Genomic DNA, 60948 nt, shown 5'->3' with positions numbered 1-60948 from the left:
ACACACAAAGACATGGGGAGCAGAGGAAATAATTATACAGAGACTGATGAGGGGATATGAACCAGGTGTGTGTGAAAAACAAGACAAAACAAATGGAATGATGAAAAGAGGAGCGGCAGTGGCTAGAAGGCCGATGACAACGAACGCCGAAGCCTGCCCGAACAAGGAGAGGAGGCAGCTTTGGAGGAAGTCGTGACAATAATTTTGATGTCTTCACTGTTATTCTACAATGTAAAAAATAGTAAAAATAAAGAAAACCTCTTGAATGAGTAGGTGTTTCCAAACTTTTGACTGGTAGCCTATATAACATACATACATACTGTACTGTACAACACAATAAGCATAACATGTTTATTAATAGTAGTTCATGCTGTAGTTTTGAACAGCCAAAAGGTAAAGCTTTGATTTGTCACTAATAAACAAAATAAACTTGTGCAAATGTGTGATAAAACTGTATTTATCTTAAAGACTGTCTGTTGTCTATTTCCTCAAGATCACTGTGACCCACTACCACTGACAAGATAATGTAGCAATTGTGTATTCGGAGGCTACAGTGTAAACGTGTGTTAGGTTTATGTCATTCTATATGATCTCTAGTAGTCTCACAAGAAAGCTTTAGAGTGAAATTCACACGGATTATGATTGAGCATGGCTTGTCCCCAGTGCTGGCCCGTCTTTCACTGTCTGGCAAACAGAGATGACAATTTCCACACCCTTTTCTCAAGTTGGCCAAACCGCCTACCCAAGGGCCCAATCCCCTCCTTTCCAACCTCAACCCCTCCTACACATAGCCCATCGCACAACTAATGCTGGAACTGGCTCTCTCGCACACACACACACACACACACACACACACACACACACACACACACACACACACACACACACACACACACACACACACACACACACACACACACACACACACACACACACACACACACACACACACACACACACACACTCAAGCCCATCCCAGCATCAACTCACCCTGGGGCCGGCTCTCTTGCAAATACACACACACACACACACACACACACACCCACAAACACACACACACACAACCTATCTCTGCCATGGAGAGGGCCCTTCCCTTTCCTGTATATAAGTGGATTCAGAGGGACCCCAGCAGCAGCCTGTCTTTGTGTGTGAGAGAGACAGACACTCATTCCCTGAGGATCAACTCTATTAGACAACTGCAGCTTTCCCCTCTTCAACTTCTACAGAGGTGAGTTTACCCTTCAGTGGTCACTGGTCAAGCAAATTTATTCTGCCTATGTCTCCAATCTTATTTGTTTGATACTGCAGGTATTTGACAATGCTTTGATGAAAAGCAATGCGATGCCTCATAGAATGCATAATTTGCATTACTCTAAATTCAGTTGCAGTACTCTTTGTTGTTTTGCTGTATACTAGTACACCATTTCTTCCTGTGGGCTTCTGAGAGTCCTAAATGGAAGCTAATGTTACAGTACCAGAGTGAGAACTGAATTGTTCTTTATTCCACATCATGTCATCTGGTTCAGGAATCAGGATTATTTGCTTCTGCGTCTTTTCTTTTCCTTTACATCTGCATTTGGTTCTAAAATGCTGTTAAACTATAGATCATTTTTAACTTGCAGGAGTCACATTTGCACTTTGCACAATGCTTCCGTGTCTATGTACACACTACATAAAACTGTTTGAATGGGGGAAATTTTCAAAGCGCAGAAGCATTTTACAAAGTGCAAAAAAATATTATAAACCTAATTATAATCTGGCAGCATGACTAAATTATAAAATTTTCTTCAACAATGTGCGTCATAAAAGAACACAATTTATATTTTGCTCAGTTTATGAAACTCTATTTGAACAGTAATCTCTTTGTAACACAAGTTGTTCAAGAAGATTTTTTAATTAAAGGAAAACTCCACCCAAAAACAATATTTTGGTATTTGTTTCATTAATCCATCGTGTACATAGTCCCAAAACATTTTGCTTGTCAGCAATCAAGTTTTCAAGATATGTAACTTTCAAATACAGAAATCATCCCTGTATGATGCAAATTGCATCGTAGAGGGATGATTTCTATATTTGAAAGTTACATATGTTTTGGGACTATGTCAACGATGGACTAATGAAACAAATATCAAAAGTTCGTTTTTGGGTGGGGTTTTCCTTTAAATCATACTGTGATATTATAATGAGGTTTGCTGTATTTTTGGCACTTTGCACAATAATTTTGTGCTACGAACATGTCACCCTATACATACATTATGTATATGGCATAATCCACTGACTTATGGCTAAAAATAGTAATAACTTACATCCTTTCTACCACAAAAAGGCACGGTCCCAGAGAACATCTATAAAAACCTGTGGTGATGTTGTTTATCCAGAATCAGCATTGACGAGCTAATGTCCAGGTGAAGGGGGTGATGGCACGACGTGAGCGTGCGTGCACACACGTTTGTGTGCTTGTGTGCGTGCCTGGTGTATGTGTGTGTGTGTGCCACGGGTCGTTAAGGTGAAACAGTGCTTTCACTGTGCAGGTCCATGACTCACCTTTCCAACACTGGCCAGAGACTGTCCCAAACCCCAAACCTGTCTCTTCGACCAGCACAGCACAGCACACGCCCATTACATAACAAAATTCTCAAATAGGTGTTTGTGCCACAAAGCTGCATGACGTATATTGTGCCGTACTTACATTTTTATGAAAACAACCATTGTTTATTTAATGACTAAAACAGGATTACCATACTTACATAATCATTTACATAAAACAACCACCCCCCTCCCTCCTCCCAACCTCAAGTAAAATAGGCTTTAAAGGTAAAGACCCCCAGGGGATGGTTGGTTGAGGTAACTCCTTTTTTTAGTGCTGCTTTATTAACTTACTCTAGAGACTTTTATTTACATTTAATCCACTATTAGTTTGGACTTGGATACAGAGGATATAGTTTGTTAATGTATATTATTACCTAACTAATTGAAAATGTGCAAGGTCATTTCTTATTTTTACCACAGATACTGGCATACTTTTACCGGTACACTACTCATTGTGCAAAAAAAATAAAAAAAATAAACGCTTATTTTTATTTTTTATAAATACCACATGATGATTCTAAGCAAAGGAATCTGATGACATCATTGTTGTGTCCCCCACACACTGACACAAAAGTTTCCCTTGTCATTTACCACCGTTTTCTCTCTTTACTTTTAAGATTAACTGCACATTCTGGTGACACACTAACCCCAAGGGACAGAGAATAACACAACACGCCAAAACAAACAACCAAACACCCCAAAATGTCTGACCTTGCCAACTGCTTTTCTGGAATTACACCCTAAGTAGGCTCCTCTTCATACTCTTTATACAGCACAGAAATAAACATTGAAAGAAAAAATCAACACAGGCTCTACTCAGAGAAACCACAGAGCAATTCAAACCTAAGTTTACTGATCTACTCACTACAGTAATACACACCAATACACACATAGAAGTGGTTCCCAAAGTCCTACTAGCATTGACTTTGCTGATAAATACTTTGTTGAGGGAAAATGTACTTGATATGATTGTGATGTGTTGTTGTCTCACCTAGCTATCTTAAGATGAATGTGCTAATTGTAAGTCGCTCTGGATAAGAGTGTCTGCTAAATGACAAAAATGTCAAATGTAATTTTTATTATTATTTTTTTTAACTTGTGGTTTGTGTTAAGGTTTATGTGCACCTCATCCAGGTCAGTACTCAAGTTCACTATTCCTGCAGTTCATCCCTTAGCATCCGCAGTACAGCTGGGAGTGTCCTCCCCAAGGGCTAGCTGAATATGAATGGAGTCGTCAGTGATATGATACCATACCTAGGAATTGTCTGTCTGTCTGTCTGTCTGACTGTCTGACTCTCTGTCTCTCTGTCTCTGTCTCTGTCTGTCTCTGTCGCTGTCTCTCTCTGTTCATCCATCTGTCTGTCTGTGTCCCAGGCCTGTCAGGTGACGTTTCAGCGCTGGTACCATGTCTGACCCAGAGGCCGCCGCCCAGCCACCACCCCAGGTGTCTCACCGTGGCCGCAGTGCCGCCCCCATCGCCAGCTCCAATGCAGATGGGGAGGAGGTGCCTGAGTTCGAGCCCTTCGGCCTGATGCCCCGAGGACCACCCCCACTCAAGGGTGAGTAGGAGAAGGAGGCTGTGTTTGTGTGTGGACGTGTGCACGTGTGTGTTTGACTGTGTGTGTGTGCGGTGTGCGACAGAGAGAGACAGAAGTGTGTTTGCATGTCAGAGTGTTGGTTTGTGAGTCACTGTGTGCCTTGGTCACAAAAGATAAGAGTCCCTAAAATGACACAGTTTCCTGTAGATTTCGGATGCTGACTGACAAATGCATTCCGTTCAGAGTTATCTCAACAAAAGTCTTCAAACACACCCTGAGTCTACCAGCCTTGTCACTGTTCTCCTCTCCTCAGCATTATCTCCCTAGACCACAAGGCAGGGTTCTGAATAAGAATGGAATGACTGGAATAAAGAACCTCCAACAGACTGGAAGTGACCTCAGCTGTCCCATCATGATAGGTCATAGCCATCTAAATAATGTCTTGTAGCGAGTTTCCCAAAAAGAATAAGCAACAACAACCACGTCGTTATGAATGTTGATTTTCGACTACAGTTGATCATTTTTATTATACATCACCACAGTCAGCAGACAAAGCTGTCTGTCTACCCTAGGATGAGAAGGTTCCCAAAGTTGAACACTCAAAGTAATCGGCCTTCACAATGCCTCTACCCCCCTTCACACATTTAAACTTGCAGCATCCTGTACATTATGTTATGTTAAAGCTAGAATCCTTAGTTGTTACACACATTTTCGGATTTATAAACAAATTATATATACACACTGATTCTTGAAGAATACAACTTATAAATACATAATGATTAGTTCAACTGTCGTATCTCATCAGAACCCAAAACATATAAGCTTGTTTTACTGCAATGTTTGTAAACACTGTAAATGTAAACAATGTAAATGCCTCAAAATACGGTTAAAACTATAATTTTCATTTCATGGATGTTCAGTCCTTGCATCCATAGCTCTGTCTATGAATTTGAGAGTCGTTACATTTCTCCAGGCCCATCCCTCAGCATTTTACTGAAAAAGAGGCGGGGTGGCGGCTTTGTTATTGTATCAGTTAAGGATTGGAATAACTGCTCAAGGTCACATTGAAAAAACTCAGGGCCCAAGTTAACGATGACAAGTCTGCATCTCTCTCTCCTCCCTTTTATATTACTCTCTCTCCTCCTCTCTGTCCTCCTCTCTCTCCTCCTCTCTCTCCTCCTCTCTCTCCTCCTCTCTCTCCTCCTCTCCTATCAGAGTTCTTGGACATCTGGGACGTGAACATGCTGCGGAAGCCGAACGAGGTCAATAAGCAGCAGCACAGCACCTACCTGTACGCCAGCGACCACCTCATCGTTCGCAGGGGACAGGAGTTCCAGCTGAAGGTGACCTTTGACCGTCCCTACAAGCCCTCCGACGACAAGTTCGCTGTGGAGTTCGTCATCGGTGAGATAAAGAAACCCCCCACCTAAAAATGTCTAACTCCGAATCAGTGGTTACTAGTTAAGATGTAGTTCACTGTACGCACATCCAGTGACTTGCATCCAGATACAGGGTACAAAAAGTAAAGTCATGAAAAAAAGATACATTGAATGTTCCCGTACTTAATGTAACCGCCACTTGAAACATAATAAAACTAAGGAGGAATGTGTGCAGGTATTTATCTTTCTTTCCCGTATCAGTGGATATGTCTACCATAGGTCTACCATAGCTCTAGTCCAGGGTGTTAGTACGAAGGCTCGGTGTAGGGTGAAGTTGTCCCTAGACGCTAATCTTGGGTCTGTTTTACATTTTCTCCACTAATGGTTAAGGTTAGGATTGGGGGATGGGTAGTTGATCCTAGATCTGTACCTAGAAGAAACTGCATCCCGGAGCCAAAGACCAGAGCTAGGTCTACCCCTGCCCTGACATGTCATTCCCCTGTTCCTCCTATCCACTAGGGGGCAGTCCCCAGTTCAGTAAGGGCACCTACATCCCTGTGTCTGTGACCAGTGACCGCCAGAGCCTGTGGGCTGGCCGGGTGGTGGACAGCACAGACAACGTGGTCACGGTGGGCATCACCCCAGCGCCAGACTGCATTGTGGGAAAGTGGCGCACGTACGTGGCGGTGGTGACGCCCTACGGAATCCGCAGGACCAGGCAGGATGAGAGTCGAGATGTCTACATCCTCTTCAACCCCTGGGTGGCAGGTCTGTGACACTCACTGATGACAGCAATCACACGAGCTTGTCCCCACATCAGTTGTTTGTGCTGATTGATTGATCGATCGATTTAGCTCTATTCATCTCGTTACTCTATTAATCTACATTCTGATAATAGATTCCATTCTATTGTTCTGGCTTCCTTCCACCAGCTGATTCTGTGTTCCTGGATGAAGGCAATGAGAGGGAGGAGTGTGTTCTCAACGAGGTGGGGGTCATCTACCACGGAGCGTTTGACGACGTGTCTGAACGGCCCTGGAACTTCGGCCAGGTACAGAGAGACCCAGTGCACCACGACTAGCTATGCAATGATTGGTTTTGGTGTAGTGATACACTATCTGTGCCATGCAGAATTAATTTGTAACTACATGTAAGTCAGTATACATCAAATAGCAGGATAGTTGTTTATTTTGTTCATACACATTACCTGTCTGTCATCTTTTTGTTTTGGCTTTAATAAACAGTATGATTCTCTATGTGGTTCTCAAAGAAGTTCAGTTAACACTTAACTGAACGTTGCTTGTTGCAGTTTGACTATGGGGTGCTGGATGCCTGTCTGTTCATCATGGATAAAGCTGCCATGCCCATCACCAACAGGGGCGACCCCATCAAAGTAGCCCGGAAGGCCTCAGCCATGGTGAGGGTTACGGGGTTACTGCCAGTCTATACAGAGCAACCACTGAGATCACAATATTCTTACAGTACAACCATGTCATACAGTAGATTTATAAGAAAAAACTAAATGGAGGCCTGAAAAAATATTTTGTACAGAAGAGAGATTTGTACTTACAACTCACAGGCTTGTTACAAGCTATAGTTGCATCCGAAATGGCACTCTATTCCCCATATAGTGCATTACTTTTGACCAGGGTATTCCCTATATAATGCACTACTTTTGACCAGGGTATTCCCTATATAATGCACTACTTTTGACCAGGGTATTCCTTATATAATGAATTACTTTTGACCAGGTTATTTCCTATATAATACAGTACTTTTGATCAGGGTATTCCCTATATAATGCACTACTTTTGACCAGGGTATTCCCTATATAATGCACTACTTTTGACCAGGGTATTCCTTATATAATTAATTACTTTTGACCAGGTTATTTCCTATATAATACAGTACTTTTGATCAGGGTATTCCCTATATAATGCACTACTTTTGACCGGGGTATTCCCTATATAATGCACTACTTTTGACCAGGGTATTCCTTATATAATTAATTACTTTTGACCAGGTTATTTCCTATATAATGCACTACTTTTGACCAGGGTATTCCTTATATAATTAATTACTTTTGACCAGGGTATTCCCTATATAATGCACTACTTTTGACCAGGGTATTCCTTATATAATTAATTACTTTTGATCAGGGTATTTCCTATATAATGCACTACTTTTGATCAGGGTATTCCCTATATAATGCACTATTTTTGATCAGGGTATTCCCTATATAATGCACTATTTTTGACTAGGCCCCACAAGGCTCTGTTCAAAAGAAGTGCACTGTAAAGGGATTAGGGTGCCATTTCGGATGCAGACAACCGTACGTTTGCCTCTCTCCCAGATGAACTCTCGTGACGACGACGGGGTGCTGGTGGGGAACTGGAGTGGTGACTACACCTACGGAGTGGCACCTACCTCCTGGACTGGAAGTACTGAAATCCTCCTCAACTACTCCAGCAGCAAGATGCCCGTCTGCTATGCCCAGTGCTGGGTCTACGCTGCCGTCTTTAACACCTGTGAGACCTGCATAAGGCTACAATATACCCCAAATTCCCCAAATTCCTTGTTTTTTCAGAAATCTGTAATGATTCCAGAAACGTTTGAACCAGGATTTACCCCCAATTTCTTTTGCAAATTTTGGGATTTTTACAATGCTAATGAGTGAAATATTTGGGATGATTTCAAAATTAATTACTCACATTAATTTCCTACTATTTGATGTGCAGAATTCCTATTTTTTTGTATTTTGAAAATGTTTTTGCTAATTATACCGTTTTTATTTCCTTCCCCCTCCCCAGTCTTACGCTGTCTGGGCATCCCCGCCAGGGTTGTCACCAACTTCTTCTCTGCCCACGACAATGATGGCAACCTGAAAACTGACATCATCCTGGATGAGAATGGCAGAATTGACAAGCAACGCACCAAGGACTCCATCTGGTAGAATTGTTCCAGTGACAGATAATGCTTGAAATCACTTTCTGATTTGATTTGATTTAATTTGATCATTTAAAAATACAATTCAGCCACACGAGTGGAGACACTGCATTTAAAATGATTTATGTTACTGTCAAATAATGGAATGGTTGTGTTGCCGTAGGAACTACCATTGCTGGAATGAGTGCTACATGAGCAGGCCAGATCTTCCTCAGGGGTTTGGGGGCTGGCAGGTTGTGGATGCTACACCCCAAGAGACCAGTGATGGTGAGCTGTTCCTACACACAAGCACACACACACACATACGCAGGAACACCCACACACACACAGAAACACACACACACACACAATTTAACTGATCGTGTTATAATTTTTATATAACCATGTTATGAAATGTACAGTGGGGGAAAAAAGTATTTAGTCAGCCACCAATTGTGCAAGTTCTCCCACTTAAAAAGATGAGAGACTATGACAGACAAAATGAGAAAAAAATATCCAGAAAATCACATTGTAGGATTTTTAATGAATTTATTTGCAAATTATGGTGGAAAATAAGTATTTGGTCAATAACAAAAGTTTCTCAATACTTTGTTATATACCCTTTGTTGGCAATGACACAGGTCAAACGTTTTCTGTAAGTCTTCACAAGGTTTTCACACACTGTTGCTGGTATTTTGGCCCATTCCTCCATGCAGATCTCCTCTAGAGCAGTGATGTTTTGGGGCTGTCGCTGGGCAACACGGACTTTCAACTCCCTCCAAAGATTTTCTATGGGGTTGAGATCTGGAGACTGGTTAGGCCACTCCAGGACCTTGAAATGCTTCTTACGAAGCCACTCCTTCGTTGCCCGGGCGGTGTGTTTGGGATCATTGTCATGCTGAATGACCCAGCCACGTTTCATCTTCAATGCCCTTGCTGATGGAAGGAGGTTTTCACTCAAAATCTCACGATACATGGCCCCATTCATTATTTCCTTTACACGGATCAGTCATCCTGGTCCCTTTGCAGAAAAACAGCCCCAAAGCATGATGTTTCCACCCCCATACTTCACAGTAGGTATGGTGTTCTTTGGATGCAACTCAGCATTCTTTGTCCTCCAAACACGACGAGTTGAGTTTTTACCAAAAAGTTATATTTTGGTTTCATCTGACCATATGACATTCTCCCAATCCTCTTCTGGATCATCCAAATGCACTCTAGCAAACTTCAGACGGGCCTGGACATGTACTGGCTTAAGCAGGGGGCACTGCAGGATTTGAGTCCATGGCGGCGTAGTGTGTTACTGATGGTAGGCTTTGTTACTTTGGTCCCAGCTCTCTGCAGGTCATTCACTAGGTCCCCCCGTGTGGTTCTGGGATTTTTGCTCACCGTTCTTGTGATCATTTTGACCCCACGGGCTGAGATCTTGCGTGGAGCCCCAGATCGAGGGAGATTATCAGTGGTCTTGTATGTCTTCCATTTCCTAATAATTGCTCCCACAGTTGATTTCTTCAAACCAAGCTGCTTACCTATTGCAGATTCAGTCTTCCCAGCCTGGTGCAGGTCTACAATTTTGTTTCTGGTGTCCTTTGACAGCTCTTTGGTCTTGGCCATAGTGGAGTTTGGAGTGTGACTGTTTGAGGTTGTGGACAGGTGTCTTTTATACTGATAACAAGTTCAAACAGGTGCCATTAATACAGGTAACGAGTGGAGGACAGAGGAGCCTCTTAAAGAAGAAGTTAAAGGTCTGTGAGAGCCAGAAATCTTGCTTGTTTGTATGTGACCAAATACTTATTTTCCACCATAATTTGCAAATAAATTCATAAAAAATCCAGCAATGTGATTTTCTGGAAAAAAAAATCTCAATTTGTCTGTCATAGTTGACGTGTACCTATGATGAAAATTACAGGCCTCTCTCATCTTTTTAAGTGGGAGAACTTGCACAATTGGTGGCTGACTAAATCCTTTTTTCCCCCACTGTATATGCTCTGTTGGGTCATTTCAAACGGTTGTAGTTACTATATTACTAATACCTAACGTGTCTTTTCCTTGTGTCCAGGGATGTACAGGTGTGGCCCTGCATCCGTCCAGGCCATCAAACATGGCCAGATCTGCTTCCCGTTCGACGCACCTTTCGTGTTTGCTGAGGTAAAGACTACAACAATGAGCCACCCCGGTGGCGCAAGACAACAACTGCACAGGACAGTATACAAAATGTTCACAACCCGTATTGTTCACTTACCAAGACAGTTCATTTTTGGTTGCATCAGTTTGAATCAGTGAGCTCAATTGTATTAGTGAATATACAGTACCAATACATGTGTTTTGGTATTACTAGTATATATGACATATATATGACTAAACATATCCCGATATTACTAATTACTGGTGTTTTCCATGATGAATGTGTCCCAACTTTTCTATAGGTGAACAGTGATGTGGTGTTCTACTCGCGGAACCCCAGAGATGGAACCCTGCTGCCGGTCAAGGTCAACAGCAGCCACGTTGGCAGGATGGTGGTGACCAAAGCTCCCGGCCAGGACACTCGCCGTGACATCACTGACCAGTACAAGTTCTCCGAAGGTAAGAGAAGAGAGAGGAGGGAGGAATGGAGGGAGTGTCACAGAGCAAAAACGTAAAGGGACGGTTTCCCGGACACAGATTAAAGATGCACTATGCAGAAATCACTCCTCCATTTCCTGGTTGCTAAAATTCTAATAGTTTGCCTAATTTCAGTTTACGTGACAAAACAAGCAAGTATAGTGTAGAGAATCATTGTACCCTCTAAACCGCTATGAAATATATTTCCATAACCAAAAATATTGTCATTTTCAGCTGTTTGAAGATGCAAAAACTAAATTTAAGCACGGGAAGCATAGAAATAGTGCACATAGAACAGATTTACTGCTTCTTAGACTTGCTTTCAATGAGAATGACAGATCTATAACTCAAATGTCGATGTGAATTTGGTCAGGTCGCCCAAAAAGTTACATATTGCAGCTTTGAGCCTATAGGACTAAAAAGCATGCTTGATAGAGAATCTCATTTTGAAAGTGTTTGGACTAGGCTTAATCTGTCTGGGAAACTGTCAGTCTGTGTCAGGGCCTGTCCACTCCTCTTTGTCATAAAAAGTCCTAATAAGTCACCCCCATATCTGGCTTTTCATCAAGTGAATCTTACCTCCAATCGCGTTTACATATACAAAAAAGGTAACAAAATGTAAAAGTAAGGGTTTTGTCTCTGTGTGAATGAAGTACGACCACCCTAAAAACCCAGATTCTAAATGCAGACTACTTCTGAAACAAACCATATAATCTTTCCCTTTCATCTGTGGTCTCCCACATCTACAGGTAGTCCAGAGGAGCGCACGGTTCTGGAGAAGGCAGAGGAGTATGGTTGTCAGCGTGAGAAGGCCACACCTCTAGAGGCTGACGTGGACCTGGACATGCCTCTGATCGAGGTGAGGGTGGGGGATGACTTCGAGCTGAAGCTGGAGTTCAACAACAAGAGTGGCCAGGCTCGCACCGTGGACGTGTACGTCAGTGGCAACGTGGTGTATTACACAGGAGTCACCAGCTCTGAGTTCCTCTTCAAGACCCCTAAAGTGACACTGGATCCCAGGAAAGGTGGGCAGGTGGGGGAGGAGGGGTGGTGTGTGAATATGTGGGTTGGTGGGTTCTTGTAAGATCAATGTTCTCTCTACTAGCGGCAAGCCAGTTGCCCTCCCATATTTCTAAAGCAAGATACATGAAAATTAAATTTAAACTCAAGGAGACAAAGCATATCCTAAGAAAGTCATCTCTGTGTGTCCACAGCTGAGAAGAAAGTGATCCAGGTGCGTTCCCAGGACTACATGAGACAGCTGGTGGAGCAGGCCAATCTCCACTTTATCGCCACTGGGAAGGTCAAGGAGACGGGTCAGATTGTCACCGCCATGAGGGTCGTCACTCTTCACAACCCCAAACTCTCTGTCCAGGTCAGAGGTCATGTTTTTAGGAGTGGTAATGTGCACACAGCCCGAAAAGTTGTGTACATTGTGGAAAACACAAAATTAATCAATTTGTACTATATAGAGCAGGGGTGTCAAACATACAGTCCCCCGCAAGGGGGTCCAATCCGGCTCGTGGGTGGTTTGAGTAAAACATATATATTCTTTTATGTTTTATTTTGGGGTAGGGGGGACGAACTCAATATACTTAAAAATTACTAAAACTGTATAGAAATTATAATGGACCTACAGTTGAAGTCAGAAGTTTACATACACTTAGGTTGGAGTCATTAAAACTCGTTTTTCAACCACTCCACAAATTTCTTGTTAACAAACTATAGTTTTGGCAAGTCGGTTAGGACTTAGGATCTAATTTGTGCATGACACAACTAATTTTTCCAACAATTGTTTACAGACAGATTATTTCACTTATAATTTACTGTATCACAATTCCAGTGGGTCAGAAGTTTACATAAACTAAGTTGACTGTGCCTTTAAACAGCTTGGAAAATTCCAAAAAACGATGTCATAGCTTTAGAAGCTTCTGATAGGCCAATTGACATTATTTGAGTCAATTGGAGGTGTACTTCCAGGAGAGAGGGTTGGACAGCATCGGGTGAGGTTGTGTCTTTCTCTGGCGGGAGGTAAGCTTGGCTTATATGGTGTCGAGTAAAGCTTAAACCATGTATTTAGATTGTAGGTAGGTAGGTATTGTAGTTAGGTATTGTAGGTAGTTTATCTAGGTAGTTATTGTAGGTTATTGTAGGTAATTATTGTAGTTAAGTATTGTATTTGTCTGAGCCCGGTGAAGCACGAGGCTAGCTAACTCACTACCTGGACCAATAAAGCTAGCTAGCTAGCGGTTAGCTACTGGTAACTATTAGCAACTGTGGATAGTTGTTTCCAATGTTATTTCACGCTTAAGAGTACCTGTAATTATGCCAGCTAGCTACCAACCATTCAGCTGTTTTTCTAACCTCATTATCTGAAGCGTTAACATTAGGTAGTTAGTAGCTACTGTACTCTAAATGTAGCTACCTGGATAGCTAACTAAACAATAGCTAGAACGACCTAGCTTTAATATTTGGAGACGCTTTCTCTCCGTTGGAACAGACGCGAACTGGCTGAATCGATTCAGTGGCTAGCTTTGCACTTAACTGGCTAACAGTAGCTACTAAGGGTAAGTTATAACCTACATTTATTTTTGTTTTGTTTTTACATACTGGTAACCAGAGTCGTTCAAGGGAATTTGGGACATGGGTGACTAGTTAACGTTAGCTTGGCTCTCTGTGTTCGTGCCGTGGGAGGAGGGGTTAGTTCGTTGGCAGAGAGCAATGGCTAGCTAGTATGCTAACTATTCTAGCTAACTAACTGGCTGAATAAGTTGACGACGTACTCACTCAAACTGTAAAAACTAACCCCAAACTTTACACAACGTTAGACACGGACACGAATGATCTGCTTGGCGTGTTAACACACTGGTGGTTTGTTGTAACCGAGTATTGGTGCTAAACCGTGTTATTGGAGGCTGGCATGCTAGTTGGCTTTGGCGTCATAGGATTCGGTGCCCTGGACGGTTTTCACGGAAGAATACTGTACCAAGTTAGCTAGCTGAATAAACTAAGTTAGAGTCTATTCCTAGAAAACATTGAACCGCTGTAGTTTACAACAATTATAATTTCTAAAGTGGAGGTTGGGAGAGTTATATTTGAGTGTTTCAGTGAAAAGTAAGTGAGGGAGGCCCCGCTCTCTCGCTTTCCCAGATGTTTAGGTCATTTCATTCCGATCTCCTTTGCATTATTGTAGCCCTTTTCTGTAGCCTGTCAAATATATGTCTGTCTATCCCTGTTCTCTCCTCTCTGCACAGGCCATACAAACGCTTCACACCACGTGGCTGTTGCCACTCTAATCTGGTGGTCCCTGCGCGCACGACCCACGTGGAGTTCCAGGTCTCTGGCAGCCTCTGGAATTGCCGTTCTGCGGCCAACAAGGCAGAGTTAATCTCCGCCTATGCTACCCTCCAGTCCCTCGACTTCTTGGCACTGACGGAAATATGGATTACCACAGAAAACACTGCTACTCCTACTGCTCTTTCCTCGTCTAACCATGTGTTCTCGCATACCCCGAGAGCATCTGGTCAGCGCAGCAGTGGCACAGGAATCCTCATCTCTACCCAGTGGACATTCTATCTTTATCCCCTGACCGATCTGTCTATCTCCTCATTTGAATTCCATGCTGTCACATTCACTAGCCCATTCAAGCTTAACATCCTTGTCATTTATCGCCCTCCAGGTTCCCTTGGAGAGTTCATCAATGAGCTTGACGCCTTGATAAGTTCCTTTCCTGAGGATGGCTCACCCCTCACAGTTCTGGGTGACTTTAACCTCCCTACGTCTGCCTTTGACTCATTTCTCTCTGCCTCCTTCTTTCCACTCCTTTCCTCTTTTGACCTCACCCTCTCACCGTCCCCCCCTACTCACAAGGCAGGCAATACGCTTGACCTCATCTTTACTAGATGCTGTTCTTCTACTAATCTCACTGCAACTCCCCTCCATGTCTCCGACCACTACTTTGTATCCTTTTCTCTCTCGCTCTCCTCAAACACTACTCACTCTGCCCCTACTCAGATGGTAATGTGCCATCGCAACCTTCGCACTCACTCTCCCGCTACTCTCTCCTCTTCCATCCTATCATCTCTTCCCTCTGTTAAATCCTTCTCCCTCCGATCTCCTGATTCTGCCTCCTCAACCCTCCTCTCCTCCCTTTCTGCATCTTTTGACTCTCTATGTCCCCTATCCTCCCGGCCGGCTCAGTCCTCCCCTCCTGCTCCGTGGCTTGACGACTCATTGCAAGCTCACAGAAGAGGACTCCGGGCAGCCGAGCGGAAATGGAGGAAAACTAGACTCCCTGCGGACCTGTCATCTTTTCACTCCCTCCTCTCTACATTCTCTTCCTCTGTTTCCGCTGCTAAAGCCACTTTCTACCACTCTAAATTTCAAGCCTCTGCCTCTAACCCTAGGAAGCTCTTTGCCACCTTCTCCTCCCTGCTGAATCCTCCTCCTCCTCCCCCTCCCTCCTCCCTCTCTGTGGATGACTTCATCAACCATTTTGAAAAGAAGGTTGACGACATCCGATTCTCATTTATCAAGTCAAATGACACCGCTGGTCCTGCTCACACTGCCCTACCCTATGCTTTGACTTCTTTCTCCCCTCTCTCTCCAGATGAAATCTTTCGACTTGTGACGGCCGGCCACCCAACAACCTTCCCGCTTGATCCTATCCCCTCCTCTCTTCTCCAGACCATTTTCAGAGACCTTCTCCCTTACCTCACCTCGCTCATTAACTCATCCTTGACCGCTGGCCATGTCCCTTCCGTCTTCAAGAGAGCGAGAGTTGCACCCCTCCTCCAAAAACCTACACTCGATCCCTCCGATGTCAACAACTACAGACCAGTATCCCTTCTTTATTTTCTCTCCAAAACTCTTGAGCGCGCCGTCTCTAGCCAACTCTCCTGCTATCTCTCTCAGAATTACCTTCTTGATCCAAACCAGTCAGGTTTCAAGACTGGTCATTCAACTGAGACTGCTCTTCTCTGTGTCACGGAGGCTCTCCGCAGTGCTAAAGCTAACTCTCTCTCCTCTGCTCTTATCCTTCTAGACCTATCCGCTGCCTTTGATACTGTGAACCATCAGATCCTCCTCTCCACCCTCTCCGAGTTGGGCATCTCCGGCGCTGCTCACTCTTGGATTGCGTCCTACCTGACCGGTCGCTCCTACCAGGTGGCGTGACGAGAATCTGTCTCTGCACCACGTGCTCTCACCACTGGTGTCCCCCATGGCTCAGTTGTAGGCCCTCTCCTATTCCCTCTATACACCAAGTCACTTGGCTCTGTCATATCCTCACATGGTCTCTCCTATCATTGCTACGCAGACAACACACAATTAATCTTCTCCTTTCCCCCTTCTGATAACCAGGTGGCGAATCGCATCTCTGCATATCTGGCAGACATATCAGTGTGGATGTCGGATCATCACCTCAAGCTGAACCTTGGCAAGACGGAGCTGCTCTTCCTCCCGGGGAAGGACTGCCCGCTCCATGATCTCGCCATCACAGTTGACAACTCCATTGTGTCCTCCTCCCAGAGTGCAAAGAACCTTGGCGTGACCCTGGAAAACACCCTGTCATTCTCCGCTAACATCAAAGCGGTGACCCGATCCTGCAGGTTCATACTCTACAACATTCGCAGAGTACGACCCTGCCTTACACAGAAAGCGGCACAGGTCCTAATCCAGGCACTTGTAATCTCCCGTCTGGATTACTGCAATTCACTGTTGGCTGGGCTCCCTGCCTGTGCCATTAAACCCCTACAACTTATCCAGAACGCCGCAGCCCATCTGGTGTTCGACCTTCCCAAGTTCTCTCATGTCACCCCGCTCCTCCACACACTCCACTGGCTTCCAGTTGAGGCTCGCATCTACTACAAGACCATGGTGCTTGCCTATGGAGCTGTGAGGGGAACGTCACCTCCTTACCTCTGATCAGAACCTACACCCAAACGAGGGCACTACGTTCATCCACCTCTGGCCTGCTAGCTCCCCTACCTCTATGGAAGCACAGTTCCCGCTCAGCCCAGTCAAAGCTATTCGCATATAAACTCTAGTCTTCTAATAGTCATACATTATTAGTTTAACTGAGGGTGTGACATTTTTGTCATATCTTACACACACATTTCTTTATCAACTGCACATGGGGACAAAGATCGTACTTTTTGGAGAAATGTCCTCTGGTCTAATGAAACAAACATAGAACTGTTTGGCCATAATGATCATCGTTATGTTTGGAGGAAAAAGGGGGTGCTTGCAAGCCGAAGAACACCATCCCAACCGTGAAGCCCGGGGGTGGCAGCATCATGCTGTGGGGGTGCTTTGCTGCAGGAGGGACTCGTGCACTTCACTAAATAGATGGCATCATGAGGAAGGGAAATTATGTGGAACATCTCAAGACATCAGTCAGGAAGTTAAAGCTTGGTCGCAAATGGGTCTTCCAAATGGACAATGACCCCAAACATACTTCCAAAGTTGTGGCAAAAAGCCCTGACCTCAATCCTATAGAACATTTATGGGCAGAACTGAAAAAGCGTGTGCGAGTAAGGAGGCCTACAAACCTGACTCAGTAACACCAGCTCTGTCAGGAGGAATGGGCCAACATTCACCCAACTTATTGTGGGAAGCTTGTGGAAGGCTACCCGAAACGTTTGACCTAAGTTAAACAATTTAAAGGCAATGCTACCAAATACTAATTGAGTGTGTATGTAAACTTCCGACTTCAATTGTACATTCATATAGTTTTTTGACTGTGTTCAGCTCGCTAATAATCAGCTAAATTAAAGCTAGACAGTCATCAAGCATCGAAAAGTCCCAAAATTATGGATAGAGGACTATTTTTGCCTAATTTTGACAGTGGCGAGGAAATATAACAAATTTTCAGAGCAGCCCTCCGGACCTCGTTGAAGACCGAATAAAGACTGAATGTGGCAAAATTAGTTTCACATCCCTGGTATAGAATACACTATATTTTCCAAATATGCTCAGTTTATTGATCCTAGCTGGGTCTTCACGGACAGGATCAGGACCAACTCTCATCCCTTCTCTATAGGTCTCTGGTCTGGCTAAGGTGAGTGAGGAGATGTTGGTGACTGTGGAGTTCACCAACCCATTCAAGTTCAACCTGGAGGATGTGTACGTTCGCGTGGAGGGGCCAGGAGTCATGCCACCCAAGTCTAAACATTACAGGTGAGCTGAGTGATACCTGTATGTGTGTGTGTGTTTTTTTGTGTGTGAGTGCATACTCATGTGTGTACATGTGTATATTCCAGTCTGATCATGGCTGGCTCGTCCCTGACGTGGACGGAGAGTTTCACCCCCCGAAGGGAGGGACCCACCAAGCTGATGGCCAGTCTGGACTGTGCTGCACTCAGGCAGGTGTGCGGTCAGGCCCAGCTGACTGTCAAGCCCTGAGCAACACAGGGGAGATGGCACAGCTATACTACACAGCTATAGAACAGCTAGACAGCCTAGTTACAGCCTAGTTACAGCCCAGCAAGCAACAGTTAAGAGATGTTCTTCTTCTTGGATGGATCACGTAGCTTCACAAAAGAGGCAATATTTTCTAACTATGCAACATTTAGTGTAGTTCAATGTAATTGTTTTCATTTCTATACATGGAAAACACAACTACATCATAGCTACTACAGCCCAGCTACCAACAGTTTAGAGATTGGGCTTGAATATTAGGTCTAATGCATGGTTCAATAAATCTTCACAAGAGATGCAACATTTTCTAACCACAATATGCAACATTTATTGAAATTGTTGAAAAGTTAAATGTTTTCTTTTCTTTTCTTTTTTTGACTTCTATGCAAGAAAAATACTTATATTACCCAAATTAAAAAAATTAACATGAATATGATTGCATGTTATCAATTATTGTTTTTATGGCAATATATTTTTGTTTTGAAATGTCCAGATAAGATCAAATATTGAATTTCTCGTTATCATCCAGTTCTAAGTTTGAAGTTGTGCACCTTGCCCTAAGTGAGACGGGGATGAGTGAGTAAGTGACTTGTGCACTTCTGTGCTTCGTTCACTTCCACACAAGCCTAGGGGTTTATTTTCATAGGCTGTGTTTACACAGCCATCCTAAGATTTTTTTCTTCATGTCCAATATTTTATTCTGACTGTTCTGACAGTTTTATTTCTGACCCATATCAGATTAGCGCATTCACACCGATGTATTCTCTGAAATAGCATGCAGATGCAATGCTTATTTCCTATCACTGTTCCTTTCAAATTTGGTGTGGTAGTCTTGGTAATGGCAGATCATGTGCAAAAAATGTATACTACATGTTCAAATACGTACAGTGAGGGAAAAAAGTATTTGATCCACTGCTGATTTTGTACGTTTGCCCACTGACAAAGAAATGATCAGTCTATAATTTTAATGGTAGGTTTATTTGAACAGTGAGAGACAGAATAACAACAAAAAAATCCAGAAAAACGCATGTCAAAAATGTTATAAATTGATTTGCATTTTAATGAGGGAAATAAGTATTTGACCCCCTCTCAATCAGAAAGATTTCTGGCTCCCAGGTGTCTTTTATACAGGTAACGAGCTGAGATTAGGAGCACACTCTTAAAGGGATTGCTCCTAAACCCAGTGTGTTACCTGTATAAAAGAAACCTGTCCACAGAAGCAATCAATCAATCAGATTCCAAACTCTTCACCATGGCCAAGACCAAAGAGCTCTCCAAGGATGTCGGGGACAAGATTGTAGACCTACACAAGGCTGGAATGGGCTACAAGACCATCGCCAAGCAGCTTGGTGAGAAGGTGACAACAGTTGGTGCGATTATTCGCAAATGGAAGAAACACAAAAGAACTGTCAATCTCCCTCGGCCTGGGGTTCCTTGCAAGATTTCACCTCGTGGAGTTGCAATGATCATGAGAACGGTGAGGAATCAGCCCAGAACTACACGGGAGGATCTTGTCAATGATCTCAAGGCAGCTGGGACCATAGTCACCAAGAAAACAATTGGTAACACACTACGCCGTGAAGGACTGAAATCCTGCAGCGCCCGCAAGGTCCCCCTGCTCAAGAAAGCACATATACAGTGGGGAAAAAATGTATTTAGTCAGCCACCAATTGTGCAAGTTCTCCCACTTAAAAAGATGAGAGAGGCCTGTAATTTTCATCATAGGTACACGTCAACTATGACAGACAAAATTAGATTTTTTTTCTCCAGAAAATCACATTGTAGGATTTTTAATGAATTTATTTGCAAACTATGGTGGAAAATAAGTATTTGGTCAATAACAAAAGTTTCTCAATACTTTGTTATATACCCTTTGTTGGAAATTACACAGGTCAAACGTTTTCTGTAAGTCTTCACAAGGTCTTCACACACTGTTGCTGGTATTTTGGCCCATTCCTCCATGCAGATCTCCTCTAGAGCAGTGATGTTTTGGGGCTGTCGTGGGAAACACGGACTTTCAACTCCCTCCAAAGATTTTCTATGGGGTTGAGATCTGGAGACTGGCCAGGCCACTCTAGGACCTTGAAATGCTTCTTACGAAGCCACTCCTTCGTTGCCCGGGCGGTGTGTTTGGGATCATTGTCATGCTGAAAGACCCAGCCACGTTTCATCTTCAATGCCCTTGCTGATGGAAGGAGGTTTTCACTCAAAATCTCACGATACATGGCCCCATTCATTCTTTCCTTTACACGGATCAGTCGTCCTGGTCCCTTTGCAGAAAAACAGCCCCAAAGCATGATGTTTCCACCCCCATGCTTCACAGTAGGTATGGTGTTCTTTGGATGCAACTCAGCATTCTTTGTCCTCCAAACACGACGAGTTGAGTTTTTACCAAAAAGTTATATTTTGGTTTCATCTGACCATATGACATTCTCCCAATCCTCTTCTGGATTATCCAAATGCACTATAGCAAACTTCAGACGGGCCTGGACATGTACTGGCTTAAGCAGGGGGACACGTCTGGCACTGCAGGATTTGAGTCCCTGGCGGCGTAGTGTGTTACTGATGGTAGGCTTTGTTACTTTGGTCCCAGCTCTCTGCAGGTCATTCACTAGGTCCCCCCGTGTGGTTCTGGGATTTTTGCTCATCGTTCTTGTGATCATTTTGACCCCACGGGGTGAGATCTTGCGTGGAGCCCCAGATCGAGGGAGATTATCAGTGGTCTTGTATGTCTTCCATTTCCTAATAATTGCTCCCACAGTTGATTTCTTCAAACCAAGCTGCTTACCTATTGAAGATTCAGTCTTCCCAGCCTGGTGCAGGTCTACAATTTTGTTTCTGGTGTCCTTTGACAGCTCTTTGGTCTTGGCCATAGTGGAGTTTGGAGTGTGACTGTTTGAGGTTGTGGACAGGTGTCTTTTATACTGATAACAAGTTGAAACAGGTGCCATTAATACAGATAACGAGTGGAGGACAGAGGAGCCTTTTAAAGAAGAAGTTACAGGTCTGTGAGAGAACTGGGTGAAAGTGTTGTGGTCAGATGAGACCAAAATGGAGCTCTTTGGCATCAACTCAACTCGCCGTGTTTGGAGGAGGAGGAATGCTGCCTATGACCCCAAGAACACCATCCCCACCATCAAACATGGAGGTGGAAACATTATGCTTTGGGGGTGTTTTTCTGCTAAGAGGAAATGGACAACTTCACCGCATCAAAGGGACGATGGACCGGGCCATGTACTGTCAAATCTTGGGTGAGAACCTCCTTCCCTCAGCCAGGGCATTGAAAATGGGTCGTGGATGGGTATTCCAGCATGACAATGACCCAAAACACACGGCCAAGGTAACAAAGGAGTGGCTCTAGAAGAAGCACATTAAGGTCCTGGAGTGGCCTAGCCAGTGTCCAGACCTTCATCCCATAGAAAATCTGTGGAGGGAGCTGAAGGTTCGAGTTGCCAAACGTCAGCCTTGAAACCTTAATGACTTGGAGAAGATCTGCAAAGAGGAGTGGGACAAAATCCCTCCTGAGATGTGTGCAAACCTGGTGGCCAACTACAAGAAACATCTGACCTCTGTGATTGCCAACAAGGGTTTTGCCACCAAGTACTAAGTCATGTTTTGCAGAGGGGTCAAATACTTATTTCCCTCATTAAAATGCAAATCAATTTAGAACATTTTTGACATGCGTTTTTCTGGATTTTGTTGTTGTTAGACTGATCATGTCTTTGTCAGTGGGCAAACGTACAAAATCAGCAGGGGATCAAATACTTTTTTCCCTCACTGTATAGACAGGTGTGTGCTTTTCCAAGTCATGTCCAATCAATAGAATTTACCACAGGTGGACTCCAATCAATTTGTAGAAACTGTTGGATGATCAATAGAAACAGGATGCCCCTGAGCTCAATTTCGAGTCTCATCGCAAATGGTCTGAATACTTATGTATATAAGGTATTTCTGTTTTGTCATTATGGGGTATTGTGTGTAGATTGATGAGGGCTAAAAAAATACTTTCCGAATGCACTTGCACTCTGTCCAAGAAAACAATTATATAAAATTAAAGAATATTAATAGTACACTACTTCTACTTATAAAACAATTGTCTACAAATTAAAGCAACAAAGTAATTTATCATAGTGCATAGTTTTATGATCAGAGGCAAAGTGAGAGTGAAGATGCTTTACAGACACCTTCGGTGTTCATGATGAGACGAACCACAAAGTGTACGGGGTGATATGAAGTCATGTGATTGAGGGGAAGTGTGTGTGTGTCTGTGTGTGTACCTTGTACGTGTGTACCTATAATTGTGTGTGTGCCTGCATATGTCAGAAAATCATAACATGAAGTTGCTGCGACAATGACACAAATGTAACAGATTAGAGAGTGGGATACTTCATCATAATGCTTAAAACATAATGAGGTCATCATCAGTGATTTTAAAAGAATTGTGAGAAGATAGCTTCCGTGTGATAAGGTGAGTGTGTTGTTCTGTTTCTATGTGAACACACTAAAATGATAGAAAGACTGCACTTTGAAGTCTGATGAGATACTATGTTGTTTTGTTGATTTTATTTACTTAAAAATAGTTACTTACTTAAAAATAAAATATAGTTCTGAATTGCATTAATAAGCGAGATAAGAATCCCAGAAGGAAACACCTAGCCACATAAGTCCAACATTCAGCAAGAAAGTTCAAGATGGATTTCTCTAAAATCTATGCACATCCAAAATAAATAATGATATTATATTTCTGTGATTTACACAATTCCAAAACAAGGGTCACCCGAACCCAGTTTTAAAATGACCTATAGAAAAAAAAAGAGAAAATAAATAAATGCAGACATTTCTGTGCAGACAAACTACTCCAAAATATATGTTGTACTTTATCATAACCTTTGTGTCAAATACAGTGAGGGAAAAAAGTATTTGATCCCCTACTGATTTTGTACGTTTGCCCACTGACAAAGACATGATCAGTCTATAATTTTAATGGTAGGTTTATTTGAACAGTGAGAGACAGAATAACAACAAAAAAATCCAGAAAAACGCATGTCAAAAATGTTATAAATTGATTTGCATTTTAATGAGGGAAATAAGTATTTGACCCCTCTGCAAAACATGACTTAGTACTTGGTGGCAAAACCCTTGTTGGCAATCACAGAGGTCAGCCGTTTCTTGTAGTTGGCCACCAGGATTGCACATATCTCAGGAGGAATTATGTCCCACTCCTCTTTTGTCCCACTCCAGATCTTCTCCAAGTCATTAAGGTTTCGAGGCTGACGTTTGGCAACTCGAACCTTCAGCTCCCTCCACAGATTTTCTATGGGATTAAGGTCTGGAGACTGGCTAGGCCACTCCAGGACCTTAATGAGCTTCTTCTTGAGCCACTCCTTTGTTGCCTTGGCCGTGTGTTTTGGGTCATTGTCGACCCATTTTCAATGCCCTGGCTGAGGGAAGGATGTTCTTACCCAAGATTTGACGGTACATGGCCCCGTCCATCGTCCCTTTGATGCGGTGAAGTTGTCCTATCCCCTTAGCAGAAAAACACCCCCAAAGCATAATGTTTCCACCTCCATGTTTGATGGTGGGGATGGTGTTCTTGGGGTCATAGGCAGCATTCCTCCTCCTACAAACACGGCGAGTTGAGTTGATGCCAAAGAGCTCGATTTTGGTCTCATCTGACCACAACACTTTCACACAGTTCTCCTCTGAATCATTCAGATGTTCATTGGCAAACTTCAGACGGGCATGTATATGTGCTTTCTTGAGCAGGGGGACCTTGTGGGCGCTGCAGGATTTCAGTCCTTCACGGCGTAGTGTGTTACCAATTGTTTTCTTGGTGACTATGGTCCCAGCTGCCTTGAGATCATTGACAAGATCCTCCCGTGTAGTTCTGGGCTGATTCCTCACCGTTCTCATGATCATTGCAACTCCACGAGGTGAGAACTTGCATGGAGCCCCAGGCCGAGGGAGATTGACAGTGCTTTTGTGTTTCTTCCATTTGCGAATAATCGCACCAACTGTTGTCACCTTCTCACCAAGCTGCTTGGCGATGGTCTTGTAGCCCATTCCAGCCTTGTGTAGGTCTACAATCTTGTCCCTGACATCCTTGGATAGCTCTTTGGTCTTGGCCATGGCGGAGAGTTTGGAATCTGATTGATTGATTGCTTCTGTGGACAGGTGTCTTTTATACAGGTAACAAGATTAGATTAGGAGCACTCCCTTTAAGAGTGTGCTCCTAATCTCAGCTCGTTACCTGTATAAAAGACACCTGGGAGCCAGAAATCTTTCTGATTGAGAGGGGGTCAAATACTTATTTCCCTCATTAAAATGCAAATCAATTTATAACATTTTTGACATGCGTTTTTCTGGATTTTTTGTTGTTATTCTGTCTCTCACTGTTCAAATAAACCTACCATTAAAATTATAGACTGATCATTTCTTTGTCAGTGGGCAAACGTACAAAATCAGCATGGGATCAAATACTTTTTTCCCTCACTGCATGTTGTACATCAGTTGTACAACTTGAGTGTGTACGGGGCCAGTATGTGTCTTTGTTGATTGTAAAGAGAAAATTATCTGCATTCCGCAATCAATAATGGAGTCATTTACATTTGAGTAATTGATCAGAAACTCTTATCCAGCACGGATTACAGTTAGTGCATTCACCTTAAAGGGAAAATCCACTCAAAAACGAAATGTTTGTATTTTTTTCATTAATCCAGTGTTGGTACAGTCCCAAATGTTTTGCATGTCAGCAGTCAAGTTTTCAGGATATTGGACTTTCAAGAAGCAAAGTGTCACTGGCCACATTATCAGGCCGTTGACACTTTGCTTCTACTAAAACTAGATCTTACTTATATTGCAATGATGGCGATTATTACAAATGCATTTATAAGATCAAATGTAGCCTATCCTAACGGACATTTATCAGTTAAACCAACCATACACTGTGTTTATTGCCATAAATACCAGACATCTTTTTGGTAACACTTAACACAACTAAAATATGTAGCAGGTATTTGTAGTGTATTCAGTATGAATTTAATCTTTACACTTTATCTTACAAAACTTCCGTATATACTTTCATTTGTAGATAGTGAAACCACAGGAGGTTGGTGGCACCTTAACTGGGAAGAATGGGCTCATGGTAATGGCTGGAGCAGAATCAGTGGAATGGTATCAAACACATGGTTTCCATGTGTTTGATGCCATTCCATTTACTCCAGACATTATTATGAGCCTTCCTCCCCTCAGCAGCCTCCACTGAGTGAAACAATTAATTTGCTTGAAGGCATCTTAACCACTGATGAGTATCTTCTTTTTTTTTCTTTTTACCCCTAATATCCAATTGGTAGTTACAGCCTTGTCCCATCGCTGCAACTCCAGTACGGACTCAGGAGAGGCGAAGGTCGAGAGCCATGCATCCTCCAAAACACGACCCTGCCACACCGCTTCTTGACACACTGCTTGCTTAACCCGGAAGCCAGCCGCACCAATGTGTCGGAGGAAACACCGTTCAACTGGCGACCGAAGTCAGCGTGCATGCGCCCGGCCCGCCACAAGGAGTCGCTATAACGCGATGGGACAAGGACATCCCGGCTGGACAAACCCTCCCCTAACCTGGACGACGCTGGGCCAATTGTGTGCCGCCTCATGGGTCTCCCGGTCGTGGCTGGCTGCAACACAGCCTGGGATTGAATCCGGGTCTGTAGTGACGCCTCTAGCACTGTGATGCAGTGCCTTAGACTGATGTGCCACTCGGGAGGTGGGTGAGTATCTTCTGAGTATCTACTGATTTTGTTGGAGAGCTTTATACTAAATCATATTATAAGGGATCTTTGTTCATTGTTGCATAAGTATTCTGCTATTAATTATGCTATTTCTCCGTCAGATGTCATCATAAATGACATAAAACTTGTACTGATTGGAGGTTATGAAAATAATTCAGTTGGAAAATAAGTTTCCACGGTGGACATCATTTTAAAATACATATGTGAGGATAGATCGTAATATACACAATTGGCACATCACCTTGGTTCGCACACCAGGCTCATTTAGACATTTAAATAGTGACAATCATATAAAAGAGGGAACTGTACATTGTATGCAGATCTTATTTAGCCCTGGACCTCATGTCATCCTTCTATACTGAACCAAAATATAAACACAACATGCAACAATTTCAACAATTTTACTGAGTCACAGTTCATATAAGGAAATCAGTCAACTGAAATAAATAAATTAGGCCCTAATCTATGGATTTCACATGACCATGCAGGGGCGCAGTCATGGGTCACCCAATCAGAATGAGTTTTTCCCCACAAAAGGGCTTTATTACAGACAGAAATACTCTTCAGTTTCATCAGCTGTCCGGGTGGCAGGTCTCAGACGATCCCACAGGTGAAGAAGCCGGATGTGGAGGTCCTGGGCTGGTGTGGTTACACATGGTCTGCGGTTGTGAAGCCGGTTGGACGTACTGCCAAATTCTCTAAAACAACGTTGGAGGCGGCTTATGGTAGAGAAATTAACATTTAATTATCTGGTAACAGCTCTGGTGGACATTCCTGCAGTCAGCATGCCAATTGCACGCTCCCTCAAAACTTGAGACATCTGTGGCATAGTGTTGTGTGACAAAACTGCACATTTTAGAGTGTAATGATCATGTTGTTTAATCAGCTTCTTGATATGCCACACCTGTCAGGTGGATGGATTATCTTGGCAAATGAGAAATGCTCACTAACAGGGATGTAAACAAATTAATGTACAAAATTGGAGAGACATACACTTTTTGTGGTGTACGGAACATTTCTGGGATCTTTTATTTCAGCTCATGAAACATGGGACCAACACTTTACATGTTGCGTTTATATTTTTGTTCAGTGTAGTTATTAAAGTAGGTTGCAGGAAGTCTAAACTTGGAAAATAATAGGAAGAGGACAGGCATTGGACACACTTTTTACTGAAGAAGTTTGGGACCACACCATGGTGTTGTTCACGAGAGGGGAAAATATCAAACGTACCATTGAGGACTACATCACTAGCAACAAGTTCGATGACCTAATAAAACGATGTCAAAACAGGTGTCATGTTTTCCATACAAATAGAAAACATGAAACAAAAGCTCCTGAAAATCAGACCATAGAGCTTATCAAGAAGATCTAGGAGATGATTGCTGAAAAAAAAAACATCAATTTCAGCATGAGACATCCTCTCCTTTCCCCCTTCTGATAACCAGGTGGCGAATCGCATCTCTGCATGTCTGGCAGACATATCAGTATGGATGACGGATCACCACCTCAAGCTGAACCTTGGCAAGACGGAGCTGCTCTTCCTCCCGGGGAAGGACTGCCCGTTCCATGATCTCGCCATCACGGTTGACAACTCAGTTGTGTCCTCCTCCCAGAGTGCGAAGAGCCTTGGTGTGACCCTGGACAACACCCTGTCGTTCTCCGCTAACATCAAGGCGGTGACCCGATCCTGTAGGTTCATGCTCTACAACATTCGGAGAGTACGACCCTGCCTTACACAGGAAGCGGCACAGGTCCTAATCCAGGCACTTGTCATCTCCCGTCTGGATTACTGCAACTCGCTGTTGGCTGGGCTCCCTGCCTGTGCCATTAAACCCCTACAACCCATCCAGAATGCCGCAGCCCGTCTGGTGTTCAACCTTCCCAAGTTCTCTCACGTCACCCCGCTCCTCCGCACACTCCACTGGCTTCCAGTTGAAGCTCGCATCTGCTACAAGACCATGGTGCTTGCCTACGGAGCTGTGAGGGGAACGGCACCGCCGTACCTTCAGGCTCTGATCAGTCCCTACACCCAAACGAGGGCATTGCGTTCATCCACCTCTGGCCTGCTGGCTCCCCTACCTCTGCGGAAGCACAGTTTCCGCTCAGCCCAGTCAAAACTGTTCGCTGCTATGGCACCCCAATGGTGGAACAAGCTCCCTCACGACGCCAGGACAGCGGAGTCACTCACCACCTTCCGGAGACATTTGAAACCCCAACTCTTTAAGGAATACCTGGGATAGGATAAAGTAATCCTTCTACCCCCCCCCCCCCCTTACCCCACCCCACCCCCCAAAAAAGTGGTTATCCCACTGGCTATAAGGTGAATGCACCAATTTGTAAGTCGCTCTGGATAAGAGCGTCTGCTAAATGACGTAAATGTAAATGTAAATGAGACCTGAGAGGAGAATGAACGCTACAGAATTACAAGAAGAGGCTAAAAAGATATCCCAAAACCTTAAAAGAGTTGTGGGGCTGCAGTCTGTTATTGATCATTTAAGAGTGCAGCTAACCAACAATGAATCAATGCTGGAGAAGTATGAGATGTTTATCAAATTCAACACTGGGGAAATTAAGAGACTGCAAAAAATAATTGAGGAAAATAACAGATTTTCCTACCATAACATATTCTGCTATGTGACACTGAATTCTTTCTTAGTGATCAATAAATCATTATATATTTATCCATTCAGGTATGCAAAATATGTTATCAATTATTACAGTAAACTTTGGTCAGTTTTGTCACTTTATTTTATATTTTGTCATATATTTTCCTACCATAGGCTATTCTGCTGTGTGACACTGAATTACTTGTTATTTATCAGTAAAGTATTACATGTATACATCTATCCATTCAGGTATGCACAAATTGTTATAAATGATTACAGCAAACTTTGGTGAAATAAAAATAAGTTAACCTAGTCTGAATTTAGCCTTTGTCTGTCCCTGTGCATTCTTCTAATTTAATTCAGTGTTTCTTCCATCATGTCAATGTCCCATCTGGCTCGGTGTTCTGTTTGGCAAAGTGTTCCTTCAGTCTGCCTGATTGCCCCGTATCTCTCTCTGGTCCTTGGCTCTATAAGCAGACCGTAATAAGTACAGTACACATGTTCAATTCCTAAATAGGCCACTTGATGTCAAAAGATTACTGGAACAAGGACCACATTTCACCAGGACCATCTGAGGGGAACAAGTGTGTTTCCCTGCACACACAGATATGCATTTTAGTAATTTAGGGGCCGATTGAAATTTACATAAAAAACATTTTCACATGACCCTCCCTTTGATAAGCTTTTTGCGCATGTGGAACATTTCTGGGATCTTTCCTTTAACCTCTTGAAATATGAGACCAACACTTTACATATTGCGTTTATATTTTTGTTCAGTGTATATATAAAATACAGATGTGTCTGTGACTTGAACTCTGTGAAGCATTTATTTGGGCTGCAATTTCTGAGGCTGGTAACTCTAATGAACTTATCCTCTGCAGCAGAGGTAACTCTGGGTCTTCCATTCCTGTGGTGGTCCTCATGAGAGCCAGTTTCATCATAGCGCTTGATGGTTGTCACAACACCACTGATTGGCTCAAACGCATTAAGAAGGAAATAAATTCCACAAATTAACTTTTAAGAAGACAGACCTGTTAATTGAAATGCATTCCAGGTGACTACCTCATGAAGCTGGTTGAGAGAATGCCAAGAGTGTGCAAAGCTGTCATCAAGGCAAAGAGTGGCTATTTGAAGAATCTCAAATATAAAATATATTTTGATTTGTTTAACACTTTTTTGGTTACTACATGATTCCATATGTGTTATTTCGTAGTTTTGATGTCTTCACTGTTATTTTACAATGTAAAAAATAGTAAAAATGAAGAAAGGTGTGTGGAACTGTATATTTTACCCAATTTTTAGATCTTCTCTCCAACGGGCTAGGGAGAGGCGAAGGTCGAGTCATGCGTCCTCCTTAACACCCGCCCACTTAACCCGGAAGCCAGCTGCACCAATGTGTCAGAGGAGACACCGTTCAACTGATTACCAAAGTCAGCCTGCAGGCACACGACCCGCCACAAGGAGTCGCTAGAGCACGATGAGCCAAGTAAAGCCCACCCAGCCAAAAGCTCCCCTAACCCGGACGACGCTGGGCCAATTGTGCACCGCCCTATGGGACTCCCGGTCGAACCCGGGTCTGTAGTGACACCGCGATGCAGAGCCTTAGACCGCTGCGCCACTCGGGAGGCCCCATGTGAGATATCTTTGTCTGTATTTTGTCTATTGGTCAAATGTTTATTTCAACGTAGCACTGTCATAGGATGCCACCTTTCCAACAAGTCAGTTCGTCAAATTTCGGCCCTGCTAGAGTTAACTGTAAGTGCTGTTATTGTGAAGTGGAAACATCTAGGAGCAACAACGGCTTAGCCGCAAAGTGGTAGGCCACACATCTCACAGAAGGGGAACGCCGAGTTCTGAAGCACGTAGCGAGTAAAAATCGTCTGTCCTCAGTTGCAACTCTCACTGCCGAGTTCCAAACTGCCTCTGGAAGCAATGTCAGCACAATAACTGCTAGTCGAGAGCTTCATGAAATTGGTTTCCATGGCTGAGCAGCCGCACACAAGCCTAAAATCACCATGCGCAATGCCAAGCGTCTGCTGGAGTGGTGTAAAGCTCGGCGCCATTGGACTCTGGAGCAGTGAAAACGCGTTCTCTCGAGTGATGAATCATGCTTCACCATCTGGCAGTCCGACGGACGAATATGGTTTGGCGGATGCCAGGAGAACGTTACCTGCCCGACCTCAACCCCGTCGAAGACCTTTGGGATTAATTGGAACGCCGAGTGCGAGCCAGGCCTAATCGCCCAACATCAGTGCCCAACCTCACTAATGTTCTTGTGGCTGAATGGAAGCAAGTCCCCGCAGCAATGTTCCAACATCTAGTGGAAAACCAGAAGAGTGGAGGCTGTTAAAGCAGCAAATGGGGGACCAACTCCATATCTTCGCTTTTTGGAAAGAGATGTCCACATTCTTTTGGTCATGTAGTGTACCATACTCTACTGGACAGCACGATACTATACATTCACTCCACTATGTACTTATTTGGACAGTGAAGCTAAATCTTTTAATTTGGCTCTGTACTCCAACAAAGATCATACCCCCAAAACATGCTAACCTCTCACCATTACCAATAACGGGAGGTTAACATTTTTGTGGTGGTATGATATTTATGCCTCTCTAACTTTCTCACTCATCATTATTCACAATTAATTTGTGATTATCCATAATCATGGTAGCATCCACATTAATGTAGGCGTGTTCAGAAACATATTATATTCTTACTTAAAATAAAAGTAACTCTAAAATGACACATTACATTATTTACCATTCATTTTTATTGGGCACAACATAATCCGAAACACAACCAAAACAAACTGCAAATGTATCCAAGTTTGTATAGTCACAAGCTTGATGTAGTCATTGTGTGCTAGGAATATGGGACCAAATACTAAACTTTTGACTACTTAAATACACTATAAGTGAATTTGTCCCAATACAGTACTTCAAATGGGGGGAGATACATTTCTAAACGGTAAAACAGATATTAAATACCCTAAAATAAAAAGTGACATTCTGTACTGTCGCCTCATATGAAACATTTGCAACTTATGAAACATTGACTCAGTACTGGTACTACTTTAATATAGCTGTCACGGATTCTGCCGAGGCTGCTCCTCCTCCTAGTTCGGGCAGGCTTCGGCGTTCGTCGTCCCCAGAGTACTAGCTGCCACCGTTGAATGTTTCTATGTGTGATTGCTTTTGTCTGTCTGTCACACCTGTGTCCGTTTGTGTCTGATTACGTGTTCTATAAGTTGCCTGTGTTGTATTGGTTAGGTTGTGTGTTGTTTCTCGCCTGTCCGTAGTGCTGCGTGATTTGTATCTGTTTCGTTGTTTATTGTTTTACGCATAGTTTGCGTATAGCTCGCCTCTGTTTTTCTTGAGGCCGTTTACTGTATCTTTGCCTTGTAGTTTCACCAGAAAACTTTGTTGGACTAAGCTTCGGTGTCCTGCGCCTGACTCCCACACCACATACACCTCAGCCTTGACAATAGCCTCATTATTGTATTTAAAAAAAAATGGGGGGGGGGGGCGGGGGGGTAGAAGGATTACTTCATCCTATCCCAGGTATTCCTTAAAGAGGTGGGGTTTCAAATGTCTCCGGAAGGTGGTGAGTGACTCCGCTGTCCTGGCGTCGTGAGGGAGCTTGTTCCACCATTGGGGTGCCAGAGCAGCGAACAGTTTTGACTGGGCTGAGCGGGAACTATGCTTCCGCAGAGGAAGGGGAGCCAGCAGGCCAGAGGTGGATGAACGCAATGCCCTCGTTTGGGTGTAGGGACTGATCAGAGCCTGAAGGTACGGAGGTGCCGTTCCCCTCACTGCTCCATAGGCAAGCACCATGGTCTTGTTACGGATGCGAGCTTCAACTGGAAGCCAGTGGAGTGTGCGGAGGAGGGGGGTGACGTGAGAGAACTTGGGAAGGTTGAACACCAGACGGGCTGCGGCATTCTGGATGAGTTGTAGGGGTTTAATGGCACAGGCAGGGAGCCCAGCCAACAGCGAGTTGCAGTAATCCAGACGGGAGATGACAAGTGCCTGGATTAGGACCTGTGCCGCTTCCTGTGTAAGGCAGGGTCGTACTCTCCGAATGTTGTAGAGCATGAACCTGCAGGATCGGGTCACCGCCTTGATGTTAGCGGAGAACGACAGGGTGTTGTCCAGGGTCACGCCAAGGCTCTTCGCACTCTGGGAGGAGGACACAACGGAGTTGTCAACCATGATGGCGAGATCATGGAACGGGCAGTCCTTCCCCGGGAGGAAGAGCAGCTCCGTCTTGCCAGGGTTCAGCTTGAGGTGGTGATCCGTCATCCATACTGATATGTCGGCCAGACATGCAGAGATGCGATTCGCCACCTGGTTATCAGAAGGGGGAAAGGAGAAGATTAGTTGTGTATCGTCAGCGTAGCAATGATAGGAGAGGCCATGTGAGGATATGACAGAGCCAAGTGACTTGGTGTATAGGAAGAAAAGGAGAGGGTCTAGAACTGAGCCCTGGGGGACACCAGTGGTGAGAGCACGTGGTGCGGAGACAGCTTCTCGCCACGCCACTTGGTAGGAGCGACCGGTCAGGTAGGACGCAATCCAGGAGTGAGCCGCGCCAGAGATGCCCAGCTCGGAGAGGGTGGAGAGGAGGATCTGATGGTTCACAGTATCAAAGGCAGCAGACAGGTCTAGAAGGACAAGAGCAGAGGAGAGAGAGTTAGCTTTAGCAGTGCGGAGAGCCTCCGTGACACAGAGAAGAGCAGTCTCAGTTGAATGACCAGTCCTGAAACCTGACTGGTTTGGATCAAGAAGGTCATTCTGAGAGAGATAGCAAGAGAGTTGGCTAAAGACAGCACGCTCAATAGTTTTGGAAAGAAAAGAAAGAAGGGATACTGGTCTGTAGTTGTTGACATCAGTGGGATCGAGTGTTGGTTTTTTGAGAAGGGGGTGCAACTCTCGCTCTCTTGAAGACGGAAGGGACATGGCCAGCAGTCAAGGATGAGTTGATCAGCGAGGTGAGGTAGGGGAGAAGGTCACCGGAGATGGTCTGGAGAAGAGAGGAGGGGATGGGGTCAAGCGGGCAGGTTGTTGGGCGGCCTGCAGTCACTAGTCGCAAGATTTTATCTGGAGAGAGAGGGGAGAAAGAAGTCAAAGCATAGGGTAGGGCAGTGTGAGCAGGACCAGCAGTGTCATTAGACTTAACAAACGAGGATCGGATGTCGTCAACCTTCTTTTTCAAAGTGGTTGACGAAGTCATCCACAGAGAGGGAGGAGGGGGGGGTGGGGTGGAGGATTGAGCAGTGAGGAGAATGTGGCAAAGAGCTTCCTAGGGTTAGAGGCAGATGCTTGGAATTTAGAGTGGTGGAAAGTGGCCTTAGCAGCAGAAACAGATGAAGAAAATGTAGAGAGGGAGGGAGGAAAAGATGCCAGGTCGGCAGGGAGTTTAGTTTTCTTCCATTTCCGCTCCGCTGCCCGGAGCTCTGTTCTGTGAGCTCGCAATGAGTCATCAAGCCACGGAGCTGGAGGGGAGGACCGAGCCGGCCGGGAGGATAGGGGACACAGGGAGTCAAAGGATGCAGAAAGGGAGGAGAGGAGGGGTTGAGGAGGCAGAGTCAGGAGATTGGAGGGAGAAGGATTGAGCAGAGGGAAGAGATGATAGGATGGAAGAGGAGAGAGTAGTGGGAGAGAGAGAGCGAAGGTTGCGGGCGGCGCGTTACCATCTGTGTAGGGGCAGAGTGAGTAGTGTTGGAGGAGAGCGAGAGAGAAAAGGATACAAAGTAGTGGTCGGAGACATGGAGGGGAGTTGCAGTGAGATTAGTAGAAGAGCAACATCTAGTAAAGATGAAGTCAAGCGTATTGCCTGCCTTGTGAGTAGGGGGGGACGGTGAGAGGGTGAGGTCAAAAGAGGAGAGGAGTGGAAAGAATGAGGCAGAGAGAAATGAGTCAAATGTAGACGTAGGGAGGTTGAAATCCCCCAAAACTGTGAAGGGTGAGCCATCCTCAGGAAAGGAACTTATCAAGGCGTCAAGCTCATTGATGAACTCTCCAAGGGAACCTGGAGGGCGATAGATGACAAGGATATTAAGCTTAAATGGGCTAGTGACTGTGACAGCGTGGAATTCAAATGAGGAGATAGACAGATGGGTTAGGGGAAAAATTGAGAATGACCACTTGGGAGAGATGAGGATTCCTGTGCCACCACCCCTCTGACCAGATGCTCTCGGGGTATGCGAGAACACATGGTCAGACGAGGAGAGAGCAGTAGGAGTAGCAGTGTTTTCAGTGGTAATCCATGTTTCCGTCAGCGCCAGGAAGTCGAGGGACTGGAGGGTAGCATAGGCTGGGATGAAGTCAGCCTTGTTGGCGGCAGAACGGCAGTTCCAGAGGCTGCCTGAGACCTGGAACTCCAGGTGTGTGGTGCGTGCAGGGACAACCAGGTTAGAGAGGCAGCAGCCACGCGGTGTGAGGCGTTTGTGTAGCCTGTGCGGAGAGGAGAGAACAGGGATAGGCAGAGGCATAGTTGACAGGCTGCAGCAGATGGCTACAATAATGCAGAGGAGATCGGAATGAAATGAACTAAACAACTCTGCATTGTTGGGATCGCACTCGTAAGTAAGCATTTCACTGTAAAGTCTACAACTGTTGTATTCGGCGCATGTGACCAATAAAAATGTGATTTGATCTCAAATCCAAAATGCTGGAGTATAGAGCCAAACCAAAATATTTAGCTTTACTGTCCAAAGAAATAGTGCATATGCTATGCTAACTTCTAACACTTTGGTGACGGACAACAGACCCCAATTCTTCAGGAAATACTTGCAGGGTTAAACAACACAAGTTCTCACCACCCACAGTACAGCAGTGAGGCCAACACTATACAGTGAGTATAACAAACATTAGGAACCCCTCAGAACAGCCTCAATTCGTCAGGGCATGGACTCTACAAGGTGTGGAAAGCGTTCCACTGGGATGCTGGCCCATGTTGACTCCAATGCTTCCCACAGTTGTGTCAAGTTGGCTGGATGTCCTTTGGGTGGTTGACCATTCTTGATACACACAGAAAACTGCTGTGTGTGGGAAAACCCAGCAGCTTTGCAGTTCTTGACACAAACCGGTGCGCCTGGCACTTACTATCATACCACGTGTTCAAAAGCACTTAAATCTTTTGTTTTTCCCATTCACCCTCTGAATGGCACATACACATTTACATTTACATCATTTAGCAGATACACAATCCATGTTTCGATTGTCTAAATGCTTAAAAATCCTTCTTTAACCAGTCTCCTCCCCTTCATCTACACTGACTGAAGTGGATTTAACATGTGACATCAATAAGGGATCATAGCTTTCACCTGGATTCACCTGGTCAGTCTATGTCATGGAAAGATTAGGTGTTCTTAATGTTTTGTATACTCAGTGTATATAATGCTATGTTACAGACAAACAAATATAATCGGACACAACTAGATCCATTTGAAGCGTTGCTCGTCTCACTTGCCAGAGGACGTCTGAGTGAAGAGACTTTAGGGTTGCTGATCTACAGGGTCATTCTGCTACAAGCAACAGACATCAGCCCTATTGGTTAGACCAACGTGATCACAAAAACTCACACTGGTTGAAAATCACAGCCAGAGAAACAAGCTGCTGAAAACACCTATCCCTACTCTTGAGACTCCGAGAATTGGCCCTTTAATCTCGTCCAGGACAGGAGACCAATCATGGAAAGCAAAGTGGACAAGGAGTTGCAGTGAAACTGAACAACTGCACCATGCATGCCAAAGTATTGTTCTCACAGATGTGTAAAAACTGTTCAGAGTTTGGCTTGAATGAAGGACTGTATTACTGTTAACTAATGCTGGTTAAGAGTTGGAGCTGCCGTGATGGTTTGCCCATTAAAACACAAAGAGGAGGTTGAAGTTTAAAGGGCTGTTGCCTGGTTTATTGAAGATGAATTGATGGTAAGGCTGAGATGGTATGATTGAGATGGTTGCTCTACAAACAAAGGAAATAACATACATTGTAGTCAAACTTATAATAGAAGGTGAAACCCAAATATATAATCAATAGTAGCTAAAGGTTGCTACAATATCATAATACATGGAAATCATTTTAGTAAAGCAACCAAGATCAAATACAAACATACTAAGGTAAGGAAGTTACCCCAAAAAAGAAAATGTCAAGCAATACATCAAAAGGCATGGGTAGGAATAACTAAACTAATACAAACACTGCAATGAATCCTGGTAAGTTTGCCAGGCAGCCACTAAAGGTTGAGATGGTGTGGCAGAAGTTTACCCTGTAAACCACGGCACCAAATGACAATAGTTTTCTTATCTTATCATATCTGTCTTCAAATAAATCCAGAGAGAGGAAGCAAGAGACAGTGAGAGCGAGAGCGAGAGCGAGAGACAGCGAAAGCTTGAGAGAAAGTGGTTTTGGGTTGACATGAAACAGCCTGCATTGAATTCCAAGCTCAAGTAGAAGATGGGCGGCTCTTCTTCTATTTGCTAAATCACTTCGTTAGCAAAAAGACCACTGCATGCTCGTCCCACAACAGAATCATCCTTAGAGACCATTAGAGACCTACAGTAAAGCTGTCGTCCACGGGGTTGCATGTAAACGTATATCACCATGAACACTGCAAGCATAACCATCATTCTGCTCACCCTCCTGGCCATTTTCTCAACAACTGAAGGTAAATAATCATCCATTCATCACTTAATATTGTATACTTAATTACTAATTAATTACTACTATTTTAAATATTTTATTATAGTTTATTACCTTATTGAATTTATAACCTGGGTACATTCATTTTAAGTTTTGGCAACTAATCAATATTCCAGTAGTGTTGGTGACTCTTTACATGACATTGTTCTTATTACTGAGTTATAATCCATGTTTATACAGATTAAGAACTGTTGTAACTACTACTCATTGTTACACTGTGTTTACAGCAGTAACCCTTACCCTATCTAGCCCTAACCTGTAACCATAGATTCATACACATGCAAGATAAACACTGAAATTGAACCAAGAGATTTAAGACAAACCCATTGTGGTTTCCTCTATTTTCTCTCTATAGGGATAAAGCAACCACTGGTTCTACGCTGCCTTTGCCCCAAAGTGCAGGCTGGTCTTATTCCGTTCAGGGATTTGAAGAGTGTGTGGCACCTCTCTCCTCGCCCACACTGTTCAAAGACTGAAGTCATGTGAGTATATCCCTCCCTCAACTGATAAATCAACATAACTAAGCATTTATAATCAATAACCGGTATGATTATTGATCAATTTTGACAATGATCTTCTCCTTAAAATATGTAAAAAAGTTGTTGTCCCTCAAATGATAAATCGACACCTCGATAGTTTATCATCAGGTTAAATGTTTTGACAGTGAGTTAAAAACATGAAAAGTAACTTATGATTTCAAAAAGTTTAATAATTTGCTCAAAGGGAGATAAAACAAAGGTACTGGTGCACATCTAGAAGATAGTACATTAAAGGGATAGTTCCTAATTCCTGACCTTGAAAGCCATCTATGGACCATCTATCCCTTTAATTATTTTCAGTGTCAGACTCAAAAGTGGACGTCAACTCTGCCTGGACCCAAAGAACCGTTTGGTGAAGATTCTGGTGGAGAGATCAACCAGAAGGTAATAACAATCCATAACTGAATAATACATTCCATGGAAGTGCATTGCTGCCATTGCCTTGTATTAGCGAGATCATAGCCTGGTCCCAGATCTGTTTGTGCTGTTATGCAAGACAGCACAAACAGATCTGGGACCAGGCTAGCCAGATCATGGTTCATGATCAACATTTAGGAGAGATAGTCTACGGTCTACAGATGCTCTTAAAAAAGCAATGTCTTCAACTAGTTTTACTTGTCTTCTTCTCTTTTGCAGAATGCAGGAACGTAAACATTCTAAAGAGGTTGGAAGCACCACTCGTGCCCCGTTACACTTGTCAACCAAATAATGGACATGATTCAACAACTTGTCGACTGGTCTGCCTGCCCAGTGCCCAATTCTGATGCATCCACTACAATACTACGATGCTTATTGGGATTGTTGCACTGTGAAAGAATTGATAAACTGACTTTCTTCTCCTGCGCAGAAGGATAAATGTGACATTGTATGCACATTTTATTTATCCGTGCATGACTTCATTGCTGTCTCATACATCACACCCTAATATATCACATTATATGAGTAATATGGCTAGTCATTGTTTATAATATGTTTATTACATATGTGTTTATTCCATATAACATGTTTTAGTACATGTATGTTCATTACATCTTCACCTGTGAAGGGCACATGTAGCCTCAGGAGTCCTTAGAAGAGAGCTGCATATAGGTCACTGAAAAGAGATCTTTATAACAGGACTTAAAGACAGAGTGTCTGTCCATTGATGCTTTCATTTTATAACTTGTCTAAGCAAGCAAATAAAAACAACATATTCATATCTGTTGACTGTCTCGGTATAATGTTCAATTTTCAGTCACGCCTTTGGTTTTCTGGTGCGAGTCCAGAAAATACTCTATAGCATAGACAATTGCAAAGATATTGGCAAACTAACGTCATCCCATATTGCACACAATTCCCTATATAGCGCACTACTTTTGACCAGAGCCCTATGGGCCCTTGTCAAACATAGTGCTCTATATAGAGAACAGGGTGCCATTTGGGATGCAGTCAGTGTGTTTTAAGCCTTGACCTGTGATGACAATGTCTCACACAGTGCCTGCATTACGAAAAACAATAAGGACAAGTCATTGCATCTTCTTTTGTATCCTTGCCAAAACCCCAATTTACCAAAACTGTCACGACTTCCGCCGAGGCTGCCTCCCCTCCTTGTTCGGGCAGGTTTCGGCGTTCGGCGTCACCGGCTTACTAGCTACTGCCGATCCATTTATCATCACTCCATTTGTCTTGTCTTCAATCACACACACCTGGTCCTTATTCCCTCATTAGTCATTGTATAAGTATTCCCTCTGCTTCCTTGTCTGTGTGGGTGATTGTTTATTGAGGAGGTTAGTGAAGCTCAGTGGAGCTCGTGTATTTTGTATCGACGGGAGTATTTTCCCGTGTGCCCTGTATTTTACAGTGCGCCTGTTTTGTGCCCTAGAGTGTGTTTGACGCATTTCTGCGTAAACCTGTATTTTGCAGATTAAAGCCTATTATTCTGTGATTTACCCTCATGCGCCTGACTCCTTCAACACCACGTCATCACAAAAACAAAGACGTCTTGGTATGGTGCCAATTCTTTTAAAAGAAAAATACTCATTGTGAGAACATAGAAATAGAACGAGCCCAGATTGTTTACTTTTGTGTCATGGGAAGCACACGCAGAGAACAATATTTGGAGCCAGCTTCTCAGACACATTCATCAAGCCTAGTCCTGGACTAGAAGGCTTTTTAAATGAAGATTCTCCATTAATTTGAGCATGCTTTTTTAGCCCTAAACTAAGTTTAGACTTAATCTGTGTCTAGTAAACCAGGCCTGTGTGACAAATGACTTAGCAGTTTTACAAAGTATAGGTTCCACTTTTGTTCATAGTTTTTTTTCTGATAGTATTTCAGAGTTTAATGCCTTAGTAGAATACATATCTGCACATCAGTTTATGTGATCAGATATACAGTATTTACCTTGTGTATGACTCCCAAAGTTGTTTAGGTGTTCTGTGTTTTTCTGCACCTTTTATAGGCTTACACTGCTAAGTGTCTCCAACCCTAAGATGGCCCCCTGCTCTTTCCCTGACCTCTCTGCCTTGCAGGCACATGAGACAGACCAGCTCATGACTACCTTCTGGTAAAGATGGTGTGAACACACACACTTGCGGCAGGGACTTTCCTGAAGAAATCTCCATTTGTTATGATGGTGACCACATGATTATTGCTCATAGTGTATAAATGTTGAGGGAGCTACAGTGCATGCCTTTAGAAACCATCACATACACTCTAAAAAGTAAAGGTTCCTGGAGGATCCTTTAGGGCAGGGGTGTCAAACGTCCGGCCCGTGGGCCGGATCAGGCCCGCAAACGGGTTTAATCCGGCCCGCGAGATGATTAAAAAAAATAATTAAAACAAATATTTAAAAAAATTGTAAAGTATAAAAATGCGCTGCAATTTTTCTATAAAATAAACTGCTGTTCCAATTGCGTCCACTGGATGGCGCAATAGCAATTGTGTTAAGCAAGCAAACTGTTTATACTGGGGCAGAGCAAGTAGGTCAAGCACGTGCAGCCAATGAGCTACTTTGTTTTGCCCGCGATATTTATTACGGCTTCTACTTTTAACATTATGTGCTTTGGCACCCTCATTGCCCCAATATGTCTCTGTCAAAAAAGAGAAAAGTGGACGCAGAGTGCAGCGTGTTCCAAGAAAAATGGTCATCCTATTTATTCACGGAATTGAATGGGAAAGCTGTATGTTTGGTGTGTTCAGAGCATGTTGCAGTGCTGAAAGAATATAACCTTCGTCGCCACTATGTGAGTATTCATGCCGACAAATATGACAACTTTCAAGGACAGCGGAGATGAGAGAAGGTGAATGAACTGTTGGCGGGTCTGAAGAAACAGCAGTCTGTGTTTACTCACAGCCGAGACATCAGTGACGCTGCAGTGAAAGCTAGCTACCTCATTGCTAATGAAATCGCAGTGGCTTCAAAACCATTTAGTGAGGGTGAATTTGTAAAAACATGCATGATGAAGGCAGCGGAGATTGTGTGCCCTGAAAAGCGGCAGGCTTTTGCAAATATCAGCCTGACAAGAAACACAGTTGCAGACAGGATTTCCGATCTTTCAGTGGATTTGGACAGCCAGTTGAAGCAAAAGTAAAGTCATTTATTGCGTTTTCGGTTGCAATTGATGAAAGCACGGACATTACAGATGTTGCACAACTGGCCATTTTCATCCGCGGGAGTTGATGACACATTGACCGTCACCGAGGAGTTCGTGGAGTTGGTGCCGATGACAGATACAACAACAGCAGCTGATATTTTTACCACACTCGTCGGCGCCGCTGGACAGGGTCGGAGTGGACTGGTCCCGCGCTGTCAGCCTGGCTACAGATGGTGCGCCCTCAATGATCGGGAAAAAAAGCAGGCGTTGTGACAAAGTTCAGAGAGAAAGTGCAATCTGCAAATGGAGGATGTGATTTTTTGACTTTTCACTGTATTTTGCACCAGGAGGCTTTGTGTTGCAAGTCATTAAAGATGGATAACGTCATGAAGGTGGTCATCCAAACTGTTAATTTCATCCGATCCAGAAGCCTGAATCACCGTCAGTTTGACAGCCTTCTCAGAGAGAAAGACCACATCTATGGCCTGCCATACCACACTGAGGTAAGATGGTTAAGCCGAGGTGCTGTGCTGAGGCGTTTCTTTGATTTACGAGAAGAAATTGAACAGTTCATGGAAGAAAAGGGCAAACCAGTGTTAGAATTTCATTCCGCAGAATGGATGCAGGACCTTGCATTTATGGTGGATGTTACAGAGCACCTGAATAACTTGAACAAACAGCTGCAAGGGCGCAACAAAGTTGTCACGCAGTATTATGACAGCATACGTTCTTTCAAGTTGAAGCTGTCATTGTGGGAGACGCAACTTGCCGGTGGTGATGCAGCTCACTTCCCCTGTCTGAAAAAATGTGTGCGCGACCCAACATGTGGCAGACATGAAGCGGTTCAAAGATAAAATAACGGGACTGTTACGGGAGTTTGAGCAACGCTTTCAGATTTATGTTTATATGTTTTTATGTTGATGTGCTATTGTTTTTAATTGATTTTATTTTATTTGTATATTTAACCTATTCTTGACTCTGTGGTTCTTGCACTTGTTTGGGGAACAGGATTTCATTATTTTTATCTACATTTCTGCCTGAGAAATGACACCCTGATATAGTTCTGTGATCTGTGATATACTTCTGTGAATCACTGAAGCATTGTGTGTTTGTGTGTTCTTTGTCCTCAGAACTTTCAAATAACTTGAGGTGTTTTATGATTAATAGTGATGTTGTGCTTTTGGACACTGTCCTCAGGCTCCAGCTTTATGTTTATATGTTTTTATGTTGATGTGCTATTGTTTTTAATAGATTTTATTTTATTTGTATATTTAACCTATTCTTGACTCTGTGGTTCTTGCACTTGTTTGGGGAACAGGATTTCATTATTTTTTATCTACATTTCTGCCTGAGAAATGACACCCTGATATAGTTCTGTGATCTGTGAAACAGTTCTGTTAATCACTGAGGCATTGTGTGTTTGTGTGTTCTTTTCTTTAGAATTTTCAAATAAACTTGACGTGTTTTATGATTAATAGTGATGTTGTGCTTGTACTATTTTGGACACACTGTCCTCAGGCTCCAGCTTTATGTTGTATGTTGATCGTATTAAAACAAAGAAAACAATCTGAAGTTGTTGTTTTTAAGTTATATATACCATGATTTTTCCGGTCCGGCCCACTTGGGAATAGATTTTCCTCCATGTGGCCCCTGAGCTAAAATGAGTTTGACACCCCTGCTTTAGGGGTTCTTCAAATTGAAATTGTGGGGGAACCTCTATCAATGGATCCTCAGATAACCTTTTGGGGTTTTGAACTACTCTCCCCTCCATTATTATTATTATTATTATTATTAGTAGTAGTAGTAGTACACTTAACAATAACAACAATAACACAATATTTTAGTTGTCAGTGTTTATTAGGATTTTAGTGGCAAAGCAGAATAAAAAAATAAAAAAATAAATCCCAGCAGTCCAATGGGTATATCCTCTGGCATGTTGATGTTAATGTGTTGATGTTCTCCGTATCCATAGCCAGAATGATTTTGCAGTGCATGGTGATCGAACAGGTTTCCTGTTATATTCATCAGAGGTGTAAGGAGGGTGAAGTCTGTGAATCCCCAAAATTTTAATTATACAGATGATTAACAAAACATGCACACAACAGTATTCATACCTTGGATTTTGTGGTGGATGAATAAAACTCTTGATAATGGTTTTCATACACATACTGTGGTGTCGAGACAACGATGCTGATATGCTGTGTTGATAAGAAATCCGCTGACACTGTACTTTGATTATAAAGGTTTATTATATCAAAAGATTTCAGCGTCAATTTACAGACTTTTGCAGATTCTGGAGAACAACTAACCCAATCTCAAATATGATTATTCTCCCCGTCCTTTGTTCCAACATGGTATATATCCTATGTAACACAAAATGGCGTGTCTTGAATAGACCAATCCCTGGCCTCCCCATAGCCCCATGTCCACCATCTTAGGGGGGCCCTATAGTAATGCTTTCCAGATGTTTCAGCAAGCAGAGCAAAGTTCATTTAACCAACAATATGAAAACCTCAGCCAAAGCTATAAATTGTTCAGATACTACATATTTCCCCCCTTCGAGACTAATTAAGTCTCGAAAACAAAAAGAATAGGATTATGACAAATCTTGTGTAACTTTAGCAATAAAACCAAGTTTATGGAGTGTGAACACATTTTTATGAAGTGTAAACAAATTGCTATGGAGTGTAAGAGCAAAAAACCTGTCTGGCAGCATTCTTTCCAAATATCCATCAATCAATCAAGACAGTAAAATTCTCTCATGGCCCCTCTGCCCCAGGCGACCACCTAAGTACTCCAGATCAATTTATAAATCTTCATCAATGCATCTTAAGCTATGATGCAATTGAATACACATGAAAGCCTCAGAAAACAAAATACAATCAAAATTGTCCACATTCAGGCTGGTCGACCCATCGGACCCTCCTGTGGATTCTCTCTGTCCCTGCCTAGACCCAATATCCCTAAGCGTCAAAGAAAAACAAAACATCTGAGGTCCCCACATGTACCCAACCACAAAAACATAATTATTCAAAAAATTAATACAGAAAGAATATGACACAAATTATGTATTACACATGCAAATATGTATATAAATCATTGCAGACACTGGAATGTAGTCCACTACACTGCATCTTCTCAGCAGTGTTGACTTTCAATGCAACGTCGATGATGGAATCTGAACATTTCCACACCGTCCTTGTTCAACTTCCTCCAGTCCATTCATATTGTCCATGTTTGAGTATTTGAATCCCACTCTACACATTCCCCCATATGCTTCTGGAAGAAAAGAAAACACCAACCAGTATATTTTGCAAAGCAACACATGAAAATTAAAACATCAATATCAAAAATAATATAAAAATGATATACAGTGGGGAGAACAAGTATTGGATACACTGCCGATTTTGCAGGTTTTCCTACTTACAAAGCATGTAGAGGTCTGTAATTTTTATCATAGGTACACTTCAACTGTGAGAGATGGAATCTAAAACAAAAATCCAGAAAATCACATTGGATGATTTTTAAGTAATTAATTTGCATTTTATTGCATGACATAAGTATTTGATCACCTACCAACCAGTAAGAATTCCGTCTCTCACAGACCTGTTAGTTTTTCTTTAAGAAGCCCTCCTGTTCTCCACTCATTACCTGTATTAACTGCACCTGTTTGAACTCATTACCTGTATAAAAGACACCTGTCCACACATTCAATCAAACAGACTCCAACCTCTCCACAATGGCCAAGACCAGAGAGCTGTGTAAGGACATCAGGGATAAAATTGTAGACCTGCACAAGGCTGGGATGGGCTACAGGACAATAGGCAAGCAGCTTGGTGAGAAGGCAACAACTGTTGGCGCAATTATTAGAAAATGGAAGGAGTTCAAGATGACGGTCAATCACCCTCGGTCTGGGGCTCCATGCAAGATCTCACCTCGTGGGGCATCAATGATCATGAGGAAGGTGAGGGATCAGCCCAGAACTACACGGCAGGACCTGGTCAATGACCTGAAGAGAGCTGGGACCACAGTCTCAAAGAAAACCATTAGTAACACACTACGCCGTCATGGATTAAAATCCTGCAGCGCACGCAAGGTCCCCCTGCTCAAGCTAGCGTATGTCCAGGCCCATCTGAAGTTTGCCAATGACCATCTGGATGATCCAGAGGAAGAATGGGAGAATCTTTGGGGATGCTTTTCTGCAAAGGGGACAGGACGACTGCACCGTATTGAGGGGAGGATGGATGGGGCCATGTATCGCGAGATCTTGGCCAACAACCTCCTTCCCTCAGTAAGAGCATTGAAGATGGGTCGTGGCTGGGTCTTCCAGCATGACAATGACCCGAAACACACAGCCAGGGCAACTAAGGAGTGGCTCCGTAAGAAGCATCTCAAGGTCCTGGAGTGGCCTAGCCAGTCTCCAGACCTGAACCCAATAGAAAATCTTTGGAGGGGAGCTAAAAGTCCGTATTGCCCAGCGACAGCCCCGAAACCTGAAGGATCTGGAGAAGGTCTGTATGGAGGAGTGGGCCAAAATCCCTGCTGCAGTGTATGCAAACCTGGTCAAGACCTACAGGAAACGTATGATCTCTGTAATTGCAAACAAAGGTTTCTGTACCAAATATTAAGTTCTGCTTTTCTGATGGATCAAATACTTATGTCATGCAATAAAATGCAAATTAATTACTTAAAAATCATACAATGTGATTTTCTGGATTTTTGTTTTAGATTCCGTCTCTCACAGTTGAAGTGTACCTATGATAAAAATTACAGACCTCTACAGGCTTTGTAAGTAGGAAAACCTGCAAAATCGGCAGTGTATCAAATACTTGTTCTCCCCACTGTATATAAATGAATCACATTCCATTTCCCCCCTTTGATTCATAAGAAAACACTAAATCTCACAACAAAATGCAAAGAAATGTGAAAATTATCGCACAATCAGATATAAAAAATTTCCTAGAGTTACTTCAACCCTAGTTTTCCTAACATTTTTTTTTTTTTTTTTTTTTTTAAGAGCTTTGAGAACTCTGTTTATTAAGTTTTACACACACACAGACAAGACAAAGCAATATAAATAATATACTCAACTAGAAAAAAATACAAATAATACATATAAAAAAAAATAACTTTAAAGATACCATACTTTAGACAAGTTAAACACACCAGGCAGAAGGCTACAAAAGGTTAAAGGGCAATCTATAGAATAGGGACAGAGCAAACACCTCACCATTGTTCCTGTAAACAGTTAAGGGATGGGGTGGAGAAATGCAACCACTCACAGACAGTCAAGGCCACAGACCAATCATCCACTGGACCAAAAATAAAAAAGTTTACAATGCTTTAAAATAAAAAATGAATATTGATAATTTTATGTAGGCGTGAACAGAATTAAAAAATAAAAATAACTGGGAAAAACAAGCTCACACCTTAGTCTCTGCCCGGGCGAGATGAACAAGGCATCCGCAGGTCACAATCAATAAGCACATCAACCTTAATGCCCCCCACCCCCACCCCAGAAAAAAACACAGAGAAATGCTCATCCAACCCCTAAGTCACAGGGGGGTCAAATACAGACTTATTTTGGTTTTAATAGGAATGCCATCAGAGGATGGACTGTTTAAAGTAAGACCGGAATGGAGCCCAAGCCTCATTAAACAGTTTGGGGTTCCCACGTGAATTGAATTTAATTTTTTCTAATTTCAGAGAGCACAACACATCTCTCACCCAATATTTATAAGATGGGGGAGCTGCCATCTTCCAGTTCTGTAGTATTAGCCGTCTAGCTAAAAGAGTTGTATAAGCAACAGTGTCCCGACTGGATTCTTGACAGGGGGGTGCTTATGGGCAGTACTCCAAAAAGGGCTGTAAGGGGAGAGGGATCTATAACAGTGTATATATATATCAGAGAAACATTTAAATATTAATTCCCAGAAACCTGACAGTTTATGACAGCCCCAGAACATATGCAACAGTGTGGCCGGTTCAATTTTACATCTGACACAGGTAGGATCAAAATCAGAGAATATTCTTCCAAGTCTGGCCCCAGACCAGTGGATACGGTGAACCACCTTGAATTGAATGAGGCTGTGTCTAGTGCTAAAAGAGGACGAATGCACCCTGCGCAGCACAGATTCCCAGGTGTCTTCCCCAAGTTCCTCCCCCAAATCCTTTTCCCATCGAGTTTTAAAGGCACCAAAGAAGGGTTCTGCAAGTCATGAATGATTGCATATACATCTGAAATTGCGCCCCTAGGAAGCTTGTTCAGCTCCAGGATGCTCTCTATAGCTGTATTCACAGGCCTATGGGGGAAATTCAGGTGTGTTAGCTCTGACAAAGTTCCTAGTCTGGAGATAGCGGAAAAAGTGGGATTGGGGGAGGTTGAACCTTTCCTGTAGCTGAGCAAAAGAGGCAAATGTATCATCAAAGAATAATTGGGCTAGTGAGGAGAGGCCTAGTGAGTGCCAGATGTCAAAAGCCCCATCATTCAAAGATGGAGGAAATAAAATGTTCTGATTGATTGGGCCTGATAGAGAAAAGCCTCGAAGGCCAAAGGCTAAGCGGAACTGATTCCAAATTTTAAGAGACTGCTTTACAATTGGGTTGACACACCTTTTGCCTAGGGACACTGGGAGAGACGAGCACAACACAGAAGAAAGTGCAGCAGGTTTACACGATTCAGACTCCATCTGGACCCAGATTGGTCTAGGGCCAGTAGGATCAGTCTGCAGCCAGTACAGAAGGGCTCTGAAATTTGCAGCCCAATAGTATGTCTGAAAATTTGGTAGAGCTAAACCCCCCAATGACTTAGGCTTCTGTAAATGTTTTCTACCAATCCGTGGTACCTTGCCATCCCAAATAAAATGCATGAATGTTTGATCCAGTGAAATAAAAAAGATTTTGGAATAAAAATGGGTAGACATTGAAATAAATATAGAAATTTGGGCAACACACTCATTTTAATGACATTAATCCTTCCGATAAGAGAAAGAGGTAGCGCATTCCAAAAAAGCAAAAGATTGTTTCAAACTGTCTGCTAGAGCAACCAAGTTTTCCTGAAACAGATTTGAATATTTCCTTGTCACTTTAACTCCCAAGTAGGTGAATTGATCCCGGACAATCCTAAACTGAGAACTTGTAAAAGAGCACTTTAAAGCAGCCTTGTTTACAGGAAAAAGCTCACTCTTGCCTAGATTCAGCTTGTACCCTGAGATTGATCCAAACCTTTTAAGAACAGATAAGGCGCGTGGCAATGAGGTATCAGGGTTAGAGATAAACAAAAGGAGGTCATCCGCATATAGCGAGACTTTCTGCTCTGAGCCCGTCCGGATTATTCCTTGAATGGCATCATTAGAGCGTATTGCAATGGCGAGAGGTTCGATTGCCAAAGCAAACAACAAGGGGGGAGAGTGGACAGCCCTGTCTGGATCCAGCGGTGCAAGGGAAAATAGTCAGAGGACAAGTTGTTAGTCCGCATCAAGCCATGGGGGAAAAATAAAGAATCTTTATCCACGCAATGAATTTGGGGCCAAAGCCAAATCTATAAAGGGTGGCTGTTAGGTAATCCCACTCAACGCGGTCAAACGCTTTTTTCTGCATCAAGTGAGACCACCACCTCTGGGTCCTCCGACGCAGGGGAGTACAGTATATTCATAAGGCGCCAATATTGAAAAACAAATGCCTATTTCTCACAAAGCCAGTCTGGTCAGAGTGTATTACTTGATGCAGCGAGCCTTCCATACGGATGGCTAAAAGCTTGGCTAGGATTTTGTAATCACAGTTTAAAAAGCGAGATTGGGCGAAAGGATCCACATTCCAGGGGTCTTTGTTTTTCTTTAATAGTAATGAAATTGAAGCTTGATAAAGACTAGGCGGTAGCTTTGAGGTATTAAGGCACTCTGCAAATAGTCGAGACAAGAATGGGCAAAGCAGACCAGAAAACGTCCTGTAAAATTCGGTTGGAAAACCATCCGGACCCGGTGATTTACCGCTTTTCATTGCGGACACTGCTGTTGCAATCTCCTCAGGTGTAAATTCTTCTTCTAGATAGTCATGGGTGTCTGTATCAATTGAAGGCATATTCAGGCCATTAAAGAAGGAATCAATCAGCAAAGGGTCTTGAGGGGATTCAGAGGTGTATAGCGCAGAATAAAATTGTTTGAATTGATCATTGATCTCTTTATGTATAACTGTGGTGGCACCAGACGGGGTCCTTATTTGTGGGATTAAACGTGAGGCCTCAGATTTACGGATCTGATGTGCAAGGAGTTTACTGGCCTTGTCGCCTTGTTCATACACTCTGTACCGAGCTCGCAAGAGTAACTGTTCAGCTTGCCTGGTAGAAAGCTCATCAAATTCAGATTGGAGTAGTTGGCGCTCTTTATGCAGATCAGAGGAAGGAACCGTGGCATACTTCTCATCCAATGTGGCTAAAGTTTTCCTAACATTTTGATCAGACTTTTTTTTTCTCCAATTTTTGAAAAATCAATTTAACTGATTTATCCACAAAACTCTTTCCCATTAACTGAGGATATTTCGATCGGGAAATCCCCACCTGCTTATGACTTCTTTACACAAGAACTTGGCAACCCACTTAGCTTATTTTCGCTTGGTTGCACATGCCTCCAGCCATCGTGAAAATCTATCTACAACCACCAGCATATATCTTTTCCCTTCAATTGGTTTTATCATATCAACAAAATCGATAACCAACTCACACATAGGACCTCTTGGTGTAGGAATGTAACCAGGAAGAACAGTCACACCCCTGCGAACGTTATTTTTCATAAAGATTGTGCACCTGCCTATGACATAGTCAACCTGTTCAAGCAAATATGGTGCCCAAAAACCATACTCCTTTGTGATCTTTCTCCTAACCTCCCCCCTTGCAACATTAGCTAACCCATGTGCTTCCTGAATCATCAGACTTAATAGGTCTAGAGGCACTACTATCAACCCCTCATGGTTTCTCCAAAGACCCGTAGCATCTTTGACAGCACCTCGGTCTAGCCATAACTGTTTGTCAATCGTAGAAGCAGCTCCCTGCATCAAAATTACATCCTTAAGCGTAATTTTGTCTTCCAAGTCCACTCCATGAGTGACCAGAAAAACCTTGCCCAATTTGTCCGCTCCTGTGACGGCTTTTGCAGCTTCATCAGCAGCTTTGTTCCCTTGTGTGACTTTTGACACATCGGTTTAATGAGCTGCACACTTAGCTATCGCTATCTCTTTAGGCTTCATCATAGCATGCAACAGTTTCATTATTTGCACATGATGTTGTATCAGAGAACCATCCATTTTCTTAAACCCAGACTGCTCCAAACAAATGACATACATTATGTGCATATGCAGAATCATTATATATCGTCACTCGCTTTCCTTCTGCTAACAAACACGCTTCTGTTAGCCCAACAAGTTCAGCAAGTTGTGCGGACGCAGGCTGTGGTATTACTTCAGCCTTTTCAACAACAAATCCAGTTCCTTGGACTTTAACTACTGCATAGCCAGCACACAATTTATCTCCCACACGATAACAAGACCCATCAGTCCAATACTACAGGTCTGCCTCATGTAATGGAAGGGCTTGCAAATCTGATCTAAGCCTCGAGTATTTCTCTGCTTCTTGAACACAATCATGTGGCTCACCATCCTCTGAAGTTGGCAAATTTTCGGCTGGATTCACCGTATCACACCTCACTAGTGTCACACCCTGGCTCTGGGACTCTATATGTTGAGCCAGGGTGTGTTCATTCTATGTGTTATATTTCTATGTTGGGGGTTCTAGGTTGTGTATTTCTATGTTGGCCTGAGTGACTCCCAATCAGAGGCAACGAGTGTCAGCTGTTGGCTGGTTGTCTCTGATTGGGAGCCATAGTTATACTGTCTGTTTTCCTTTTGTGTTTGTGGGTTCTTGTTCCGTGTTCGGTCATTGTCACCGTGGACTTCACGAGTCGTTTCTTGTTTTGTTTATTGTGTATATTATCACTTAAGATAATAAAGTTCGCCATGTTCGTTCAACACGCTGCGCATTGGTCTACTTCTCTCCCTGACGATCGTGACAACTAGGGTGACATCTTCCTGCTCTAAGAGCCTATGATAGTCTCTGAGCCTAGGCATAGTCAATGTATATTTTCCATAGTTCAGAAGATTTCTGAGACTATGATGGGTAAGGATTGTTACTGGGTAACCCATCGTAACAGATGATGCTTTGTCATACATTGAATATACTCCCACCATTGCTCTGTAGCACAGTGGTAGCCCTAGTTCTACTTCTGAATAGGCAGTAGAGTAGTAGGAAATAGGTTGAGGATTCGTCCCTGTACCTGTCGGCTGACAAAGAACTGCACAAGCATATTTACCTCCAGTAGAAGTAGACACATATAGCAAGAAATTCTTAGAGTAGTCTGGTAGTGTGAGTGCAGGTGCCTCTTGTAACCTCTGTTTGATCGTTTCAAATGCCACAAGGCCTTCCTGTGTCCAGGAAAGATTGCTATGGAGTTGACCACTCCCAGTATCTTTAACCATAGCTCTCAAAGGTCCCTACTTCATTCACTGCTCTCAAATCATGAACCATACGATAAGTCTCATCGGGTTTCTTCAAAGGCAACAAACGCGTGTTACTCTGAGGATTTTTTATTGTCTTCAAAACACCTGCTTTCAAAAGTCCTTCAATTTGTGGTTCGATCCCTTGGATTGCTTCATCTTTCAATGGATCGAAGTTCAACTTTCACCGGTTGGGCTGATTTCACAAGTCCAATATCGGCACTGTGTTGAGACCACAAACCTTCTGGAACTTGTTGCAACATCTCCTCTTTCATAGGGTCTGCATCCATCTTCGCACTGCAAATAGATTCATGTGTCATCCGTACAGCTTGTGGCTGTCCTTGTCCTTGAGCCGAAATCATGATTTTGAGAAATCGCTGATCTTCACTCCTCCAAATCACCAAATTCTCTTTCATTGGTACGAAAACAGCTTCTCTGCTTCTGTCATCATTTCTCCTATATGCTTCTTCTCATAGTCTTCAGAAACCAACAAGGTCACATGTGGCACACTCTTCTCAATCTCAAATTCTTTATCCAGATAATCGTCTGTGTTTATCTTCATAGCTGCTCCTTGTGGTCCTAAAATTATGCAACATGAGTTGAGTTGAACTTTCTTTGGTTGATGACTCAACCATTCCTCTGAGTTCGATTGGGCAGCATTCTTGAAATACTTGAGCGTACAATGAAATGGATATTCAGGAAGCCTCGCATCTGGCATATTTGCCACAATGAATTTCTCCCATATCTTAGCCTGCTTCAAAAAATCTGCACTGAGATTTCCAATCCAAAATACTGAAGAAGAGTCAATCTCTGTCGTCATCAACAATTGGTAAAACTTTTCTTTTGGCACTTCTACCAGACAGCCTTCTGGCATACATTTTATTGTACAATTCAATCTACACAATGCATCTCTTCCCAACAATGCAATAGGTGTATGTTTCGATACCAGTATGGGTATTGTAGTTTTCTGATTTCTATAGCAGAGCTCAATTGGTTCTGTAAGAGGAATCAGCTGTTTCACTCCCTCAAATCCAATTGTCCAAATCAGTTGATTGGACATAGTGTGATGTGTAGCATCTTCAGGCCTAACACAGTTGAAAGCAGCTCCGCTATCCGCCATCACTTCCAATGGTCGATTGTTTACTTTCACCTCAATTGTTGGATTTTTTCCCGGTCCTGATGCTACCAGCTGACACCCCCCTTTTGGATCTTCTGGGCACCTCTAGAATCCTTGCTCCGGGCCCCTATAAGGGTTCACCGGTCCTCCAAATGATCTTGACTGGCCCCTGTATCTTCCTCTGAAATTTCCTCTGGTGTTTCCTCCTGGCCCATTACACTCACGGGCAAAGTGACCAACCTGTCCACAATTATAACACACTTCTGAAGATTGCTGGAAGTATGGATTAAATCTTCCTCCTCTTCCTCTTCCTAAGCCTTCTCGTCCTCTTCCTCTCCAATTCTGTGTCTGTCCAGAAACTGGCTGTGGATATGAAACAACTGGTACCACTAGTGGTAGCTGGTACAATTGCAGTTGGAACTGGTTCGGTTGAAGCTGTAGCAGTGATTGTTGATTTGATGAACACTGATTCTACATAACCAAAGCCTATTTCTTCTCCTTCTTCTTATTCTCCACCAGTTGTATTTGATTGAGTTTTCTGAGAGTTTCTTGGTCCTGTTCTTTCTGGTTGTGTTCCTTTTTCCTGTATAGATCCACTTGATGGGCTATATGATCTATATAGACACCTTTTGTCATGCTTCCAAGTCCAACCACCTCTGCCAGTTTGCTCCTTACTGGTGAGGGCAGCCCCATCTGCAGTTTAGCTCGCAAAATTGACTGCTCTATTTGACTCACATCTGGATCATTTCCGGTAATATTTCTCCACACTTGATGAACTCTTGACACATAGGCTCTCGGATTTTCTTGTTGTCCTAGTGGGTCAATCAGAATATTGTCAGGATGCACATTTGTTGGAAAAAAGCTCTCCACAGCCTATTTCTACTTGCAGCTAACAACTCAGGATCATTCACTGCAGTCCCCATATATCATTAAGTCCAGCTCTCTGAAAAATTTATTCTATACCTGGAATCCCAAGGAGATTAGCCAAAAGTCTCTTAATGTCTCCTATGGCAGATTGTGTTCCCACCGTAATTTCTTCCAACTTAGAAATCCAAGGATATGCTCCATCTTGAAGAGTAGGCAGCTTCTCAAGTATATCTGACATATTGGTATTCTGCAAAGGCTTATACTCCAGGTTCTGTCCTCAAATTATCACTGCATCATCTTCTTACTTGTGCTCCCTTCATTGTAGGATAAAATCCTCTTGAACATGAAGCACCTTTAATCTCCAAATCTTCATCGCTGTCTCCATCTTCACTTTTATCAGAGATCGAATCTCTTGTATCCTTCTTCTTCCAACTTCCATCACCCCTTCTTTCCGCTCTAGCCAACCTCCGTCTGATCATAGGGTCATATCCACCCATGATCTCTTCTGAATCACTCTGATCATCATCATCATCATCATCTTCAAAATCTATCCTCCTGAACCTCACTCTACCCTTAGTTTCCAGACATGTCGTTTTCTTCTTACTTTTGGAGTTTGGATTCATCTTTATGGTCGTTTCTGCTTGTCCTCTCTCTATTATTCGTTCCTCTTCATCTCTGATGCAATAATCACCCTCCTGAATGATCATTGGAAGCTGAGGATAGACGTCCTTAAACTCTACTTCTTCCTCGTAAGGTGGGGGCCTTTTTGCTGAGAAAGGTGTATTGACTTCTGCCATTAGTTTTTCTGTTATCTTCGCCTCTTTTGCCATTTTCTCTATACCTCTGTCTCTTTTATCTTTTGTATCTTTTATCAGTTTTTGTCAATGTCAGGCCAACGTTTATTCCATTTTCCAGATAACCTTGCAATACCATTAACTAATGGATTACTATTTTGTACTACATCAACAGGAGTAATTACTTTCATAGTTTTGATGTCCTTTTTCCCCATTGTAACAACACTTTTATATTCCTTTATTGTGAATTATTGTATTATTATTATTATTATTTTAAACTAATTATTTTTTTTACCAAAAAATACTTTAAGCTATGTAGCTTATCATTCCCTCCTATTTTTTTATTTTTATTTTCTTCTACCAAATTATTGATTAGTGGCAATCTTACCACATCCGATAAAGAAAGGTAAAGGAAACTAGTCAACTTCAGAGCAATCAAAAAAGAAAGACCTGTAATCCAGCAACACTACAGCACCCACAAACCAATTGCTTAATAAGCACCAAATCACTTTAATTTTACAGAATAATCTCAGTGCTGGATTTCCAACACAACTCTAATCAAAACAACCCATGCACAAAAAAAACCTAATGTGCAATTCTCAATTACATCAATTGATCAGTCTGTTGCCAAGTCCCTGCCAAATGGTCACAACAAGAAATATTCTATGCATACACAATGTATCTATTATATCCTGTAAGGGAAAGTAAGTTTGTGGATAGAACAGTACTGGCCTTAATTGGACTTGATCCGGGGCAGCACACGCTGTCGCGTGACGCACTGGTCAGCACCTCCTGTCTCTCTGTCTCCTCCCTCTCGTCTCTCACACCACAGGAGAACAAAAGAAGCAGACAAGAATGTAGTATTTTATGTACTCACTGGGTTATTTTAACCATACAATACCCTTTTAGACATACCTATGTTCACATTCGCGCTAAGAAATAAGCAAACAGCTTAACTCAGGAATATTATCAATAGCGCAATAACATTTTATTTTCTTTCTTTCTTTCTTTATTTTTAATCCGTCAACATAACTCTCATTTATAAATTCAATGGATCTCAATCAAATAGTTTCATAGTTAAGCAACAGCCACTTAACAAACAGAATACTTTATTCGTGTGTACTCAAATCTCCCCCTTTCTTTTTCAGCTCTAAGTCTGCGTCTCCCAGCAGCTTAGTGCAGGCAGGGGAGTGGCATATTTGCTCTGTGTAACTCTAAACTCATAAAATCCCACACATGCGCAGCTCATTTACTAGTGCGATTTCAAGGTGAGAGGAGCTCTCCCACAGTAACTTTTTTCTAAGTCAGACAGCAGACAGACCAGCTGTCCCTCCGTTCTTTCCAACACAGACAAACAGTAACACTGAACAAAACGCACAAACCAACACAAAACATAGAACACAAATCCTACTTCGAAGTTTTTTTAACGTAACTATAGTCTATTTTCTCTCTCCTCTTTCTTCACCCATTCTACTCCAATCCGCAGATTTTATACTCATTTTCTTATCCATTACAAATCCTCTCTATACAATCATAACGTCCTCCCAGGGGCTCATAGATTTAACAATCATAACGTCCTCCCTGGGGCTCATAGATTTTAACAATCATAACGTTCTCTCAAATGGAGACTCATAAGGTTTTAACCGTAATTAACACACACTCTCTTTCTCTCACACACACATAATCAACAAGAATGCATCCATTCATACCGCATGCTTCCGTCGCTCCTATTTCCTTTATAGTCCTTCCTAAATTTGTGCTACCTTGAGTTGCAGATATTCAATGAGAGGCTACTTCGGACATATACAGTGAGGGAAAAAAGTATTTGATCCCCTGCTGATTTTGTACGTTTGCCCACTGACAAAGAAATAATCAGTCTATAATTTTAATGGTAGGTTTATTTGAACAGTGAGAGACAGAATAACAACAAAAAAATCCAGAAAAACACATGTCAAAAATTTTATAAATTAATTTGCAATTTAATGAGGGAAATAAGTATTTGACCCCTCTGCAAAACATGACTTAGTACTTGGTGGCAAAACCCTTGTTGGCAATCACAGAGGTCAAACGTTTCTTGTAGTTGGCCACCAGGTTTGCACACATCTCAGGAGGGATTTTGTCCCACTCTCTCTTTGCAGATCTTCTCCAAGTCATTAAGTCAAGGCTGACGTTTGGCAACTCGAACCTTCAGCTCCCTCCACAGATTTTCTATGGGATTAAGGTCTGGAGACTGGCTAGGCCACTCCAGGACCTTAATGTGCTTCTTCTTGAGCCACTCCTTTGTTGCCTTGGCCGTGTGTTTTGGGTCATTGTCATGCTGGAATACCCATCCATGACCCATTTTCAATGCCCTGGCTGAGGGAAGGAGGTTGTCACCCAAGATTTGAGGGTACATGGCCCCGTCCATCGTCCCTTTGATGCGGTGAAGTTGTCCTGTCCCCTTAGCAGAAAAACACCCCCAAAGCATAATGTTTAGACCTCCATGTTTGACGGTGGGGATGGTGTTCTTGGGGTCATAGGCAGCATTCTTCCTCCTCCAAACACGGCGAGTTGAGTTGATGCCAAAGAGCTCCATTATGGTCTCATCTGACCACAACACTTTCACCCAGTTCTCCTCTGAATCATTCAGATGTTCATTGGCAAACTTCAGACAGGCATGTATATGTGCTTTCTTGAGCAGGGGGACCTTGCGGGCGCTGCAGGATTTCAGTCCTTCACGGCGTAGTGTGTTACCAATTGTTTTCTTGGTGACTATGGTCCCAGCTGCCTTGAGATCATTGACAAGATCCTCCCGTGTAGTTCTGGGCTGATTCCTCACTGTTCTCATGATCATTGCAACTCCACGAGGTGAGATCTTTCATGGAGCCCCAGGCCGAGGGAGATTGACAGTTATTTTGTGTTTCTTCCATTTGCGAATAATCGCACCAACTGTTGTCACCTTCTCACCAAGCTGCTTGGCGATGGTCTTGTAGCCCATTCCAGCCTTGTGTAGGTCTACAATCTTGTCCCTGACATCCTTGGAGAGCTCTTTGGTCTTGGCCATGGTGGAGAGTTTGGAATCTGATTGATTGATTGCTTCTGTGGACAGGTGTCTTTTATACAGGTAACAAGCTGAGATTAGAAGCACTCCCTTTAAGAGTGTGCTCCTAATCTCAGCTCGTTACCTGTATAAAAGACACCTGGGAGCCAGAAATCTTTCTGATTGAGAGGGGGTCAAATACTTATTTCCCTAATTAAAATGCAAATCAATTTATAACATTTTTGACATGCGTTTTTCTGGATTTTTGTTTTGTTATTCTGTCTCTCACTGTTCATGTAAACCTACCATTAAAATTATAGACTGATTATTTCTTTGTCAGTGGGCAAACGTACAAAATCAGCAAGGGATCAAATACTTTTTTCCCTCACTGTACCTCGTCAACTATATACCAAGAGGTAACATACAATTGAATGTATATTCTACAATCTCACAGTTCCTTGAACTGACCTGAAAATTCACCTAGTGACTCTCCAGGATTTATGGCCCATCTAATAATCGCCTCGTTTGAGGGCTTCCGTAGATCATTGACGTCCTAACAGTATACATTTTTCCTTAGTTCCTTGTCCTATTCCTTCATTCTATTCCTTTTCCCTTTAATTTTATTCAAGCCAATTTCCCTGGGCCCAGTGTTATCAATTCCTTTTTTCCATAGATCTTGTATTATATTCACACTCCCCCCCTTTAGAAATTTAGAAATTTAGAACGGAATCTTATCACACAGCAAAAAACAGCAAAGCGCAAACACAAGTTCTTAACGGTGCATCCCCCAACGCACACACACAGCCACACGAACTGACCAGTGCCCAAAGTGGTGAGAAAGCTCATCCTTATCCGCCGGACTCTGGAGCGAGAGTCAGCTCGGAGCCCATGATGCAACGCTGAAATAGACGCAACACGTCTCAAAATCCTTGTCGCCAATTCCTGTGGTGTCGAGACAACAATGCTGATATGCTGTGTTGATAAGAAATCCGCTGACACTGTACTTTGATTATAAAGGTTTATTATATCAAAAGATTTCAGCGTCAATTTACAGACTTTTGCAGAGTCTGGAGAACAACTAACCCAATCTCAAATATGATTATTCTCCCCGTCCTTTGTTCCAACATGGTATATATCCTATGTAACACAAAATGGCGTGTCTTGAATAGACCAATCCCTGGCCTCCCCATAGCCCCATGTCCACCATCTTAGGGGGCCCCTATAGTAATGCTTTCCAGATGTTTCAGCAAGCAGAGCAAAGTTCATTTAACCAACAATATGAAAACCTCAGCCAAAGCTATAAATTGTTCAGATACTACAATACCTTGTCCATAATGTAGAGGCCTATGGGATTTTCCTTGAAGAGGTAAGGGAGGAGGATTGTACATGTGATCTGCATAACATACCAATACCAATTGACATACCATTGTATGCCTCCTCGTCTGTATACCTGCAGACACAAAAGTGAGCAGTTCAGTCATCTGAACAGCTAGCCTTCAACAAATTCTTATAGCCCACAGTACATACAGTATTACCGACTACATATTCTTACCTCTTTGTTCATTGAATTGTGTCCATTTTCTGTTTTAGAAAGATTTGCACAAATATGAAAAGATGGATAGTGTTATCAGAAAACATTATCAATTTAGATCATACAAGGGACAAACCTTACCTTAAATTGAGAAGATCTTTACATTTTTCAGTTAAGTGACTGCACCTGCTGTCCTTTCAAATTCAAATCCAAATGTTTCAGTTGGGCAGTTACAGTTGAAGTCGGAGGTTTACATACACCTTAGCCAAATACATTTAAACTCAGTTTTTCACAATTCCTGACATTTAATCCTAGTACACATTCCCTGTCTTAGGTCAGTTAGGATCCCCACTTTATTTTAAGAATGTGAAATGTCAAAATAATAGTAGAGAAAATGATTTATTTCAGCTTTTATTTAATCACATTCCCAGTGGGTCAGAAGTTTACATACACTCAATTAGTATTTGGTAGTATTGCCTTTAAATTGTTTAACTTGGGTCAAATGTTTCACGTAGCCTTCCACAAGCTTCCCACAATAAGTTGGGTGAATTTTGGCCTATTCCTCCTGACAGAGCTGGTGTAAAAGAATCAGGCTTGTAGGCCTCCTTGCTCGCACACACTTTTTCAGTTCTGCCCACAAATCTTCTATAGGGTTGAGGTCAGGGCTTTGTGATGGCCACTCCAATACCTTGACTTTGTTGTCCTTAAGCCATTTTGCCACAACTTTGGAAGTATGCTTGGGGTCATTGTCCATTTGGAAGACCCATTTGTGACCAAGCTTTAACTTCCTGACTGATGTCTTGAGATGTTACTACAATATATCCACATAATTTTCGTTCCTCATGATGCCATCTATTTAGTGAAGTGCACGAGTCCCTCCTGCAGCAAAGCACCCCCACAGCATGATGCTGCCACCCCCGTGCTTCACGGTTGGGATGGTGTTCTTCGGCTTGCAAGCTCCCTTTTTTTCTTCCAAACAGAACAATGGTCATTATGGCCAAAGTTCTATTTTTGTTTAATCAGACCAGAGAACATTTCTCCAAAAAGTACGATCTTTGTCCCAATGTGCAGTTGCAAACCGTAGTCGGTCTTTTTTATGGCGGTTTTGGAGCAGTGCCTTCTTCCTTGCTGAGCGGCCTTTCAGGTTATGTCGATATAGGACTCGTTTTACTGTGGATATACTTTTGTACCTGTTTCCTCCAGCATCTTCACAAGGTCCTTTGCTGTTGTTCTGGGATTGATTTGCACTTTTCGCACCAAAGTACGTTCATCTCTAGGAGACAGAACGCGTCTCCTTCCTGAGCAGTATGACGGCTGCGTGGTCCCATGGTGTTTATACTTGCACACTATTGTTTGTACAGATGAACGTGGTACCTTCAGGCATTTGGAAATTGCTCCCAAGGATGAACCAG

The 60948-nt window shown here is 42.9% G+C and overlaps 2 protein-coding genes across 2 annotated transcripts; both read left to right on the top strand.

Moving 5' to 3' along the window:
* Positions 1–1002: 1002 nt before the first annotated feature.
* f13a1b (coagulation factor XIII, A1 polypeptide b) lies at positions 1003–18882 on the top strand. The gene is made up of 15 exons (XM_045222337.1): positions 1003–1228; positions 3964–4148; positions 5343–5531; positions 6026–6274; positions 6439–6557; positions 6816–6923; positions 7860–8034; positions 8317–8455; positions 8616–8719; positions 10491–10579; positions 10858–11014; positions 11782–12057; positions 12247–12407; positions 18075–18211; positions 18295–18882. Exons 2-15 carry the CDS (start codon positions 3995–3997, stop codon positions 18434–18436), a joined length of 2199 nt encoding a protein of 732 aa, XP_045078272.1. The 5' UTR covers positions 1003–1228; positions 3964–3994; the 3' UTR covers positions 18437–18882.
* An 18449-nt stretch (positions 18883–37331) lies between these two features.
* Positions 37332–39289, top strand: LOC121572716 (permeability factor 2). The gene is made up of 4 exons (XM_041884737.2): positions 37332–37517; positions 37908–38034; positions 38392–38475; positions 38728–39289. Exons 1-4 carry the CDS (start codon positions 37454–37456, stop codon positions 38798–38800), a joined length of 348 nt encoding a protein of 115 aa, XP_041740671.2. The 5' UTR covers positions 37332–37453; the 3' UTR covers positions 38801–39289.
* Positions 39290–60948: the final 21659 nt, after the last annotated feature.

The sequence above is a fragment of the Coregonus clupeaformis genome, chromosome 8 (assembly GCF_020615455.1).
Source record: "Coregonus clupeaformis isolate EN_2021a chromosome 8, ASM2061545v1, whole genome shotgun sequence".
NCBI lineage: Eukaryota > Metazoa > Chordata > Actinopteri > Salmoniformes > Salmonidae > Coregonus > Coregonus clupeaformis.
This window is presented reverse-complemented; position numbering and strand designations above follow the sequence as displayed.

Coding starts and splice junctions, on each gene's coding strand:
- LOC121572716 (XM_041884737.2), top strand. CDS start 37,454: ATGAACACTGCAAGCATAACCATCATTCTGCTCACCCTCCTGGCCATT. Junction 37,518..37,907: donor CATTTTCTCAACAACTGAAG/GTAAATAATCAT, acceptor TTCTCTCTATAG/GGATAAAGCAACCACTGGTT. Junction 38,476..38,727: donor GTGGAGAGATCAACCAGAAG/GTAATAACAATC, acceptor TCTCTTTTGCAG/AATGCAGGAACGTAAACATT.
- f13a1b (XM_045222337.1), top strand. CDS start 3,995: ATGTCTGACCCAGAGGCCGCCGCCCAGCCACCACCCCAGGTGTCTCAC. Junction 6,924..7,859: donor CCCGGAAGGCCTCAGCCATG/GTGAGGGTTACG, acceptor CCTCTCTCCCAG/ATGAACTCTCGTGACGACGA. Junction 8,035..8,316: donor CGCTGCCGTCTTTAACACCT/GTGAGACCTGCA, acceptor CCCCCTCCCCAG/TCTTACGCTGTCTGGGCATC.